At 31.5% G+C, this 69551-nt stretch overlaps 1 protein-coding gene and 2 pseudogenes across 4 annotated transcripts; 1 reads left to right on the forward strand and 2 right to left on the reverse strand.

Annotated features, from left to right (window-relative positions):
- Positions 1-52552: 52552 nt before the first annotated feature.
- LOC107637926 (trihelix transcription factor GT-3b) lies at positions 52553-60305 on the forward strand. 4 transcript variants are annotated; one of them, XR_015880663.1, is made up of 4 exons: positions 52562-53178; positions 53478-54197; positions 55433-55550; positions 60068-60305. XR_015880663.1 is itself a non-coding variant. In XM_016341167.3 (2 exons), the coding sequence occupies exons 1-2, from the start codon at positions 52837-52839 to the stop codon at positions 54060-54062; spliced, it is 927 nt and encodes a 308-aa protein (XP_016196653.2). In that variant the 5' UTR covers positions 52553-52836; the 3' UTR covers positions 54063-54266. The 4 variants fall into 4 exon arrangements, 1 of the variants encoding a protein (XP_016196653.2); XR_015880664.1 differs by having other exon boundaries at positions 52578-53178; positions 60090-60305; XR_001619622.3 differs by lacking the exons at positions 55433-55550; positions 60068-60305 and adding an exon at positions 54713-55416 and having other exon boundaries at positions 52578-53178.
- An 8230-nt stretch (positions 60306-68535) lies between these two features.
- LOC148568829 (putative LRR receptor-like serine/threonine-protein kinase At1g74360 pseudogene) lies at positions 68536-69068 on the reverse strand (annotated as a pseudogene).
- Positions 69067-69551, reverse strand: part of LOC148568830 (putative LRR receptor-like serine/threonine-protein kinase At1g74360) — a 1125-nt pseudogene continuing 640 nt past the window's right edge.

Below are 69551 nucleotides of genomic sequence, written 5' to 3' on the forward strand. Positions count from 1 at the left end.
TTTAATAGCATAAAGTGAATAGTGTAACAGTTATATACAATTGATATATAATTAATTTTTTATGGAATCCAATTTTAAGATTTGAACTTATCATTACTGTCATTTAATTGTATAAATGAAATCATTAAACAATAAAAATATAGCACCTAATGAAATAAAAATTCAATTGACATGGTTGTTATATGTCATTATTGTATAAAACATATATTGAGGTTTGAATATGACTAATAAATAAGTAAATATTAGTTACACAAAATATAAATGCAAAAATATGTGTGAATAAAATAAATAATGTTATTTGTGTGAGTAGAAAATTTTGAAAAAGTAAGCAAAATTGATAAATGAGTTTGTATTTAGATTGATTGAAAATCGAGTTTGTTCTCGGAGTGATTAAAAGTCGAGTTTGTTTTCGGATTGGTTCATTGATCGATTATGAGATGTGAAATATTATGATACGTAAAAATGAAGCAATTTGAATGTATAAAGTACATACTTTATAAAAAGTTACGATAGATTAAAATTTGATAAGAGGTATTAAATAAAATATTAAATAAGATTGTTGAGATTGGTTCAAAAATTTGAATATAAATCAAGTTTTATGAACCTAAGGGGAGTGGGAATTATTTTACTCGTCCCCACAGACGACGCCAATTGTTCTTGCTGAGATTGGCCGGTGTATAACTCGTCCACCGTCAAGATGAGTTATACGTCGGCAATGAGAGAACAAGGGGGTGGGTACCTGCAAAAGACACTCCAACGCTCAAGTCAGTAAGTGTTTAAGAGGTATAAGAATAATTCTACGAATATAGAATGTAAGACATGAAATAGAAGTTATCATGTGTTGTGTGTAATAATTCTATGAATATAGAACGTAAGACATGAAATAAAACTTATCATGTTGCCTGCTGAAATTAGATATAAAAGGTTCCTTTTATAGGCATAGAATTGATGAATAGAATTGATGTTATGACCGTTTGGTCATTAAGATAGAAATGGTCATTAAGTCGGTAATGAATGTGTCAGTTACAAGCAAAAGAATGAATGATAGTTAACGCCGAATTATAACTCATAATGCATAATAAAGACTGAGTTATAAGGTGACGGATCAGAATATATTTATGATTTTATGTGTTTAATTTTAATTTTATATATTATTATAATTGAACCACAATTAAATTAGTCCAATCTCTAAATTGGTGAACTATAGAAGCTAGAATGATCCGATAAACAATTCGATTTTTTGAATTGTATGAACCCAATTTTTTAGTTACATTCTCATAATATCTTTGGATTTAATTACAAAACATACCCTATTCATATTTTCTAAAATTCCAAAAGCATCTCGCTTTTTTTTTTAATTTCTTTTTTGAACCCACCCATTATCATCATTCTTCTCTCTGTATCCACCCACTCCCATCCTTCTCTTTCCTCACTTCCTCTATACTCATAAATCATAATCACCACAATCCCCAACTACAAGTACATTGCAGCTACCTCGTCCACTTCCTCAAATTCACTAAACTCTTAATAAATAATAATGATGCAGGCAATCAAGGCAAGGAGATTGTATTATTTGATATTCAATTTTTAGCAAATATTATATTGTGGGAAGCTAGTTAATGATGAAGGCCACTTATAAATCTTCATTAATGTGTGACTTAGAGATTATTCCCTTCATTGGAATTTCGAAAATGAAGTTTTTCTTAATTGATAAACTATGCGAGCTCAATCATATGTGCACATCTTTTTTTTTTATAATGAAAGGGGCACAGGCAACAACGACAAAATAGAAGGCTAAACAACAACTACTCTTAGGAATTTAACTCCCCTTATATCTGCGAGAAGATGTAACATTACCAGTGACAGGAGATGCTTAAAAACGGTGACTCCCTCTTCCATTGTGTTTCTAAGCTTCGCCATTGAATCAACACAAAAGTTTGATTCTCTATAGACATAGCTGATATTTACTTTTTTTCAACATGGTTTCAAGCTCCTTGATCGAACGAGCCAGAGACGAGTTCGCGTGAGCTTCAACTAAAGGCGCCCCAACAATGGTAATAGCGCAGTGAGAGTCCGATTCCACCTCCAAGTTGGGGATACCCATCTTAGCTGCAAGCTTGATCCCAAGATACATCCCCCAAAGTTCCGTCGTTGTTATGCTGCAACAGCCTATATTTATGTAAAATCCTGCAATGAACTCTCCGTTTAGGTCTCTAAGCACACTACCACACGCTCCTCTGCTTCCTAGTTGGTACACAGAACCGTCGACGTTCAGCTTGACCCACCCTTCCTTTGGAGGTGTCCACCCAACTTGAATCTCCTTCGTAAGTCTCATATTATTAATTGAACCCTCTGTATTGCCAAAGGCTGAGACATAATTCTCTGATCATCTAGTGATTAAATGACAAAGTTGATTACTTTGTATGTTCTGGTTGTCAAAGATAAGCTCATTCCTGCACCTCCATAGAGTATTGCAAGTTGTAACAAAGTGGATGGTCCAAGAAGTCCCATTTTGCATATGAGAGATTGAATTCAAGTTTGTTCTTAACCATTCCTTAAAGTTTTGGTTAAAGAAAATATTTTGATAATCTCTATTTACCATGCTCTTCCAAATACTACAAGCAAAAGGACAGTCTCGTAATATGTGGAGCAAGGTCTCCTCCTCTGTGACACTTCGAACATTTGTCATTCTCGGTAAGATCTCTTTTCTTTCTATTTGAATTTGTCAGAAGCACCTCATAACTGAGTAACCAGGTAAAGGCTTTTAACTTCTGAGGTAGTTTAATTTTCCACAACTGTTTGTATGAGAAATTCGTTTTCTCGTTGCCGTTGTAATAGAACTCGTAGGCTGATTTTATAGTGAAAACACCATTAGGGGTCTGTAGCCACCTTGCTGTATCACCCCCGATCCAATCAGTGGGTGCTTTAATTATTCGAATATGGTTTATGATTTCTTCTGGTAGCACACTTCGAATTGCCTCCCAGTTTCATTCCCGGCTAGTAGCATAGTCTGCAACTCTCTGTCGTAATTGTTCCTCACTAGGATTATTTAGAGCAACCTCTTCTAACCTGTGTATGCCTGGAATCCAGTGATCTTTCCAAAAAGATATCTTCTTACTATCTCCTATTCACCAAATTAAGTTCTGTTGAAAGTTCTCCCAGACTCTTGCAATTCCATTCCAAGCATTTGAGTTGCTGGTTTTGAGGCGAATTCTGGGAATAGTCTCCTCTCTACACCCATATTTCATCCTCATTACTTAAACCCATAGATCATCATTAGACCCCAAGCAAGCTTCATTAGAAAAAGATTATTTGTTTCCTATGCTTTTTGAATTTCTAACCCACCATTTTTCTTAGTTCTGCACATTTTATCCAAGTTTATAAGGTGAATTCTTTTTCCTTCTTCACTGCTGCTCCAGAGAAAGTCTCTTACAAATTTTGTCAATGCAGTTGCAAACTACCGTAGGAATAATTTGCATATAGTAACTTGAAATAGTTGACAACACCGATTGAATCAACGTGTCCCTTCCTGCTAGAGATAAAGACATTCTTTTCCAAGACGCGAGCTTAGCCTTTATGCGATTGTTAATAAATTGGAAGTGATATTGATTTCATCTTTCATGGATGAGTGGAACACCTAGGCATTTTTTCAAGTTAGCCGTAAGCGCGATTTCTAGCTCTTGACTCAGTTGATTTCTGATATTGTGGTTCACGTTCTTTGAGAAGAAGACGCAAGATTATTCAGACTAATCTTTTGTCCTGAGCTCTCACAAAACTTCCTAAGTGCATCCTTGATCACTTGTACTTGTTTGATATTTGCTTCAGCAAAGAGTACCAAGTCATCTGCAAAACAAAGGTGAGAGATTTTAGGTCCATTACGTGAAAGGGTAATAGGTTCCCATTTTTTGTCTACAACTAATTTATTAATTAAATAAGAGAGTCTTTCTATGCATAGAACAAAAAAATATGGGGATAAGGGGTCTCCCTATCTAATATCCCTCATTGGGGTAAAGGTCTCTAACAGCAAGCCATTCCACAGAAGATTCATGGTAGAAGATGTAATGCAATGCTTGACTATCGAAATTATGGTATTTGGAGCTCTAGCCTCCTCCAAAGTCTCTGTAATAAATCTCCAGCTCAATCTGTCGTAGGCCTTCTTTAAATCTATTTTTATAGCCATAAAGCCTTTTTCATGATTTTTATTTCTCATTGTGTGAATCACTTCTTGCACCACAATGATATTATCTGCACTCACTCGTCCAGGAATAAAACTCGCTTGAGTATTGGAGATGAGAGTGGGCATAAATCTCTTTAGTCTTGAAGCTACAATCTTCATATAATTTTGTAACAAACATTGCAAAAACTGATGGGTCTGAAGTGTCCAAAATTTTCAGGCGTTGGAATCTTTGGGATGATGGAGATGAGAGTTTTGTTGACTTCAGTAATGTTACTAGAATCCCTAAATATCATCTTAACCTAAGTTACCAGGGATTCAGCCACTATGTTCCAAGAGTGTTGGTAGAATTTGGCTGGAAGACTATCGCTTCCTGGGGCCCTCCAGCTACCCATGCTAAAAACCGCGTCTCTAACTTCATCAAAGGTCATCTCCTTTTCAATTTTCTCATAGTCTCTTCTTTCTAGTGTTGGAAAGCAGCCACTGACTGCGAAGGGAGTTCCATCTGATTCTACATAATACAACTCTTTGAAAAAATTTGCACCCCAATTCTTTAAGTAATCCACATTATCCACCCATTTCCCTTCTTCATTTTTCAAAGCAATCACTTTATTCCTATTCCTCCTTCCATTAGCTTTTTGATAAAAGTATTTAGAATTTTTATCCCCGAACTTGATATATGTGCATCTAGACATCTGCATCCAATAGGCTTCCTCCTGTATTGCTATGCTCTCATACTTTTTACATAGATCTTTTTGTAGTTTCTCTAGAGAGGAATTGCTAGAGAACGAGAGTTTATTGCTGATTCTCTCCAATTTAACTATAATCTGCTATTTTTTGTAAAAGATATGTCCAAAAACTTTCCTATTCCAGACCTTCATGTTATTCGTAACATCAAAAATATTCTGCAGTAAATTGTTCCTGTTATTCCAGCTCCTCTCCACCATATTCTTATAATCATTATGAAGTACCCAAGGTGCCAAAAATCTAAAAGGTTTGGGTCTTCGGTCATGCTCCGCCATCTGAAAATCAAGAAGAATAGGTAAGTGGTCAAATTTTAACTTAGGTAAATGTCTTACCCCACTTCTAAAAATCTAATAGAAAAATCAAGGTTACTTAAACACCAATCTAATCTTCTCTTGACATTGCCCCTTTGCCAGGTAAAGGGTGGGTCAGTGAAGTTTAGATCGTTAAGATCACACTTGTTAATACAGTTAAGAAAACTATTAGAGTCTTGAGATAAATTAAATGTACTCTCTGTGTCATTTAAAGTGAGGACAGAGTTAAAATCCCCCTAAACACCATGGTCCATCAATAGTTCCAGCAATGTCTTTCAATCCTTTCCAAAGCTCCATTCTTCTTCCCACCTGTTGGCTGCCGTAAACAGCTATAAACATCCATGGCTGATCCTTATCCATCGCACTTCAAGGTGTATGAACTGCTTAAGCACTATAATAGATTTTATCATCCACTTATCTTTCATTCAAAGGCACTAAATTTCACCAGAAAAAATCTTAGCATCACTAACACACCAATCGTCAAAACCTAGGTTCTTTATAATATTTTCTGCTTTCTTGCCTGAAACATGAGTCTCAAGAAGAACACAAAAGCAGCTTTGATATCTATATGTTAGATCCTTAATCATAGAATTGAGCCCATTAGCTGAGGCACCTCTGCAGTTCCAAATTAAAATATTCTTCATCATAAAAAGAAAAGAAGTAAAAAGGACAAATCAAAGAGTATAGAAGATCCTTGGCCAAAGAGATAAAAATTTTAAAATTTTAGTAGACCAAAATCAAAAGAAAAATTTATAGGGACTGAGATAAAAAAAATGAATTATAGGAACCAAAAACATATTTTAGCCTTAAATGTTTCATATTAATATTAATAATTACTACTATATTTAAAAAAAAATAAAGTGACAATTAATTCTTTAAAGATTTTGATTTTGTTCAGACTAACTAATTTCTGAAGAAAAAAAATACTTATTTGGTCCTCTACGATAATAAACCATAGACATGTGATGTCTTCAATTTATTATGTAAAACTTAAATGTAGTGTTTATATACGCTGTTACTTACTGTGACGTATTTATTTATGAAAGATCGTTATGTAGATAATAACTTTTGGAGCAAAACGACTTTACTTGTTTTGGTAGGATTTATGATAAATAGAGAACCGTTGATAAATATTATATAGAGACTCAAAAGATAATAAATGTTCTATTGTCTAAAACTACATCATTTTCATACTCATGTGACAGCAATGAAACATGCATCACTATAAATAACGAAATATATGAATAATTTTGTTTCGTTTCGCATTATTTATTGATGGAAAGACATACATATCCACCGTTTGTTATCGTAGAAGACTTAATTGATACTTTTTTTTCTTCAATAATTAATTAGTTTAAAGTCAAAATCGTCGAGAATCTAATTCCCACTTTATTTACTCTTAAAAAAATATCATAAAAAAAATAAACTACTCCTATAAAATATTTATTGTAATATAAAATGACTATATATTTATGTTTATAACCAAAATTTATAAATCGTAAGATTAAACATCATATAAATATCACGATCAAACTAAAGTTATATTTATAATCAAAATATGAACAAAATTATAAAAATATGGCGGTGATTAATTTTGTGTTTATTAGATTGATTATATTGTTCTAAAAAAATCAAATTATTATGCATGTCTTTTTTTAAAATAAATAAAAATTTATATTTATTTTTTTAAAATTTAAATTTTTAATTGTTTTAAGTATTATCTCATTATTACACTGTTAGGTACTATTTTACCGTTAAAAACTGCATAATAAGAAAAGAGCACTACATTACAGTCGTTGCTAGCGTAATACAAACCAAATGATTTCATATAATAGTCAGGTGCTGCCTGCGAAATTGTTGAAACCACTATATAACAACGCAGGCAGCTCTTGCAAGTTATTGTTTACTCATTATCATAGTTTTGGTTTTTGAAGAATAGAGAAAGAATAGAAAAAAAAAAAAGAAGGAAAGAAGGAGAAAAAGAAAGAAAAAAGATTATTGGCGTAATGATTTGGCATAACAACATCAACTGTTTGAATGAAGACATATATATTGCGGGATACACTAATGACCATATTAGACTTTCTTTTGTTTATTATATTATAATTATTAGTTGGTTAGGTAATAGTTATAAGTTTTGGATAACTTTAATATATTAGAGAATAGATATTTATAAATATATAGATTAGATAATAATTATAAGTTGAATTTAGAGTTAAGTCTCAAAGTAGTCCCTGAACTTACACTCGAGCTTCAAAGTAATCCCTGAAGTTAATAATTACTCAAATTCGTCCCTGAACTTGTATTCCGGGACACATAGTAGTCCCTGAAGTATTTTCCGTTCATCGGAACCTTGAAACGACGTCGTTTTGAAAAAAAACAAAAAAAAAAGAAGAAAAAAGAAGTGTAAAAAAATGTCGTCATTTTATATTAAAAAAAACAACAACCTTCAACAAATCACAAAAATAAAAACCAACAATACAAAATATCACAAAAAAAATCACCATTAATCAGAAAAGATCAATCAACTTAAATAGCAAGCATCAATCAACCTAAACAGTAACAAACACAAAAAATAGCAACAAAAAAAACAGAAAAAATTACAAAATAGAAAATAACTAAAACAGGATCAGCCGCAACAATCACCCAGAACATTACAGAACAATGATTGAATAACTAAAAAATTGAAAAAAAAATCACCATAGTTGAGAGAGAAAACCGTGCCAGAGGAGAGAAGAGGGAGACCGAGCGGAGATGGAGACTGGCGAGCAACGGCGACAGCGAAACGGAGGCCGACGAAAGACAGTGACAGCAAAAGTTGAGGAGAGTTCTTGTGAGTGTGAGAGTATGGTTGAGAAGTGGGAGGGAGAGGGCATCAGATTAGAAAGGAGAAGGGGAAGGTGAATTAATGATCTCAGGTTGAGGAAGTAGAAGGGGAAGGGGAAGGGTTGGAGGAGGGAAAGGAGACAGATTGGGGATGGAGAAGGGAAAGGGGAAGGTTGGGGCAAGAAAAGGGGTTGGGGATGGGGATGGGGAAGGGAATAGATTGAAAATTGGGTGGGGGTGGGGTTCTACGCTATGCTTCTTTCTTCTTTTTTTTTTCTTTTTTTTATCAAATTGGGGTTTTACGTTTTTTTTTTTTTTTTTTTTGGTTCAAAACGACGTTGTTTCAAGGTTCCGATGAACAAAAAATATTTCAAGGACTACTATGAGTCCCAAAGTACAAGTTCAGGAACGAATTTGAGTAATTATTAATTTCACGGATTACTTTGAGACTCGAGTATAAGTTTAGGGACTACTTTGAGACTTAACTCGTTAAATTTAGGCTATATGTTGTAGATTAGTATGATAATGAGATAAATGTTGTTCAAAATTGCACTTAAAAATTAGTTTGATCAATAATAAAAATATTAAGTATTTTTATTATAAGAGTTTTAAAGTAAAATCTCTAAAAAAATATCTAATTCACTTATTGAATAGAGAATGAGATTCTCATAATGCACAATACTAGTATTTAATGTACTCTATTATTTTAAGAAAGAAGAAACCAAATCTTATTAGATATGATTTGATTTAGTATGGGATTACTAATCTTCTATTAAACTTTAACTTAACGTTTTGAAAACATTGCTAAATTAACAAAGTTTTCACTAAATCAATTTTTATCCCATATGAGATATGAAAAAGGGCATAAATCGAATTTTAAAATATTAAAATTTGGAGATGTCGTATATGTGTTAAAAAATGGCACAACAATCAAATTGGTATTAAGTCCAATAAATAAGATTTATTAGGTGTCTCAAAAACTAATAAAATATTATTTCTATCTTCTTACAACAAAGTGTTTGTGGCAATAAGTTTAACAGTTTTTTAAAAAAGGGATTCCCTTCCAAAAGAAGATATGGGAACGAGTAGAACTTGAATTCAAGTCAATAAAAAAATTTGATCTATACAATGTGAAGAGGAGTTTTGTATATACAAAAGAATAGTGGGAATACAATAATTTCTCTTAGAATTGCATACTACTCAGCAAAGATTATATTATTTTTTGAAAGTATAGATAGTTTGATTGTCAAACTAATTTTTTTAAAAAATAGTCTATTTGTATAATGATACAATTCTATAGAAATAGATATAATAGTTACTTAGATTTTTTCATATCCATGTACATTGATACCTAGTAAAAGGTATATATATACTATGGAAGATTCTGATAGGCATTAGAATCATTTTCAAGAAACATTGTCTTTAAAATAAAAATCATGCACTATTGTATGTAGTGGGAGCTTTCATTATTTGAGAAAATGTAATATCTATTATGCATTATGTGTATTTTGTAAAAAATCAAACACATATGCTTAAAAGCTAAGGTATTTAAGTTTAAAAGAGTTTTGACAAACAAAAATGTGTATTGAAAAAGTTATACATATGATTGATTGGCTCTAGTGCAAGTGAGAGATTATTGAGATAATAGTATGCCTAAAATTCAATCTATCATGATAGTGATCATAATAATGAGAGATAAATCTTTTATAATAATCTAATTTGTTGTTGGTCATAAAATTATTAAAAAGGATATTAATAATTCAGATTGATCAATATATATAATAGTCTTCATTGGATGAAGATTAATAAATCTTATTTATTAAATTATATATATACACGGTACATATAGAGATATGATCATTAAACTGACCCACTTTGAGAATTCCTGATAGTTATAATTACCACAAATTTGTCAATAGGATATTCTCAAGATGAACATGGTAATATAGTTTTCTTTGACCTGCGACTGTTATAGTAATTAACAATGCATTTATTATATTTTGATTCTAGACACCTAATATCCTAGGGTGCTAGTTGAATGGATATTGGGTATAATTTAAATATTTGTAGAATTAATGATTAGTCAATAAAAAATTCGTCAACACTCAGTAAAGAATTTGAACTCTATAATTATAATGACTGAAATAAAAAAAAAAAACTTGACCAGGGAAATTGAGAAAATGAAGAAATGAAATTTTTAGATCATTCACAATTCATTATAATAATGGTAACAAGTTAGAGCTTGACAATTAAACAATATTCTAACGGTCAACCGAAAGATGGAAGGAATTATACTTTATTCTTCTTAGTTTTTTAGTAAAAATATATTACTTCATGCTATCGAGTCGTTAAAGAGTTTTGCTAGACCCCAATATTGATTAGTAAATTTAGTATGACTAATTTACTATCCGCTTAGTATTAAATCTATGGGGTATTTGCTGTAGAATTATTTAATTATTATTTTAATTTAATTAAATAAATAATTATATTAATTTAAATAAAATATTATTATATTCTTTATTCTTTATTAGTACCAAAAATATAATAATAATATGATCATTAAGAATATTAAATAAGAATTAAAAATAATTAATTATTGTGTTTTTAAATTTAAATTTTAAGTTTGGATGAAATTTTAGCTGATTCTGTTTTAAACTGAATTATGATATAATATAATTAATAAGATTTTAATTTAAAATAAAATATAATTTAAATTTAAATTAAAATTTAAATTTAAAATTAATAACAAATTTCATAATAAAGAGAGAGAGTATTGACCGTTTGCGTAAAGTTCTATTTGTAGAGAGAGTAAAATTCTATTTGTGATCGTTAAGACTTTTTTTTAAGATTGTTGTTTTTGAGATTTTAATTAAGAAACCGCGTTCTTTTATTTCATTTATTTGAATTCAAAAGAAAGGATAAATATCATATGACGGTAATATGCCAAAGTTTAATATTTTTTTTCATGTAATCATTTGGATTGTAAATACATGTATAACTATTTGTTTTATTGAATAACGTTATTATTTTTTTGTTACATCAGCATTTTCAATTTTTTTTATTACATAAAAAAAATTAATAATAATTTAAATTATATTATACGCATATATTTTATAAAGTTTAGTTTTAGAATAAATTAATTAAACATCAAGTTATTAAAATAATCTTTTTTATAAAAATTGATTTATTTTAAAAAATTAGGAATATAATTATATATAATTCATACGAATATTGATCAACTCAAAGAAAGGTCTATATTTAACTAAATTACATACACATATTGATAGTAATTATATATTTGAGTAACTACTTATACTTAAATTAATATTTATTATTTATACGTATAATTGATAGAAAATATATACAGTAATAAATAGGTATAATTCTTAAATTTTTATGGGAACAGAATTAGGATTATTATTTGATAGAATTTTGTTGAGAATATTTGGTAAGCCGTGTGTGCGTAGTTTATGCGAGTACAGATCGACTCAAAGGAAGTTCTGTACTTGACCAAATTACATGTGCATTTGTGGTAATAAATATGTGATATTTATTTGGCTTCATATAAACAGTAAGTTTGTCCAAAGATAGACTTATTGTTTGGTAGGAATTATTATCAATATTTGATTACTGTATTAAAATACCGCTTGCAAATTAATATTTCTGTCTAAAGACTAAATATTAATATTGTGTTGGATATTTGTGATGAACACACCATTATATAAATTTTATTCATATGATATATAACTTGTGTGAATATATTATTTTTCTTTAAAATGATATCTGTCAATATTAGTCTAACTTTTTAAATAAAATTTTCTTTTGTAATTAAAAAAAGAAAGACTTTTTGTCATTAGTAACTTATATTTTATCAAATTATTATCTTATATGACCTTTTAAGATAAATGAAGTTGATGGCTTATATCAGTTCAGTGAAAATAAATACATTTTTACTATTTTTGTATGTTAGCGGCATATAGAATTATAAATAAAGTTATATACTCTAAAGAAAACAAATATAGTCTCATTAGGTATCTCAAGAAAGTTATAAAATTCAAAAGTGTATAAAATTTCACTTGTTAAAAATTTTAAAAATTCTTTAACTCCAAGATAATCATGCATTAAAAGAGAAATATCTTAATACAGAAACTAACGTACTTCAATTCATTATAAGAATGATTGAAAGAGTTTGGTTCTTTGAATTTTCTTAACTAAAATTTTATGTATTCCAGTATTCTTAATAGGGTTGAATTGCAACTCTTTTAATAAAAAAAAAACTGCAAAAACAACTTTAATGTGTTAGGAATGAAAATATTAAAGACTGTTTATATTTGAGTGTAGTATTCATTAAACTCTAAAATCTAAATAAAATAAATATATTTAATTTTAATCTTATTTAATTCTAAATAAAAAATAATGACTTATTCAATTTAATATTTATGATAATAAATAAAATTATCGTGATACAAGTTATTTAGTATAAAATAATTTAATTTATGATTATAATTAATATATATATATATATTGGCCTAAATAAATTAAAAAATTAATAATTTCGTAACATATACATCATTTTTCTATCGATAGAATATTTTTTATGAATCCCAGGTCACTAGTAATTTAAAACAAATAAGTTCCATTCACGTTGGTTATTAAAAAGCCTATGAAATATTCAAGTTTGATTCACGAGGGCATCCTGCCAAATGAGAAGCACGAGAGCACAGAATATTGCAGTCAATTAGGGCCGTCTCCAATTTGGATTAAGATGGAGTAATAAGCAAATTTTATTAATTAATTTATTAATTAAAAGTGCATGATAATTGTAACCAGCCAGCAACAAACGTATGATCGATCAATTGTTAAACAATTGTATATATGAACAAGATTTTTCATTCCCCACAATAAAAAAACCAATAATATAAGATGATTTGACTTTGCGCCCAACCAAATTATAGTTAGTAATGATGAATATTGATTAATTTATCTCAAAAAATGCAAACCGAAAAGTACTATTTGAGACTAACTCTAATTCTTCCCACCAAAACATGCCTATATTTTGCTCTAAAAGTTAAATATGATATATATATTCAGTTTTTTTTTGTTCGAATTTTTTAAATTGGTTCATTAATATAATTTGGCTTCTTCTTTTTCTTGTGTGTACATAAGAAATATATAATTGAAACTTGAAAGGAAAAAGATAGGTGTAGAAGTGAAGATCGTCAGCAAAATACCATAATAGAATTGATGAGCTAATTTCTCCAAGTTATTAATAAATCATAAATTGTCAACATCTGTCTTCTTGTATTTGAACCTATATATATCTCTTTCAGATTGTCATATACTCTTATTAAATTATATATATTAATCAATACGTTCACATGATAATATTAATAATAATAATTCTCACTCGGAAAAACATATAGCAAATGATGATCTTTAATTAAATATCGAAAATTTAAATTTTATTTTAGATAACGAGATGTTCTAAAATTTCGAATTAAATAATTTGTTTGAGGAGGATACTCCAAAAAATATTTCTAGTCTAGAATATTGCATATATCCTGTCTCAGCATTTCAACATCAAACAAAAGTAGCTGAACCCTGTTTCAATCCGTGGGTAATAAGTTTCTCATTGATGACTGTTTCCAGTCCATTAACTATATATTAAAAACATGTGTTCATTTGATTCATTCTATACAAGAATCCATAACAAATTGCTTGTGGTATTTTCTAAACCTCTACTCGTTTCTATTGTGATAAATGGAATAATCAATGGTCAAAACGTAAACAAAAAGAATGCCATGCATGAAGATGCATGGAAACAAATGTAAGGTTTTTAATTAAGAGAGAGAGAGATTGAATCATAAATAATAGGATGGGTCAATCACGTTGTTACCTGGTCCTCCTTCTAGTGCCCATAGGATACACGAAACAAATTATAGTAAATGGCACAACTTACATTTTTACGTTCAAACCAACCCAAAATTGTTCGTGTTTTATTACTTCATTCCGGTAAACGTGTATATATATATATATATATATATATATATATATAGAGGAATGCTAGGCCAGTAACTTTTGTGATTTGTAACTATCAAATAGTCATCAATGATAATTTTAATGGTGTGAGATTGGTGTGAGATTTCATTTAATGGCTCACTTTTCTTTACTGGTTACATGCTGGCCAGAATTTAACAAAATTGCTGGTCCCTAGACCTCCTTAAAAATAAGTTGTTAAATTATTAGATTAAAAAAATTTAATTATTAATTATGAATAATAATTAAAAATAATAAATTCTGATAATTTTTAAATATATATATATTTTTTTTTAATTTTTGCTTTTGATTGGTTAACAATAGGTACCCACAAAATTTACATTGAGTTAGACAAATTTTGAATAAATTAGGTAGTCACTTCAACCATATTTCAATGTTAACCCCTTCAACCAAAGGTAAAACGCTACTCTTTTCTGACTTGGTAAAATGGGTTTTCCTCTTATTTAAAGTAAAATAATTATATTTATCTAATGTGTTTTGTTTGAGAGAATTTAATATTGGAGACACTTCGATAAAGATATTAAAAATGTCTTTTTTTTTTAAAGACGTTTACATGTGTCATGATATTATTGGATATTTTTATTAAATCGGTTAATAATTTATTTTTTAATAAACCAGAATAAAATCGGTTTATTATAGTAACAATAATAAACTCAATTATCCACACTATAATTATTAGACCCAATTTGATCTGGCCGATTTACATAATCTAAACCGAATTATATTTAAATTTTTTGATAAAAAGATAAATATATTCCTGATTTTTATTTAAAAAACAAAAAACAAAAAAACCATAATCCAATGGATTATGTTGGTTGGTTCGACCGGATCTGATAACAATTGAAATTATTGTTATTGTTATAAAAAAATGGTTTTATTCTAGTTTGTTAAAGAAATTTAAAAATAACCGGTTCAGTAATATGTCCAATAATAATATGATACATAAGTGTCTTTACAAAAAAACGTTTTACGCGTTTTTATGAGAGCATCCTCCTTTAATATTTGTGTCATTTTATTTATAAGTAATTGTGACAGTTAAATGGCTAATGATTTATAACTCAAATGACATACTCTCTCTATACTTTCTCTATCTATGGTGAAAAAAAAAATTGTAACAGTTAAATGAGATTTTTGAGATGAGAACAAATCGTATCTCACGACAGCAAAATTGGTATATGGCGGCGAAAGTTTAGCAACAGTTTTGAAGCCGCCAATAAATAATAGAAAGATGAAGCATTGTTCTGAAAACCGAACCGGACCGGCCGGTTCAATCGGATTAACCGGGAACCGGTCTTCTAGTCGGTTCGGTTGAGGTGCAAAACCGTTTGGTAAAAAACCGGTATAAAAACCGGTCGAACCGGCGGTTAACCGATGAACCGGTAAAACCGAACGGTTTTTTAACGGTTTTATAGCTCAGCATATAAAAAGGTTGAGAGCAGCATCCTTAGTTCCCTTCCCTCACACAAAAACGGAACCCTAACCCACTATTCCTCTATCTCTCAGCAACCAGCAGCAGCAGCCACTGCCTCCGTCGCCGCCGAACCCTTCTCGTCAGCCAAAGGGTGCCGTCGCGCCGGCAGGGACGGACAGAGGGTCAGATCGAAGTCCTTGGCCGTCGATCCTCTTCTCCTCCACGCCGTCGCCTCTGTACTTGCATGTCGAAGCTCGTTGCCTTCTTCTACCCTTGTCTACATTGTCGTCGTGGTTGTGGACTTGCAGATCGAGGAGCTGTCAGTTTGAATCCTATCCTCGTCTCTGTCTCGCCGTTCTACCCTCCCCGGAAAATGAGTTTCGTTCCTCCCTCGTCTTGGTCTCCGTCTCTGTCTCGCCATTCCTCCCTCGTCTCTGTCTCTGTCTCACCGTTCCTCCTTCGCTAGCAGTTGAGTTTTGTTCCAACCTCGTCTGTCTCTGTCTCTATCTCTGGGTTTTATTATTCTGAGTTCCTGTTTTGTATGACTCTGGAACCGAATAATCTTTATGATTATGAGTATGCACGGCTGAAATCTATGTTTGCTTCCATTTATGTTTGTTCATTTTGTTTTATTGATTCTGAGTTACTGTGATTATTGAGTTGCTGTTCTCTGATGATTGAGTTGCTGTTCGTTTGTGTTTTTTTTTTTCTAAGTTAGGGTTATTGGGGGGTGTGATTTGCTGAACTTGAATTGTGAGTGTCCTTGGATTGTGAGTGTATCTGAATTTCAATTTCTGAAGGTTGAGTTGCTGCATTTTCTGATGCTTTTGGATTTTTTGGCTTGTATAGTTGTATGTATTTGGATTGGGAGTGATTATTCTGGTTCTAGGTATTTATACTCTGAGAGTTAATTAGAAATAAAAATTTTTTAATATTTAATTATTTATGCTAATTATTATTTATGTTAATTATTTTAATTATATATTAAATTTTTAATAATTTTATTGTATATTTAATTAAACCGGTCTAACCACGGTTCGACCCCGGTTGAACCATTAAACCATTAAACCAGTTACTTGACCGGTTCAATGACCGGTTCGGTTTTCGCAACCTTGAGATGAAGGTTTACTATATTTTTAAATAAATTGTTGCGATTTATGTTGTCTTGCGCATTCCACCGTAAAGAGAATAAACGAAACAAAATTACAAAAGAGATTGCCATATATTCAATAACATAATTATGAACATGAGAGGGGAAAACAAAGTAAAAAGATAATAATAAAAAAAATAAAAATAAAAAAGAACATATAACAAAAAAGAAAAGGGAAAACAGTCCTAATTCTTTCATTCACTCTCAGTGATTATTCCTATCCAGAACTTTCGGCAAATCAATCTATTAGTCTCAAATATGGCTGTACAACAATTGAGTTCCGATTTGAGAAAGACTTGATGTCCCTCCACACTTGTAAATCTTGGATATATATGGTAATAAAAAATGGAACCACTTTTACTAAAAATGTAGTTGTCAACATTAAAATCATCCCTTTTAACACGGATGGTGTACAAGAGTACACATAACCTATCAAATTTTTCTAGTTGTACGATAGATTCTTGCTACCATAGTCCGATCCTCTGATCTCCCATAATGCACTGAAAATTTTCACTTATAAATTTGAGCAAAAAGCATTACGTACTGTAACAATACCAAGAGACCCGTAAATAAGGCATGTTCGAGCGAAGCGGAAATTGGTATGAATCTATAAACAACTCGCAGATATGAGTTTGAAACAATAAATAAATAGGGTCAAATAATATTTTTGTCCCGAACGTTTAGACTAAATTTTAATTTAGTCTTTAATATTTTAAATATTTTATTTTTGTTTTAAAATTTTAAATAGGATTAATATTATCCTATCATTAAATGATATGAATAGTTAATAGAATAAGTGATATAGACGTTACAACATTATTAGTCAAGTTGTATTTTTTTATGTGAATTAGTGAAACATAATTAAAATTTTTTTGTAACACTACTTTTTAATTTGCTGCTTGTATAAAACTCCAAATTTTAGCAATCAATCATAAATGTTTCAAAATCAAAAGAAAAATTTTTATATTGATGATCATTGATGGGTTGATTTTACTTACAAATAAAAATCGAACATAGTTTTTTAATATGTGAATTATTCATGTCAAATTTAATGGTAGACAATATTAAACCTATTTTAAAATTTTTTAGATTGAAGTATGACGTTTGAAATTTTCTAAAAGTGAAATAAGATATTTAAAACGTTAAGAATAAAATTAAAACTTGACCTAAACACTAAGACAAAAATAATACTTTATCCAAATAAATATCTGCAAATAATGAAGCCGATAGCGAATATTCAAAACAAATATAAATATTAAAATATCTCATTTGCCTTGTTTGATTGTCATCCTTATATACCGTGTTTAAAAATAATAATAATAAAACACAATAATTTTTAGAAAGACACAAAAATGCCTCCTTGATTGGCAAAAGAAAAAGTCTAGGTAACTAACATTCTTTTTTACCAATAATTTAATAAATTAGTCAACTTATAATAAAATCTTGATTTTATATTAATAAAATGCTAATTTTGCACGTCCCATTTGTTTTTCACTTTGCGTTTCTGCATTGACCATCAATTCTATAATGTTATGTGCCTTTTTATTGCTGTCAAATTTACAGTATTTTTTGTATTTTTATTATCACCATTAATTCTACAGCATTACAAAAAAAACATTCAAAACCTAAAAAAATAGAACATTCAAAACTTAATAAAAAAATATCAAAACTTAATCAAAAAAACATCTTAAATCTAACAAAAAAAAAGAGTACTCAAACCCATTTTAAATTGAACATCCAAAATTTAACAAAAAAATCCTAAAATCTAAGCAAAAGAAATATCTAAACCTAATCCGGTAGAGTTGCTAACCTAACCTGTTGCGGATAGAGTTAAGCGCGGAGCAGGTTGATCTGCGAGTCGAATATAGTGTGGGTTGAAAAAATAGAACATTCAAAACTTAACAAAAAGAAACCTCCAAAACCTAACGAAAAGAAACATTTAAAACTTAAACAAAAGAAACATCTTAAATCTAATAAAAAAGAATACCAAAACCCATTTTAAAATAGAATATCCAAAACTTAACAAAAAAATCCTAAAACCCTAAGCGAAAGAAACATCTAGACCCGGTCGGGTAAAGTTGCCAACCCAACATGTTACATGTAGAGTTGAGGTCAAATAAAGTTGAGCGTAGAGTGGGTTAATCTACGGGTCGGATAAGGTGCACCGACCTGCACCCTATACATGTAGAGTGGGTTGAACAAAGAACCTTTCATTCGTATAAAAAGCCTTTAATCACTAAATCAAGATCTTCAATTGAAAATTTAACACTTTTGTTTATATAAAAGGCAAATCTATTTAGTGATATACAAATACCAAATTACAACTCCAAGATTTTGTTAGATTATTGAACATTGCATTTTTTTATGACTTGCGAGTATGGTCGAATACCCACAGGTTGAGGGTGGCTAAGGTTAGACATTACAAGAAAAACGTTGAGTATCGTCGAAAAAATGAGCAAAATCCGACGATAACTTAATTACCGTTGGATTTACTGTCGAAATGATTCAGACGGTATAAACCTCGCTGGTAACATATATAATACCGGCGGATTTCTTGCGTTCGATGGTAATTTCCATCGAATTTAGTGACAGAATATAATTAATTAGTACGAAAACAGAATCTGATGAACGTTACCGATGGAATTTTTTCGATGGTAACGTTGGTGCCATGTCATACGTCTTCCCGCCAACTTACCATCGGATTAATCCAATGGTAATTCCGATGAAAATATTTTTTAATTTTTTTTAAAATAAATTGGTTGGTCTTTCAACGGTAGTCTTTTTATTTTTTTAAGATAATCTTTTTCCGTCCATCTATAATGTATCCCTGATAATTAATGATTGAAATAATGCTTTAAACTTGATGTGAAATATGAAAAATATAAATTAAAAATACGGAATGACTTGGAATTGAAATATCTGAAACAATGCTAACTATATTACATTCTTCGCAAAGCTTCTTAAAGAAATACATATCACAGAACTATGTTTACATTAATTCTATACGGATTCATCATCTTCTTCCTCTGGTTCACCATCCTCCTCTTCCAAGTTAGTTTCCTGATTATCATCGAACACGTCTTCCTCTTCTTCATCACTATCGACTCCATCTTCTTCTTGAAGATCGTCGTCCTTTGGTGGAAGTACGTTGGCATCTATTCTAAGGTCAATTGTGTCATCATCCATAATAGCAAATCTAAAGGTGATCGGCTCACAGGTATCAACCACCATCTTCGAAGGAGTTAGGTCATCAATCTGGTAAGGTTTCTGACTCTCTGTCCTATCATCAGGCTCAATACGGCCTCTTAGCTTAGTCTTAACCACAACCACCTAACTAGACTTGCATGAACTTGGATAAGGCAAATAGTATACATCTCGCGCATTTTGAGGTAGAATAAAATGATCGTATTGCCTATATTTTTTGGTTATATTAAATTTAGTGATATCATAGTCCTTGTGCTTTCGTGTTCCTTGTAGGGAACTTGGATCATACCATTCACATTTAAACACACACACTTTGTACGTAGTGTGATAGAAATACTCTAATTCAATTATGTTGTGCAACACACCAAACCAATTAAAGTGAACCCCACCTGAATCCCCACGAACCTAAACTCTGGTGTTATCTATTATCTTTTCAATCGACCACTGTAAGGTATGGAATCTGTAAGACCCGGTTAATTAACGGCTAATTAACCCATAAATGAGGATTTATTCTAGAAAGCCAAAAATGTTGTTTTTATGCCTAAATGTGATAGAAGAGAGTGAGACGAGAATTTCGGTACCAATTTTATAGAAATCGGACCAAGATTGGATCGAACGGACCAAACCGGGCCAACCGGACCCAAAGTGGGCCCTTGGCCCAACTAAACTAAACTAAAATCCTAGTTTTCAGCACTCTCTCTCCTTACAACACACAAACACATGCTGAAATGGTGGAGAGGAAGGGAAGAACACTCTCTCAAGTTCTCTCCCTTGGTTGATCTTCAAACCACCATAACTTTTGATCTAGAGCTCCGATTGCCGCACCGTTTACGGCCACGCGTTCACCACGGAGAGCCCTACAAAACCCATACAATCAATCTTGAGGTAAGCTACGTTTTGCCCTTCGAAATTCCAGCCCTTATTTTCAAGTTTCATGGATGAAATGTTGAGATTTTGGGCTCTTTGATGTTATAGGACCCAACCCTCTTGAAGGAGAAGGTTAATCTTGTCTCCTTGGGCCTTGGGTGTGGTAAGACTCTCAACCCTAGTGTAATTTGTTGTTCTATGATGTTTGGGTATTGAGATATTGTGTATGGGTATGATGATTGTGGCTTAGGTTGTGTATATGTGAATATTGGAGCTTGATTGGTGATTTTGGAAAGCTTAGGAGAGGGTTTTGTGTGATAAAAATCTGTTCTTGGAGGTGTTGAGACCTTGAGAGCTTGTGGACAAGTGGTTTGGAAGTGCTCCGGTTGAGCTTGAGAAATCGGCTAAGGTATGGTTTCGGTTTCTCGTATCTAATATGTAATGTGGTAGGAAATACTTAGGCTAGAGGCCCTAAGATAGGCATTGAATTGATGATGTTGTTGATTGGTTGAGATATATGATGTGATCATATATGTGATTATGAATATTGATGCCTTGGTTGTGTGATGTATGAGAAAATGCATGTTGTGATATATGCTTGATGAATGATTAAGGTTGAATTGGTGGGTGGTACCATGTTGATGGTGAGTATGATGATGATTATGTATAATGATGGTTGATTGGAAATGGTATTATTGGGAATTGGAATGAGGAAGGATGTATGATATGATATTGTGTTTGTCCTTTAGCCATTTGATTGAGAAGTGTTAAAATGGTTGGATGTGGTTTTGGGAATTTTGGTAAATTGTCAATGTGTGAGTTGAGGATGGCTAGATGTTGATTTTGATACATTTTGATTGATTTCAAAGAAAAGGGATGAAATTGGCATGTTTTGATTGATTTTGAAAAGAGTTGAAAGTGGCTTGTTTTGAAAATGGCACTTTGTAGTTTTGTATGAAAACATGGTTTTTGGACATACTTTGACGGGACATAACTTGGACTACGGATCTCTGTTTTGTGCCAAATTTGTTTAAAAATAAAATTGGATCCGGGATGTCCATGCCGTTCGAAGAACGGGTGAAAAACGATTTAAAATGAGAAAATTATGTCCGTCAGAAGATTGAGAGTTGAATCTGTAAATTCTGCAGCTTTTAACTTAGAAAATTTTTTAGCAAAATGACCCTCCGCGCGTAGGCGCACTTGGCACGTACGCGCCGTTCTTCAAGAAAGCACCATCCACGCGTGCGCGTGGTGTGCACGGGCGCGTCGATGCGCTGCACCAAATGCCCAGCTATTTTCCCGAGAGTTGTGCCAGAGTTGTGCCAGTTTTATGCCTGGGGCGCAAGAGCACCCACGCGTACACGTGGTTGACACTCGCGCGTCGTTTGGCTATTTTTCAACCCGCGCGTCCGCACGTATGACGCTTGCGCGTCGATAAGATTTTGTGGCCATCCGCGCGTGCGCGTGGAGTGCATGTACGCGTGGCCCTGTTTTCATCCCAAAGTTGATTTTTGAGTTTTAAAAGCCAAATTTCATACTTCTAAGCCTCCGATCTCACCACTTATGTCTTAAATCATTATAATATGCCTAGCAATGAGGCAAGGGGCTAGTAAATGTGGTAACTTGCGAGTGAAGCAAGGGAAAAATGAATGATCAATGAGGATCAAAGATGATTTTGTGAGATGCGGAGGATGGCGGTGGAAGTGCTTGTTGTGCCATGGGCCGAAGGGCCGTAATTGTTAATGAATTGGCTGGTTATGGTTTTAACCATGAGCCGGATGGCTAGAGTATTGCCGTGTTACGGCGGAGCCATGATTATGGCTAAGTATTATTGCATATATGCTGTTGAAAGAATTGTGAATGTTTACACTTCCACCATCGGAGATGAGGGTTTCCCTGGGAGGAAGCAGTGGCTAGCCACCACGTGCTCCAGGTTGAGACTCGAAGCTCTTTTGACCCTTTGTCGTAAGTGTGGCCGGGCACTGTGAAAGGCCCGGATGAGCTCGCCCCCGTAAATATTCACCAGTGAGGGTGATGGATATGGATCATGATTATGATCAAGTTTATGATGAGTATATGGTGCGGTAATTTACAACCACACTTACTAACCGGCAAGTGCACCGGGTCGTACCAAGTAATACCTTACGTGAGTAAGGGTCGATCCCACGAGGATTGATGGATTAAGCAACAATAGTGTTTGATAGGATTAGTTAGACAAACAGAAAAGAGTATTTGAATATTCAATCGTGCAGAAATTAAAATAGTAAAGTAAATAATTTGGAAAGAAAATATGGAGAAAATAGTTAAGGCTTCAGAGTTATCTATTTTTCCGGATTAATTTTTCTTACTAACTATTTTAATCATGTAGGATTTAATTTATGGCAAACTATATGTGACTAGACCCTAATTCCTTAGACCTTCCTAGTCTCCTCTAAAATTTATCAACAGCCAATTCCTTGGTCAATTAATTTTAATTAGAGGGTGATAATCAAATTCCAGTTTATATGCCACAAAAACTCTAATTACCCAAAAATAAGAGGATTATATGTCACGTATCCCGTTAAGTCCAAATAATTAAAATTTAGGAGAATATGTTTTCAAGCTGTTGTTCAAATAAAGAGCTTTTCCAAGTTTTACAGGAACTCAAATAGAAAGAGGGTCATACTTTCGTTCCACCCAAATTCATAAAATAAAGAGCGAAAACAATTCTTAAATTATAAATCCATATATAAATTAAAATAGAAAAAGCAATAAAATCAATCCATAGAAATAGACAGAGCTCCTAACCTTAACAGTGGAGGTTTAGTTGCTCATGGAATGTAGAATGTAAATTTGTATAGAATTCCCTAATGGAATCCCCCTAATGGTATCTTCTACTAGGAGAGAAGTCTCCCCTTTTTATAACTAATCCTAATTAATTTGAAATCTAATATCTAAAACTAAAAATTAAAATAATATCTTTTCTTAGAATTAAAATTTGAATTTAAATTTGAATTAATTTAAATAATCAAATCTTCAATGGATGGATGGGGACCACTTGAATTGTCCATGCTGCAGCTTCTAATCTGTGTTTTCTGGGCTGGAAACTGGGTCAAAATAGCCCAGAAATCGCCCCCAGCATTTTTTTCTGCATTTTCTGCACGTGACGCATGTGACGCGTCCGCGTCGTCTACGCGTTCGCGTCATTTGTGCAGATTCCAGTCCACACAATCGCGTCAAGCACGTGATCGCGTCATTGCGATTTTCTCCATTCTGCGCGGTCGCGTGAGCCATGCGTCCGCGTCGGTATTCGCTGGTCATCTCCTTGGCTTCTTCTCTTTCTGTGCAAAAACTCCATCAAATTCCGCCAAATGCTACCTAAAATAAACAGTATTGTACAAAACTCAAAATAGCATCCATAGTGGCTAAAATATAATTAATTTTTAATTAAATTCAACAATTTAGATGCAAATTCACTAGGAAAAGATAGACAAGATGCTCACGCATCAGTATAACTCGAGTTGGGAATGCGCGACAGAGGGACAGTCCAATGGTTAGCTACCAGGACTTGTCGGGTTGGCTCTATAACCGATAGATGATATCATCGGCCACTAGGAACAGGCATTCATCATATGCATACTATATGAATTGTTTGAGATTGCCTATTTGACTGCATATTACTTGCTAATTGTCTAAATACCTTATCTGTTCCTATTTGTAAATCTCTTGTCTGATATAACTGTGTTTGCTATATTATACTCCTGCTGGTGGTTGGGAGGTCTGAAGGAATTGGAAAGGGAAGTATTAGTTAGACTGAAGGATCTTTAGTTAGTTGCCACTTACGGTTTAGTTTGTTTATAAGCTTTGATATTATCTGGAGGAAGTTCTAGGATTGCCTTCGGCTTTCCTCTATTATTATGTATTATATATGTGGAAGTTGTTACCATGCTGGGGACCTCTGGTTCTCACCCATGCGGATTTTGTAGTTTTCAGATGCAGGACGTGAGGTTTCTCGCTGAGGCATGCTGGAGACTTTTGGATTAGCGAAGATTCTTTGTTCTCGGGACTCTGTTTTGATTTTATGATTTCTCTTAGATGCTTTTATCTCCATTAAATAATACAACTGTGATGACTCCTCTTATAGGAGATTTTGGAGAATAGATTTCTGTATTTGTGTCCCTTTGGGTTTCCTTTGGGGTTTCCTTATTTTATTATATGTATATATATATATATATATATATATATATATATATATATATATATATATATATATATATATATATATATTGCTATGCTCGGACCGGTTATCTTCGCATCCGGATTTGAGTTTTGATATTCTCGTTTTTGACACTCTTTTGTATATATATAATCTCACGTTAGCTTATCATTTGCTCGTTGCGTTATCGATCGAAGTGTTGCGCTTTCGAGTTGCGATTTTTGTTTACCCCTTTTTCTACAAAGGCTCCTAGTTATAATCCTTATTCACACTACTATACGTACTAGATTTTTGTTTTAGAGGTCGTAATACCTTGCCATCTCTGGATTATGACTTAAGCATAAGACTTTGTATGGTAGGGTGTTACATTATGGTATCAGAGTAGTTCGTTCCTGTAGAGCCTGAGGGACGGACTAACTATGCTTCTGTGCATTCTCTGTATGTGTGTTATGTGCTATTAGTATATCTGCTTGATATAATTGGCATAAACGTTCATGAGAATGTATTTGGGACTTTGAAGCACTAGACTTCCGATATTGAGACTGATCAACTTAATATCGATTGTTTGGTGTGTATAGAGACCCGATGGCGCCTCGTAGACGCAGTAGAGGTCGTAGGAGAGGTCATACAAATGCTCGTGCGCCGAGATTAACCCTAATGACCCGGTAAACTTTATGACTGCATTGGAGAATATGGCTGCTGCTATGCAAGCCACTGCTGAGGCTCTTGGTCAACAGATGAACAATCATGGTAATGACAGAGGTGGAGTTCAGGGCCCGATGACACTGGCAAACTTTTTGAAGGTTAATCCACCTAAGTTCAAGGGAACCACTAGCCCGACTGAGGCCGATACATGGTTTCAGGCCATGGAACGAGCACTGCAAGCGCAGGTGGTACCTGAAGGGCAGCGTGTGGAGTTCGCTACCTATTTGCTCACTGGGGAAGCGTCGCATTTGTGGCAAGGAATCCGACGCCTCCTGCAGCAGGGTGGTGATTATATCACCTGGGATGTCTTCCAAGAGGAGTTCTATAAGAAGTACTTTCCGACTTCTGCCAGGACGGCCAAGGAGCTTGAATTGTTGCAGCTGAAGCAGGGTAATATGTCTGTATCTGAGTATACTGACAAGTTTGAGGAGCTGTTCAGATTCTCTCGTATGTGTCAAGGGACTCCGGTGGAATATGAGGAATGGAAGTGTGCTAAGTACGAAGGAGGACTCCGGAGCGATATTTTCAGTTCGGTGGGGCCAATGGAGATTAGGACTTTCTCCGAGTTGGTGAACAAGTGTAGGGTTGCTGAAGAGTGTGTGAAGAGTGCAGCCACTGAGAAAGGAAGTCACAAAGGATCATTTCCACAGAACCGAGGGAAGAGTTTTGCACCTAGGGGTCTGCCTTTCAAGAGGGGAGGTTCCTTTAGGAGGCCCAACAACAACTACTCCCAAGGGAAAAGGTTTGGGAAGCAGCCTCAGAATGATCAAGCTTGTACTAGGTGTGGGAGTCACCATCCGGGAGTACCATGCAAGGCCAGATGGGGTTTGTGCTACAATTGTGGAAAGGCGGGGCATAGAGCCGCAAGTTGTCCGGAGCAGCAGAAGCAAGGTGCTGGGAAAGCACAACAGACCGGTCGGGTGTTCACCACCTCAGCTAGGGGTGCAGAAGGATCCGAGAAACTCATTCGAGGTAACTGTGAAATGGCTGGTCAAACTTTAAATGCTTTATTTGATTCGGAAGCATCGCATTCATTCATTGCATTTGAGAAAGCCCATGAGTTAGGATTGAAGATTGTAACCTTAGGTTATGACCTAAAAGTATATAATGCTACCCATGAAGCCATGGTAACTAGGCTAGGATGCCCGAAAGTTTCGTTTAGGTTCAAGCAATGTGATTTTGTCCATAATTTAATCTGCTTACCGATGACGGTCTTGATCTTATCTTGGGATTGGACTGGTTATCTGAGAACCATGTCCTGCTTGAGTGTTCTACAAAGTTGGTATACTTTATGCCGGAAGATACAGAAGGGCCGGTTGTGGTGAATAATTATTACTTGAATTCGATGATAGTGAACTGTTCCAGAATCGAATGTCAGGGTATCCTGTTGTTAACCGCGGGTGTTTCGGGTGATAACCAAAGGTTGGATCAGATTCCGGTAGTGTGTGAGTTTTCGGAAGTATTTCCCGATGATATTGAGGAATTTCCACCTAATCGAGAGGTCGAGTTTGCTATTGAATTGGTGCCTGGGGTGGGACCAATCTCAAGTTCTCCTTATAGAATGTCACCGTTAGAGATGGCCGAGCTAAAGTCTCAGTTAGAGGAATTGTTGGGTAAGAACTTTATCCGACCAAGTGTTTCCCCGTGGGGTGCTCCAGTGTTACTGGTAAAGAAGAAAGATGGAAGTATGCGACTCTGTGGGGATTACAGGCAGCTGAACAAGGTCACCATAAAGAATAAGTACCCATTGCCGAGGATTGATGATCTCATGGATCAGTTACAAGGAGCTGGGGTTTTCTCCAAGATCGATTTGCGATCCGGTTATCACCAGATAAGGGTGAGGGGTGAGGATATCCCTAAGACCGCTTTCAGGACTCGTTATAGTCATTACGAGTACACTGTAATGTCCTTTGGGTTGACGAACGCTCCTGCGGTATTCATGGATTACATGAATAGAGTGTTTCATCCCTTTCTGGATAAATTCGTTGTTGTCTTCATTGACGACATACTAATTTACTCCAAGACTAAAGAAGAGCATGCGGAACACTTGAGGACCGTGTTGCAAATTCTAAAGGAGAAGAAACTCTATGCGAAACTGTCTAAGTGTGAGTTTTGGAAGGATGAGGTAAAGTTTTTGGGTCACGTGGTAAGTAAGAAGGGAATAGCCATAGATCCAACTAAGGTGGAAGCTGTGATGGATTGGAGGCAACCAACCACAGTAACTGAGATAAGGAGTTTTCTGGGCTTAGCTGGCTATTACCGAAGGTTCATCAAAGGCTTTTCTCAATTAGCCTTGCCGTTGACAAAATTAACCCGCAAAGACACTCCATTTGTTTGGACTCCTGAGTGTGAGGAAAGCTTTCAGGCATTGAAGAAAAAGTTGACCACTGCACTTGTGTTGGTGTTACCTGAGCCGAACGAACCATTTGAGGTGTACTGTGATGCCTCACTAAAGGGTCTAGGGTGCGTGCTGATGCAGCATCATAATGTGGTGGCGTATGCCTCACGACAGTTGAGACCTCATGAAGTTAGTTACCCTACGCACGATTTGGAACTCGCTGCGGTCGTGTTTGCCTTGAAGGTGTGGAGGCATTATCTCTATGGGGTTAAGTTCCAAGTCTTCTCCGATCACAAGAGCTTGAAATATCTCTTTGATCAGAAAGAGCTTAATATGAGGCAAAGGAGGTGGATGGAATTATTGAAGGACTACGACTTTGAGTTGAATTACCATCCGGGAAAGGCAAATGTAGTGGTGGATGCGTTAAGTCGGAAGTCGTTATATGCGGCTTGGATGATGCTTCAAGAGGAGAAGTTGCTCAAGGGATTCGAGAGTCTAAAAATTGGTGCTCGAGAAGTATCTGGAACCTTGTGTTTGAGCCGATTAGAAATCTCGAGTGATTTTAAGTCGGAGCTCCTAAAGGCTCATGAAAATGATGAAGCGTTATGGAAGGTGTTACCGGCTATCGAGCAAGGAAAACAGTGGAAAGTGTCGGAAGAAAAAGATGGGTTATGGAGATTCAAGGGTAGGATCATTGTGCCGGATGTTGGCACTTTGAGGCAAGATATCTTAAAGGAGGCAAACAAAAGCGGATTCTCCATTCACTCGGGAAGTACTAAGATGTACCATGATTTAAAGGCGATGTTTTGGTGGCCAGGTATGAAGAATGATGTGGCGGAATATGTTTCAAAGTGCTTAACTTGTCAAAAGGTAAAGATTGAACATCAAAGACCTTCCGGGATGTTGCAACCTTTAAAGATTCCGCAATGGAAGTGGGAAAGTATTGCAATGGACTTTGTGTCGGGATTGCCAAGGACTAGGACTGGTTTTGATGCTATCTGGGTGATTGTGGACCGACTGACGAAGTCAGCTCACTTTTTGCCCATTCGGATGACTTACACCCTTGAGGAGCTAGCACGGTTATACATAAAGGAGATTGTGAGACTTCATGGTGTACCTGCTACTATAATCTCTGATATAGATCCTCGTTTCACTTCGAGGTTCTGGGGTGCATTTCAGAAAGCTTTTGGAACCCGATTAAGCTTGAGTACAGCGTACCATCCTCAAACAGATGATCAATCCGAGAGGACGATCCAAACACTAGAGGATATGTTGAGAGCTTGTGTTTTGGATCAACCGGCGAGTTGGGATCGGTATATGCCGTTAGTGGAGTTTGCATACAATAATAGTTACCATGCGAGCATCGGAATGGCTCTGTATGAGGCATTGTATGGGAGGAAATGTCAATCTTCACTATGTTGGTATGAAGCTGGAGAGAAAGGCTTGTTGAGGCCGGAGATGATAGCTGAGACCACTGAACAAGTCAAGAAAATTCGAGATAGGATGCTTACGGCGCAGAGTCACCAGAAGAGTTACGCCGATTAGAGGCGGAAGCCCTTGGAATTTGAAGAAGGAGATCATGTTTTCCTGAAGGTTACTCCAACCACAGGAGTAGGTAGGGCGATTAAAGCGAAGAAGTTGAATCCTCGATACATTGGTCCATTTCAGATCCTGGAGAGGATTGGACCGGTAGCGTATCGGATGGCTCTACCACCTCATCTTTTGAATCTGCACGATGTGTTTCACGTGTCACAGCTTCGAAAGTACACTCCTGATGCTAGCCATGTATTAGAACCTGATTTGGTTCAGTTAAGAGAAGATTTGACGCTTCCAGCGGCTCCAATTAGAATTGACGATACTAGTATCAAACGGTTGCGTGGAAAAGAGGTTTTATTAGTCAAAATGGCTTGGAGTCGAGGCAGTGTTGAGGAACACACTTGGGAACTTGAGTCGGAGATGCGAACGGATTATCCGCACTTATTCTCAGGTAATTGAATTCGAATTTTATGGGCAAAATTCCCAATTAGGTGGGTAGGATGTAAGACCCGGTTAGTTAACGGCTAATTAACCCATAAATGAAGATTTATTCTAGAAAGCTAAAAATGTTATTTTTATGCCTAAATATGATAGAGGAGAGTGAGACGAGAATTTTGGTACCAATTTTATAGAAATCGGACCAAGATTGGACTGAACGGACCAAACCGGGCCAACCGGACCCAAAGTGGGCCCTTGGCCCAACTAAACTAAACCAAAACCCTAGTTTTCAGCACTCTCTCTCCTCACAACACACAAACACATGCTGAAATGGTGGAGAGGAAGGGAAGAACACTCTCTCAAGTTCTCTCCCTAGGTTGATCTTCAAACCACCATAACTTTTGATCTAAAGCTCCGATCACCGCACCGTTTGTGGCCATACATTCACCGCGGAGAGCCCTACAAAACCCATACAATCAATCTTGAGGTAAGCCACGTTTTGCCCTTCGAAATTTCAGCCCTTGTTTTCGAGTTTCATGGATGAAATGTTGAGATTTTGGGCTCTTTGATGTTATAGGACCCAACCCTCTTGAAGGAGAAGGTTAATCTTGTCTTCTTGGGCCTTGGGTGTGGTAAGACTCTCAACCCTAGTATAATTTGTTGTTCTATGATGTTTGGGTATTGAGATATTGTGTATGGGTATGATGATTGTGGCTTAGGTTGTGTATATGTGAATATTGGAGCTTGATTGGTGATTTTGAAAAGCTTAGGAGAGGGTTTTGTGTGATAAAAATCTGTTCTTGGAGGTGTTGAGACCTTGAGAGCTTGTGGACAAGTGGTTTGGAAGTGCTCCGGTTGAGCTTGGGAAATCGGCTAAGGTATGGTTTCGGTTTCTCGTATCTAATATGTAATGTGGTAGGAAATACTTAGGCTAGAGGCCCTAAGATAGGCATTGAATTGATGATGTTGTTGATTGGTTGAGATATATGATGTGATCATATATGTGATTATGAATATTGATGTCTTGGTTGTGTGATGTATGAGAAAATGCATGTTGTGATATATGCTTGATGAATGATTAAGGTTGAATTGGTGGGTGGTACCATGTTGATGGTGAGTATGATGATGATTATGTATAATGATGGTTGATTGGAAATGGTATTATTGGGAATTGGGATGAGGAAAGATGTATGATATGATATTGTATTTGTCCTTTACCCATTTGATTGAGAAGTGTTAAAATGGTTGGATGTGGTTTTGGGAATATTGGTAAAGTGTCAATGTGTGAGTTGAGGATGGCTTGATGTCGATTTTGGTACATTTTGATTGATTTCAAAGAAAAGGGATGAAATTGGCATGTTTTGATTGATTTTGAAAAGAGTTGAAAGTGGCTTGTTTTGAAAATGGCACTTTGTGGTTTTGTATGAAAACATGGTTTTTGGGCATACTTTGATGGGACATAACTTGGACTACGGATCTCTGTTTTGTGCCAAATTTATTTAAAAATGAAATTAGATCCGGGATGTCCATGCCGTTCGAAGAACGGGTGAAAAACGATTTAAAATGAGAAAATTATGTCCGTCAGAAGATTGGGGGTTGAATCTGTAAATTCTGCAGCTTTTAACTTAGAAAAATTTTTAGCAGAATGACCCTCCGCGCGTAGGCGCACTTGGCGCGTACGCGCCGTTCTTCAAGAAAGCACCATCCACGCGTGCGCGTGGTGTGCACGGGCGCGTCGATGCACTGCACCAATTGCCCAGCTATTTTTCCGAGAGTTGTGCCAGAGTTGTGCCAGTTTTGTGCCTGGGGCGCAAGAGCACCCACGCGTACGCGTGGTTGACACTCGCGCGTCGTTTGGCTATTTTTCAACCCGCGCGTCCGTGTGTATGACGCTTGCGCGTCGATAAGATTTTGTGGCCATCCGCGCGTGCTCTGTTTTGATTTTATGATTTCTCTTAGATGCTTTTATCTCCATTAAATAATACAACTGTGATGACTCCTCTTATAGGAGATTTCGGAGAATAGATTTCTGTATTTGTGTCCCTTTGGGTTTCCTTTGGGGTTTCCTTATTTTATTATATGTATATGTATATATATATATATATATTGCTATGCTCGGACCGGTTATCTTCGCATCCGGATTTGAGTTTTGATATTCCCGTTTTTGACACTCTTTTGTATATATATAATCTCACGTTAGCTTATCCTTTGCTCGTTGCGTTACCGATCGGAGTGTTGCGCTTTCGAGTTGTGATTTTTGTTTACCCCTTTTTCTACAAAGGCTCCTAGTTATAATCCTTATTCACACTACTATACGTACTAGATTTTTGTTTTAGAGGTCGTAATACCTTGCCATCTCTGGATTATGACTTAAGCATAAGACTCTATATGGTAGGGTGTTACAGAATTGATATCCACCTATTGCATCACACACCATCTCGTGATATCTCTCTTGTTTAGCCTCCCATATCATTTCATCTATGTTTAGAGCTCTCACTATCTGAATCCTCATTGATTGACAATCGGACCTATTCAAATTAGAGACAGACCGCTTAATTCCATGCTCGTCCACTTCTCCATGTTCCGTTCAAATTAAATCCAATACCCATCATTGAACCCCTTACGATAGAGGTGAATTGCTATGTTCGCAGGTCCTAACCACTTAGTCAGTCGACACTTTTGACATAGACACCTAGATGTCCTTCAGACCCAAACGGTTCCATGTTGAAGACATGCGAGACAAACGCGTCAACCCCCTTAAAGAATTTAGGTTTTAAAACCCCCAGCTACCATTATCCCTCTCATACATTCATAGACGATGACTTCGAATCATATTGAAACACACACCTTAGAATTCAACGAATAACTCAAATTATTCAATTTTTTAGAAAATTTGGCAGAGTGTACCCTATAATTAGACTCTCCCACCAAATAAAATTAACATTTTTTGACAAACTAAACATGTTTTAAACACTTTAAATGATAATTTGGCTGAACTTCTCCTTAATTCAAAGACATCCATCAAATAAATATAATAGTTTTAACATAGGAAATAACTGTAGGTATAAATTATAATATACACACATTCAACATAACATCAATTCCTAACCGTTGTAGTGCGCAACCCCTTATAACTCAACAATTTTTCAGCAAATAAAGATTTCGAGAAGGCGCTACTACGCGACCTTCTCCCACTTTCGTCCTAAAATTCTATCCTAGGAAAAGTAAGTCCGACTTAAAAAATTTAAACAAATCACTATGTTCAGAGATAGAAAACTAACCAGGAATATTACTGCACAATAACAAAAAAAGCAAACTCCAACTGATCTTAGAGAGAATAGCATCGTCCTAATAAAATGGATAACGTATTAAATTCACAAGGTGAAACTAAATCAGAAACTAATTTGAAAGAATAAGTAAAACTCATTATTCTAAACCCTAATAAAATACTAAAGTCATAAATTACACTACAAAAAAGCATTGAGTCGGCGAATTTTTTCGTCCACCACTAATTACCGGCGAATTTAGCGACACAATATTAATTTTTAATTGACAAAATTCTAGAGTTTGTTATCATCGGATTTATTCCTCGATAAATCCGATGGTAATCTTAAATTTTATTGTTTTAATTTGTTTAAAAATTTAATATATAATTTTAAATGGTTAAATTCAATAATTTTTAAACTAATAAAATTTAAAATTTTATTATTTTCTATAATAATTTATCTATAATTTTTTGTTAAAAGTTTACAAATAAGTTTATACATCAAAGTTTAAGAATAAAAGAAAAAAAAAATAATTACTCGTATATGAAAAAAAGTAGTACTATAAACATATACTCTAAATCCAGAAAAGATGAACTTACATAAAGTTCTATATGAAAAACAAGATATCTCATGGTGGCTAAATAAGTTGCATAGTTGAAACTCTTTAGACAATAAAATATTAAAAAAATTAATTACACAAATGGTATATCTATTTAAGATTCTCAGTAATCCACTAACTTGTATATGTATGACTCTCAAATGGTATATCTATTAACTTGTATATCTACAGGAGTATTTTCTAAAATAGTAGGCTGTACACATTCAATTATAAACTATAAACATAATCAACACACAAATTATAATTAAACAAACAAATCAAAGTTTATATATTCAAATGAGTAAATTGCAACAAACTTAGTAAATTAACAACAATCAACTTAGCAAAATTAAATCAAAAAATAATTAACTCAGACAACAATAAACTCAAAAAACTAACAACAATTAACAATAAGTCAATAATTAACTTAAAAAATTAATAAGCTAAAATTAATTCAGAGAATTAACAACAATCAACACTAATTAACTCAAAAAATAATTAACTCATACAATAATAAATTCAGAAAATTAACAACAATCAACAATAAGTCAATAATTAACTTAAAAAATTAACAAACTAAACTTAAGTCACAGAATTAACAACAATCAACACTAATTGACTCAAAAAATAATTAACTCAGATAATAATAAACTCAGAAAATTAACAATTATCCAAAATACCATCAACTCAAAACAAATCCTAAATTACACCCTACCTAACCTAATATTATTTAATTTACAATTACACTAAATTAATATAAAAAAATCTAATCACACACTTCATTAAAAAATTTTAATCAATAATTTAATAAAATACCTAACAAAATTCTAAAAATAAATCTAAAAAATACAAAAACTATAAGAAAATTACCTCTAATAGCGGCTGCAGAATGGTAAAAACGTGGTAGTGACAGGAGACAGCAGTAAAACTTACGGTGATAGGTGGAGTTATGGTTTAGTAACATAACAAACAACCAAAAAGAAAAATAGAGAACAACCTTACCTTGGCGCAGTGAACCTTAGCCACGGTGATGGTGACGACCTCCGATCAATGTCAAGGGACACCAACAGCGACGGCACGACGGAGGCTTTTCACGGAGACTCTAGCAGCAGTGACGACGACGATCTGCAATGACAATGTTGCTTACCAGTGGCTATGGCAACTCCAGGTGGTGGCGGCGCACCATTTTCATTGGACCAGAGGGAGAGAGATGAGAAAGACGATAGAGAAGAGAGTTTACAGAAGTAAGGGAGAAGAGTTTTGCGTTTGAATTTCATCCCAAATTCACCGTCGTATTTACTGTCAGAAAAATCCGGCGGTAAAGTGTTCGTCATTGCCTAAACAATGAGTTTCACTCAAATCTGTTACCGTTGAAATTTTTCGATGGAAAATCCCATGATAAATTTGGCGCTAATAGAATTAATTTTCGCGCCTTTATTTACCGTCTGATTTAGCGGCGAGACTTTAAATCCGATGGTAACTTATTCGAGGGACGAATTTTCATTCATATTCGTCGGAAAATCCGCCACTAAATCTGACAGTGACGTCCGACGGTAAATCTGACAGTACTCAGCATTTTTCTTGTAGTGTTAATATGTAGAAATAAAATAACGATTCCAACAATAAATCCAATGATAGTGGTTGTAGGGTCTCTTTAGCATGATGGTGATAGAGGCGGCAATGACGACGATGTGAACAGCAACCACAGCCGACGATGCGGCGGAGATAGCTACAGCAGCAGAATCGACGACGACATAGAGCGGCAACTTCAATGGGTACTCCAGGTGGCGAAGACGACGACGACGACGACGAGATGAGCTCCCGGTGGTGGCGATGGTGACTTCTTGACGAAAGTGAGCACGCTAGAAGAGAGAGAAAGAAGAGAAAGAGTGCGTTCGGACAAGTGAGAGGGAGGGGTTTTACGTTTGAATTTTAAGCCACATTTACCCTCAGATTTTTCCGACGGTAAATCACCAAAATGATGCGTTTCATTAAACTGTTGTACTAGCAGATTATACCGATGAAAAATTCGACGGTAGCATTGACGCCATTGAGTAATATCTTTGCGCCAACACTTACCATCGGTTTTTGCGACGGAAAATGTATTCCGACGGTAATCTTTTATGGCGACGAATTTTTCTTCCTTTCCGTCAGAAAATCCGACAATAAATTCATTGATATAATTCGACACTAAATTTAATGGTACTCAATATTTTTTTATAGTGAGAGTTAACATTGTATATCTATAAATAGGATAGAATTAAATTTTAGAAAAAAAAAATTAACTGACGAATAGAATTAAAATTGTGTCTAAATTTTATCTTATTCTATTTATTGCTATTCTTGCGTAATTTGTGGATTTCGTAAGCATAATTTAACTCATTTAGCAACTCGGTTTTTAAAAAAAATTAAAAATTATTTATTGATAAAAATTTTTTGTACGTGAATGCTATGTTATTTATTTTGCAAATTTAAGATTACTTTCTATTTTACTAATTAAAAAACTATTAATACGTGCACTTGTTTATTATTGTGGCGTGCTTCCAAATGAAAAGAGGGAATAATTTTATGAATTATGATGATTATCTTATATAAATTTTGAGACTTCTACTTCATCCCATCCCATGTGTTGATCCGAAACTAAGGGAGGTATAGAATTCGTAGGTGGCGATGACATTGTTCCGTACCTACAATTTTTAAGAAGGTGGCAATCTGGCAATCCGTTAACCAACCTGCATACCAATCCACTGTAACACGCGTCACATTCCCACTGGCACCACAAAACACGTAACGGATATGCTCCCTCGCAACAAAATCATTTTTTTTTTTAATCACAGATTTAGAATATTTGGAGGATCAACTCTACATCAGACAGCCAAATAATGGCTAAGGGTATACTCATTTTTGGATGATTTTATTTTATTTTTAAGGGTGATTGTGAAAGCTAAGGCTGGATGAGAAAAAATATGATAGTGATGGAAGACGATAAAAGTTTGGAATTTGAAAATATATATAATAGCTATGAAGTACAAATAGCTATGAAGTATAAATATTTTGATGAATTGTCGTACGTGCGTATTGAATATATTTTGAATACAATAATTATCGATACGTGTATTTGTTGTGTCTAATTGTGTCTTAATAAAAAATAAATAATTTTATATTAAATATATTTAGATACACTTAAATATCATTACTTTTCAATATATTCAGTCTTATTCTTAATATATATTTTTGAAATAAATTTAAAAATAATATATATTATTATTTATTTAAATAAAAAATATTTTAAATATTTTATATAATTAAAATAAAATATTAAAAATAATTAAAAAATTAATATATATTTTAATAACAATAAAATAATAAAATATTATTACGATTTATTTAAAAAATATTTTATATTTTATATATACGCATGTCTTTATATCTTATAAAATTTTAAAATTAATATGTTGATGTGTTTCGTATTATATCGTGTCCCGTATCTCTCTGTATTATATATAGGAGGTTAGTGTCCGAAATTAAAGATGTAAGATAAAGACAATTTTAGAATTTTAGTTAATTTTTTTAAAAATCAACAAAAGTTTAAATTTTGAATATTTTTGTCATATAAAAATCATATAATGTTAGTTTTGTTCTTTTATGAATAATTTTATTATTGTTTTAAATATCCATAAATAGAAATGATTATTTTTTTTTCTTTTATTTAAATAAAAAGATTTTTTATTTACCCAAATAATTACAAAAATTTACAAATTTAGATATTTAGTTGCATTTCTACATGCTGTAACTGCGATAATGAATTTTACTTGATATTTTCATTTCTATATATAGCTGTGAAAAGAAAAGAAAAAGCCGTCAAATAATTTAAACGTTGATAAAAGATTTAAAGAAAAGCCTTTAAAATGTATTCAATATCTGTCAAAATAGTTTAAAATTTGGGTAAACCTAAAATATTTTATGATAATAGTTTCTTTATATTTATACCATTTAAAGTAAACAAAGTTTCCATATGTGTTGGAGACTTTTATTGTTATTTGCGTAAGAATTTTGTAGAATTAGGTTTAATTTTGGTATTTATCTGTTGATTTATATAGAGGTCGTTGAAGGTCAAAAAACAAGAAAAGAAAATGAGAACGAAGAAGGAAGGCGTGGTGATGAGGGATGTGGACCCCACAATCTTCAAATACCGCGTATTATGTCTATCTAGTATTCTAGTATCTGTTGTGATAAGAATGGCTTATCACATCTTATGTGAATGCCCATTTTTCATAAGATAGAGTTTTCTAAGGATGAATGAATTTAATGTAGTTTGAAAAAGGAAAGCCTTGTACATATATAAATAGGAATATAGGCTGAGGCCTTTGAACACACACAAAAGCAATAAATAATTCTCTCTCTCTTTTATGTTGCAATACTTCTTTCCCTTTCTTTATATTTTATATTTGTTACCTCTTCCTTATTTATTTATTTAGTTATTTTATAACACGTTATCAGCACGAAGCTCTAACGAAATTTTAGGAAGACTCTAGGTAACAAATTTTTATTATGTCGAATCTCTTTCATCTTGAATATAATGCTTTTGATATATCTGGAAACAATTATTTATCATGGGTACTAGATGTTAAAATCCATCTTGATTCAATGGATCTTGAAGATACCATTAAGGTTGAAAATAATACATCCCAGAAGGATAAAGCCAAAGCTATGATTTTTCTTCGTCATCATCTTGAAGTATGATTGAAAAATGAATATCTCACATTAAAAGATCCTGTAGATCTGTGGAAAGACCTTGAAGAAAGGTATAATCATAAAAAAAATGGTGATACTTCCTCACGCCCGATATATTAGAGAAAATTTTCTCGACCTTCCATGTCTCGAATGTGCTCCTGCAGCAGCAGTATCGAGAAAAAGAAATTAAAAAGTATTTTGAATTAATTTTTTTACTTTCTTGTTGCTGAATGCAACAATGAGTTACTTTTGAGAAATCATGAAGCGCGTCCAGTTGGCGCCGCCCCATTTCCTGAAGTAAATGCGGCAAATTATAATCCCAGAAGAGGTAAATGACAAGATTTTGATAACAAGAAAAAATTATGGAAGGAAAAGAAATTATGTTCATAAGAACGGATCTCACCAGAAGTGGGATAAAGAAAGAAACAATGGGCAAAGTAAATCAATTAAGGATAAATGCTTCTGTTGTGGTGGAAAGGGTTATTGGTCACGTACCTGTCGTACCCCAAGGCACATTGTTGATCTTTATTAAGCATCCTTGAAAAAGGATGACAAAGAAAAAGAAACAAATTTTATTTCAAATAATGAAAATTCCACCACTCATTATGATGTATCTAATTTTTTTAAGGATTCTGAAAGAGATATTGGCTATTTGATCAATGATGGAATAATTTGGTATATGTATGTGTTTGTTAAGTATTCATGTGAATAATTTTACTGTGCATGTACTTTTACTCATTTTATTATTATTATTATTTGTTTTTGAAGAAAAATGGCAAGGACATATTCTGAAGATATTTGCCTTGCGGATAGTGCAAGTTCGCACACTATTCTTAAAAGTGATATATATTTTACCCATCTTGTGCCAAAAGAAGAGTATGTTAATACTATTATTGGCTCAGGCAATGTGATTGAAGGCTCCGGAAGAGCTATAATTTTGTTTCCTGGAGGAACAAAATTTATAATCAATAATGCACTATTATCTACCAAGTCTCTGAGGAACTTGTTGAGTTTCAAAGATATTCGCCGAAATGGATATCATGTTGAGACAATGAATGAGCATGAGTATTTATGTATCACAACTCATGATTCAAATAAGAAAGTTATATTAGAAAAGTTACCCTTACTTTCATCTGGATTGTATTATACCAAAATTAGTGCAATTGAATCACATGCCATTGTAAACCAGAAGTTTACTAGCCCAAATGAATTCATAACTTGACACGACCGATTGGGTCATCCGGGAACAACCATGATGAGGAGAATTATTGAAAACTCTCATGGACATTCACTAAAGAACCAGAAGATTCTTAAATCTAGTGAATTTTGTTGTGCTACATGTTCTCAAGGGAAGTTAATTTTAAGGCCATCACCAGTAAAGATTGGATTTGAGTCCCCTGAATTCCTAGAAAAGATTCAAGGTGATATATGTGGACCTATTCATCCACCATGTGGATCTTTTAGATATTTTATGGTCCTAATAGACGCATCTTCGAGATGGTCACATGTGTGCTTATTATCTTCTCGCAACCTGCCGTTTGCGAGATTACTGGCCCAAATTATTCGATTAAAAGCACAATTTCCAGAAAATCCAATCAAAGCAATTCGTCTTGATAATGCTGGTGAATTTACTTCCCAAGCATTTGCTAATGGAATAAGTGTTGAACATCCAGTAGCTTATGTTGACACACAAAATGGGTTAGCAGAATCACTTATTAAACGCCTCCAATTGATTGCTAGACCCTTACTTATGAGAACAAATCTCCCAACTTCGGTTTGGGGGCATGCTATTTTACATGCCGCAGCACTTATTCATTTGAGGCCAACGAGTTACCATCGGTTCTCTCCTATGCAATTAGCTTTTGGCCAGTAGCCAAATGTCTTCCATTTAAGAATATTTGGGTGTGCGATATATGTTCCCATTGCACCACCTAATCGTACCAAAATGGGACTCCAAAGAAAATTGGGGATATATGTTGGATATGATTCTCCCTCTATAGTGAGGTATCTTGAGATACAAACGGGAGATGTATTTAAAGCCCGGTTTACGGATTGTCATTTTGATGAATCAAAATTTCCAACATTAGGGGGAGAGAATAAGCTTCCTAAAAAGGAACTTAATTGGAATGCATCATCGTTGATGCATTTAGATCCTCGATCAGGGCAATGTGAACTAGAAGTTCAAAAGATTATACATTTGCAAAGAATAGCAAATGAATTGCCTGATGCATTTTCCGATACAAAGAGGATAACCAAATCTTATATACCAGCGGAAAATGCCCCAATTCGAATTGATGTCTCAGTAGGACAAGTAGCCACTGAAGCAAATTCACGCCAGAAGCGTGGCAGGGTGAAAAATGCCCCAATTCGAATTGATGTCCCAGTAGGACAAATAGCCACTGAAGCAAATACACGCCAGAAGCGTGGCAGGCCTGTCAGTTCCAAAGATAAAAATCCTCGAAAGAGAAAAGAGGTAAATATTCCTGTTGAAAAAGACATAGTAAAGACACCTGTAGTTGTCCAAAATTCTGATATAACGCCAGAAGACGTTCAGGTACCTGAAAATTGTGAAAATGACGAGATCTCGATAAATTATGTCTTTACAGGAGAGAAATGGGACCGAAATAAGACAATTGTCAATGAAATATTTGCATATAATATGGCATTGAATATCATGCATGAAAGTAAGGATCTTGAGCCAAGATCAGTCGAAGAATGTCGACAAAGGAATGATTGGCCAAAATGGAAAGAAGCCATGAAGGCTTAGTTAGACTCACTTGCAAAACGTGAAGTCTTTGGACCTGTAGTCCGTACACCAGAAGATGTAAAACCTGTTGGATACCGGTGGGTATTTGTGAGAAAACGAAATGAGAAAAATGAAGTTGTGCGCTATAAAGCCCGACTTGTGGCACAAGGTTTTTCACAAAGGTCCGGTATAGATTATGAAGAAACGTATTCCCCTGTAGTGGATGCGATAACATTGCGTTATTTGGTCAGTTTATGTGCATATCATAAACTGCATATGCATTTAATGGATGTGGTAACAGCCTATTTATACGGCTCATTAGATCGGGATATCTATATGAAAGTCCATGAAGGACTAAAGATATCTAAACCATCCAATGAATATTCGCAAGGGTTATACTCAGTTAAATTGCAAAGATCTTTATATGGTCTAAAGCAATCTGGACGAATGTGGTATAATTGTCTTACTGAGTATCTGGCCAAAAATGGATTCAAAAATGATGATATTTGTCCATGTGTTTTCATAAAGAAATCCGCATCTGGATTCATTATAATTGTTGTGTATGTTGATGATTTAAATATCATTGGGACTCCTGAAGAGATTCCAACAATTATAAAAACTCTGAAAGAAGAGTTTGAGATGAAAGATCTTGGAAGGACTAAATTTTGTCTCGACCTGCAGATCGAGCATACAAAAATGGGATCTTTATTCATCAAGCGACATACACAGAGAAGATCTTGAAAAGATTTTATATGGATAAGTCACATCCTTTGAGTACCCCAATGATCGTAAGATCTTTGGATATGGAAAAGGATCAATTCCGTCCTAAAGAAGAGAATGAAGATATCCTTGATCCTGAAGTACCATATCTTAGTGCCATTGGAGCGCTAATGTATCTTGCCAATAATACGCGACCTGACATATCATTCGCGGTGAATTTACTAGCAAGATATAGTTTCTCTCCAACCAGAAGACATTGGAGTGGAATCAAACAGATCTTTCGATATCTTCATGGAACGGTTGATATGGGATTGTTCTATCCTTATGGATCCAAGTCACAACTAGTTGGCTATGCAGATGCTGGATACATGTCTGATCCACATAAAGGGAGATCTCAAATAGGATACCTGTTTACATATGGTGGAACAGCTATATCATGGAGGTCCACGAAACAGACGATAGCAGCAACCTCCTCTAATCATGCTGAAATACTAGCGATACATGAAGCTAGTCGCGAGTGTTTTTGGCTGAGGAGTGTGATCCAATATATTCTGTCTTCATGTGGACTGATTGATCAGAAGATAGCTCCAACTGTCCTGTTTGAAGATAATACAGCATGTATTGCTCAACTTAAAGGCGGATATATCAAAGGTGATAGAACAAAGCATATTTCTCCCAAATTCTTCTTCACTCATGATCTTCAAAATCAAGGGACAATTGATGTCCAACAGATCCACTCAAGTGATAATCTGGCAGATTTATTCACAAAGTCACTCCCAAAATCTTCTTTTGAAAGATTGGTACATCAGATTGGGATGCGCCGATTTCGAGATATAAAATAATGTCGGCAAGAGGGGGAGACTGTACTCTTTTTTTCTTGGTCAGGTTTTTTCCCATTGGGTTTTTCTTGACAAGGTTTTTAATGAGGCAGTCCCCATCACAAAGGATATTGTACTCTTTTTCCTTCACTAAAGTTTTTTTTCCATTGGGTTTTCTTTAGTAAGGTTTTAACGAGGCAATAATCCTAAATGGTCATCCAAGGGGGAGTGTTGTGATAAGAATGGCTTATCACATCTTATGTGGATGCCCATTTTCTATAAGATAGAGTTTCCCAAGGATGAATGAATTTAATGTAGTTTGAAAAATGGAAGCCTTGCACATGTATAAATAGAAGCATAGGCTGAGACCTTTAAACACACACAAAAACAATAAACAATTCTCTCTCTCTTTTATATTGCAATACTTCTTTCCCTCTCTTTATATTTTATATTTATTACCTCTTCCTTATTTATTTATTTAGTTATTTTATAACAGTATCTATATATGTATGTTAATGTTATCACAAACAAAAGCTATCGTACGTGTCCCACACCCCAATCCCTTCCCTTTTATAATTATACTTTCTCATAATTAATAATATTATTGTATTGTTTGAATGGGAACTGTCAACTGTGGCATGTGGGAAGAGTAAATAGGAGGAAGGAGAAGACAGGGAAAAAAGAAAGAGATTACCGGATTAGTAATTTAATTGGTTGATTGGTCATTGGCTAATTGTTTAATATAGTAATAATTAAATAAATATATAATATTATAATAAAAATTAAAATTGAAATAATATAAAACGCAAATAATAACATATTAAATTTTAAAATTGTCCACTATTCAAAATTTAAACATATGAAGTAGACTTTATTTTAACATTTATAAATTATATTGTACAAAATTATGAATTTAATTATGATATATTATTAATATAAAATAATTTTACATGTTTATTTAATTACGTTATTTTATGTTAACAAAAATAATTAAACTATTTTTTATATATTAATTATGTAAATAATCATACAAAATAATATATATAATTAAATAATTATGTAAAATATTTTTGTATTGTCAGTACATTAAATTTAAGAGTTTAATTTTAATACATTGATAGTGTAAAACGTTTTAATAATCGTACAATTACATATATTCTTTTAAATAATTATTCACGTAGTTAATACAAAAAGTAATTATTTTTACTGATATAACATAACATACATATATATATAATTATTTTATACTAACAATATATCAAAATTAAATTTTAAATTTAAATTCTAAAATTTTATACGACAAAATAATATATACATATATTTTATTTTGCACTATATTTTCCTAGCAAGTTCTAACATTTTGTTGGTATAAAAGATATGATGTGTCCACTAAAATTCAATTTTTCAATTAATTACCGTATATTTATATATAAATATATTATATATATTATTTAATTTATTTTAATATATATTTTATATTAATAATTAATTATACGACTGTTTTTAGTATATAAGTACCATAGTACACCGCGATGTATTACTCAATTTGGATCGGGACTAGTTTAACATAAACCGCGACGATTTTTAATAGATTTTGTATGGATTTAATTATTAATTCAATTTGATATTTAAATAATTAAATCAGACTAATCACGAGACCAGTTCACCAATTTTCTGATGAAATCAAATGATTCGGTTCGATTCTAATAACAATGCATTATGTTACCAATTTTTGTTAAAAAGTTGTCGATTCTTGTAAGGGTGTTAATGCTTGGCTTAATTGTGCCTATGTCGGTTCCATTTTCTTCCCATGGTAGCAGCGAAGAAAAATTGTTGTGGGTTCAGTGTCGTATCAATGTTTCTCTTCTCTCAGTTTTCCACCTTCAGGCATAGGAAAATTCCATAATTATCTTTTTTTTTTTCTTTTCTATTTTCCCGTTTTATTTTTTCTTGAACCATACAAAGGCTATACGGAAAATGATCACGTGTCTTTTTTAACTGTTTTAAACTTTTAATCTATGATGCATAAATACTGACATCGATACGGGATACGACACGACACAGGACACGTTAATACGCAAATTTAAAATCTTATAAGACACGGAGACACACATACATATAAAATATAAAGTATTTTTTAAATAAATCATAATGATATTTTGATATTTTATTGATATTAAAATATAAATTAATTTTTTAATTATTTTTAATATTTTATTTTAATTATATCAAGTATTTAAAATATTTTTTATTTTAATAAATAATAATATATACTATATCTAAATTTATTTTAAAAATATATGTTAAGAATAAGATTGGATACGCTGATACGTGATGGTATTTAGGTGTGTTCAAATGTGTCCGGTAAAGAATTTTTTATTTTTTATTAAGACACGGTTTGAACACAGCAGATACGCGTGTCGGATGAATATCGGTAAATGTTGTGTCCAAAATGTGTCCGACACGCAGACACGATAACTCAGCAGAGTGTCCGTATTTGATAGGTTTTAATGTCGAGTGAAAAAATATGTCATCAAAATTTGATAAAAAGAGTGTTAAAATTTGATTTTTATTGCCTTACTGTTTATGCTTCAATTTTTTCTTGAACCTGAAAAACTAAAATAAGTAACGTACTATTTTTTTTTTAATAGGGAAACGTACTAAATTATAGACATAAATTTATTAAATAACTAATATTATAATAACATTATAAAAATATAAATATTTTAAAATTATATCAATTTTGTCGTAATATTATAAATTATAATAAAATTTTTTTATAAAATTAAATTATTTTTACAAAAAAATTTTAAGGGACAAAAATTTTCATCGGTTAAAAAAACCGAAGTCTCCATAGATAAAAAATTAAATAACAAAATTTTTAGTTATTATTCTATTGTGAAAAAGTTTAATTTTTTATTAATAATTAATTTTAATATTTATTATTTAAAATTAAAAAATTTAATGTGTATACTTTTATGTTTGATTAGGTCTTAAGTCTATTGTACTAATAGAAATAATTAATTTTTATGTTTATTGTTTAAAAATAATATTTTTTCTCTTTTTGTATATAAAAATATAATTAGATATTAGTATAAAAAATTTATATTGACAATTATAAAATTAATTCAACATTAATTTTTTTTAAACAATTGAATCTTGATTCTAACTTTTAATCACAATATTAATATTCTTTTCAAATGATATGTAATAAATATTTGAAGAAAGAAAAGTAAAAATATAGATTAAAAAAGATAAGCAGTAAATATTTAAAATTAAATAAAAAATATGTATATAATAATAATATTTTTAATTTGAATTATATTATCTTATTAATTTTATTTTTTGTAGAATAGAAACGTAGAAAAAATAGAGAAAAAGAAAAAGGGGAGAGAAAGAATAGAGTAGAAAGGATAGAGAGAAATAGTTGCGGGTTCGAGTCTCCTATCTTTTTAAATAAGCCAATGAGTAATATCTCAAATGGCATAGACTCCCCATACTCAATTAAGAGGTTGCGGGTTTAAGTATTCTATCTTTCCAAATTTTAAGCCAATGAGTAATAGCTCAAATGGCATAGACTCCACATACTCAATTAAGAGGTTGCGGGTTCGAGTTTCCTATCTTTCCAAATTTTTTGCCAATGAGTAATAGCTCAAATGGCATAAACTCCCCATACTCCTATCTTTTTTTTTTCTTTTCTATTTTCTCGTTTTATTTTTTCTTGAACCAAACAAAGGCTATACGGAAAATGATCACGTGTCTTTTTTAACTGTTTTAAACTTTTAATCTATGATGCACAAATACTGACATTGATACAGGACACGACACGACACGAGATACGTCGACACGCAAATTTTAAAATCTTATAAGACACGGGGACACACATACATATAAAATATAAAGTATTTTTTAGATAAATCATAATGATATTTTGATATTTTATTGATACTAAAATATAAATTAATTTTTTAATTATTTTTAATATCTTATTTTAATTATATCAAGTATTTAAAATATTTTTGTTTTAATAAATAATAATATATACTATATCTAAATTTATTTTAAAAATATATGTTAAGAATAAGATTGGACATACTGATACGTGATGGTATTTAGGTGTGTCCAAATATGTCCGATAAAGAATTTTTTATTTTTTATTAAGACACGGTTTGGACACAGCAGATACGCGTGTCGGATGAATATCGGTGGGTGTCATGTCCAAAATGTGTCCGACACGTGGACACGATAACTCAGCGAAATTTCTGTATTTGATAGGTTTTAATGTTTAGTGGAAAAATATGTCATCAAAATTTGATAAAAAGAGTGTTAAAATTTGATTTTTATTGCTGTTTATGCTTCAATTTTTTCTTGAACCTGAAAAACTAAAATAAGAAACGTACTAATTTTTTTTTAATAGGGAAACGTACTAAATTATAGACATAAATTTATTAAATAACTAATATTATAATAACATTACAAAAATATAAATATTTTAAAATTATATCAATTTTGTCATAATATTATAAATTATGATAAAATTTTTTTATAAAATTAAATTATTTTTACAAAAAAATTTTAAGGGACAAAAATTTTTATCGGTTAAAAAAATCGAAGTCTCCATAGATAAAAAATTAAATAATAAAATTTTTAGTTATTATTCTATTGTGAAAGAGTTTAATTTTTTATTAATATTTAATTTTAATATTCATTATTTAAAATTAAAAAATTTAATGTGTATACTTTTATGTTTGATTAGGTCTTAAGTTTATTGTACAAATAAAAATAATTAATTTTTATGTTTATTGTTTAAAAATAATATTTTTTCTCTCTTTGTATATAAAAATATAATTAGATATTAGTATAAAAAATTTATATTGACAGTTATAAAATTAACTCAACATTAATTTTTTTTTTAAACAATTGAATCTTGATTCTAACTTTTAATCACAATATTAGTGTTCTTTTCAAATGATATGTAATAAATATTTGAAGAAAGAATAGTAAAAATATAGATTAAAAAAGATAAGCAGTAAATATTTAAAATTAAATAAAAAATATGTATATAATAATAATATTTTTAATTTGAATTATATTATTTTATTAATTTTATTTTTTGTAGAATAGAAAAGTAGAAAAAATAGAGAAAAAGAAAAAAGAGAGAGAAAGAATAAAGTAGAAAGGATAGAGAGAAATAGAATATAGAAGAGAGATAGATAAAAAAATATAAGAATGAAATTTAGTAATTTTAGAGAGAAATATTTTCTCTTAATTTTAATAAGTGTTATGTGATATATTTTACTTATTAAATTAGTTAATAATATATAATATATAATCTCATATATATATATATATATTAATTTTAATTTTAATTTAATATAATTTAAATATAATTATAGAATGACATATTATATATTTTGATAGTTAAATTGTAATTAATTATTAATAATTATATATAAAAAATAGAATAGATGAAGGAATGTCTTAGAAAAAAAAATTTTTAATTTTAGAATAAAAAATTTAATTTTAATTATAATAAAAAAATAATATATAATATATTTTAGTTATAAAATTAATAATATATAATAAATATAATAATTTTTTAGTAAAAATAATTTCGTAACCGTAGCTATGTCACTTCTCGATTCAATTCATTAGAATAAGGTTTAATTATTTTATTGATTTCTATAATTTCGTAAAATTTTAATTAGGTCTCTCTATATTTTTTTTTAATTGGTCCTTGTACCAATTTTTTTTTTCAATTCAGTCCCTCTTAAAAGGTAAATGATTTAATTATATAGGGATCTAATTAAGAAAAAAATTGGTACAAAGATCCAAATAAAAGGAAAAAATTATAGGGACCTGATAAAAATAAAATTTGGTGTAAGAACTCAATTAAAAAGAAAAAAATATAGAAACCTAATTAAAAATTTCGCAAAACTATTGAGATCAATAGAGTAATTAAACCTTAAAATAATGCATATGTCTACCTATTAAATAGATGCAAAACAAATAATAGGCGGCGTGTAAGATTATTCTAGAAGACATAAGTAGTATAAATAGAGAAGTAATAGGAGGTGAATTTGTAATTTGTAATTATTAATTAATTATTGTTAGTATATTTTTAATAGTATAAGATTATATTTAATAATATGAGATTATTTATTTATTTTTTGTTGGTTAAATATTAATTAGATTTTAATAAAAATGTTGATCACTTAAATTTTTTTGTATAAATATTATATAGAAATATGTATAGAGAAAAAGAGAATATAAAAGATAATTTATGTTTAAATTATCAACTAATTTAAATTAGGTGAATAATTAATTAATTAATTTATTTTATTAAGTATTTTGAATTTTATTTTATACATATAATAACTCATAGTTATTAACAAATTTGTAAACAAAATTTAAATTCACAATAAATTAATTTTTAATCTATCAAATGTTTATTTTAAAATAATAAAAAAAATTGAGTTACCACAATAAATCAAATTGCCATATTTACCAAAAGAGTATGAATGATATTATTGTTATTGTTTAAAATTAAAAGGAAAAACAAATTATTGAAAAAATATATGAATGAATGAATTTAGATCTTTTAAATTTTAGATTTTTATTTTAGAAGATAAAATAAAATATCTCACTATTAAATACTTTTTTTCTCATATTTTTTTTTATTCTACCTATAAAATAAATAATAATAAATCATATTTTATTCTCTAAAATGAATTTTAAAATTTGGAGAATTCTTATTAACTTAACTAACTATGATGATTGATGAGAGGGTACTGTGGGAAGGCAATTAAGTAGGTTAGGCGTTTTCCCGGCGCAGCTATCGACCGAATAAATGTGTACACAACATATTAGATACTGAAAATGAGTGAATTAAATCAATTAATGATTTGATTATGGATTGAGACCATAGCCTATATAGTATAATCTAGTACTATACTAGATACTTCAATTCTTTTATATGGGAAAATATATATCGTTTTCACTGCTTAAATAATGGCACCAAAACAGAATTGTAATTTCGATTTTGCCAAATAATTAAGTGAATTACCGTGATAAATAATTAAGTTAGCTTTCTTTAATTAGTCCTTTCATTTTAACATAGCTTGTTTGGTTTCTTTTTCTCTTTTCTCTCTTATTACTCATTAGATTAATAAATTATATTATATATATACTATCTCTAAGTGCTCCATCATAGACACATAGATATGAATAATAATCATACGTGAAATGATCTTCAAAATCAAATCAATGAAAAGAGAAATTATAATGTTGACTCTAACTTTAATTAACTTCAACTTTAGCATTTTCGAAAGCCATGCAAAGCAAAAGTGAGATAAAATCTAAGGGTTAAGGCGAAGAAGCCTCTTCTTTTTCTTTTTTCTTTTTCTTTGTCACCATCCCACGGGTGGCGCGGATAAAGAACGCGCAGAAAGTTACATAACTTAAATTAAAGCGTTAGAATTAGATTAAAAAGACGACACTAACAAAAAAAAAAGAAGTTTAGAAAAAACTGTATTTCGTTCCCTTTAATCAGTTATGTGTGTACGTGCTTACCCCCCAAAAAAACCCTACCACAATTTTCTGTTTTTTTTTTTTAAGTCATCTTGTTGATTAGGCAGTGCAGTACATTAGTCGTGCCCGATTTAATGAATATCACTTTCCATAATTGCACACTTTTTTGATTATATACATTATCTCGTTTTAATATAATATTTATCAATTAACCAGTTATTCTTTTTTTCCTTTGCATAATTTTAATTAAGCACAATAAATAAAATTATATTTTTTTGACATTTTAATAATATTAATTTTTTAAATAATATTTTTTAAAAAATATTATTTAACAATAAAAAATAATATTTTAATTTTAGTAATACTTTTTAAAATACTATAGTTGCTAAAACATCCTAGAATGACCCTTCTAATTATACTCTACTAAATTATTTGTAGTTTTTGATATTAGATTTCCTTGCAAACACCCCAAATTACCATTCAAATGGGCACAGAAAAGCACTTTAGGAGTTTAGAGTAAACACTTCGGGTTCGGAATATACGTAAAAAAAAGTTATATGTGTAAAATAATATTATAAAAAATAAGAGTAACAATCATCACCCTAATTATTAAATGAAGATATATTATTATAATTAATTTTTAATTTGTGTATAAGTGACTAAAATAACAATATTACGAACGAAAAGAGTAGTTAATTAGTCAAAGAATAGTTAATTTTAAGAGAGTATTTATTATCGTTACTTCAAAATAGTTGTGCCTTGGGGCAAAATTAAATATTTTACACTAGACGACTACGAGTCAGAAAAACGTAAGAATGAGTAAAACAAAATAATTACCAAGGAAAATAGCAATGAATGAAGAAAGAAATGCTTGGCAAGCAAGTTGTGAAGTGGTGTTTGTTGGTCATATTCATATAGAGGAAGATAAAAATAAAACGTACCCCACCGCCGGTATGAGACTTTTTCTCGTCAGCGTGACGATTGCGTTGACGTAATGGGAACACGATATAATAATATATTTATGAGAGACAAACAACTATGGACATTGAAGAGATATGTTGAGAAAGAAAGAGAGACAAAGTTTCCGCGTAGATAGATGAGAAGAAATCTTGAAATAAATAAATAAATAACAAAATCCAAAAAAGAAAAATCATAATTGGAAGAGGAGGAAGAAAAAATTATACTAACAAATTAAGAAATTCCCCAATAACTTCCCTCGAAAGCCACAAAAATTCAAAAGTTAGCATTTACAATTTACATAAAATTGTTTAGTTTTGATTCAAGGCTCTGTTAGTTTGTCTATTAATTATTTGATTTTTTTTGCTATTTATCTAGTATGTATGACTTTGCCCCAATTAATTTGAATTTGACTTCACCGAGTCGCATATCTATCTAAGGTAGACAAATTTCTTTTGTAAGTCTTTCAATTGTTATTTTTTAATTATGTTAAGTATATATTAAAAATTAGCTGTTAGATTAATTATTAATATAAAATATATATTAAAAATAAATAAATTATTTATATATAAATATATAATAATTAATAAAAATATAAAAATTAATAAAATTTATTATTTTTGATAAATATATCTAATAATTAATTTAATAATATATTTTAATTTATATTTTTAAATATATTAATTAATTATTGATTAAAAATAATAAATTTTATTAATTTTTTAATGTTCTTCTTAATTAATTTAATAACAAATTATATATATATATAAATATATATTTTATTTTTTTAGTCTTCGTGAGTGAATAATAGAAACGCTTTTGTCTTTGACACGAGCAAAAGAAAAGAAAAGAAAATATTTATTTCTCCGGATCTGCTACGTTACCAACAGCATATCTGCCAACTTCTGCCAACTCTTATTTATAATTGTGTTTCATGAAAATGTGTTCGTGGATGTGTCTAATAAAAATGTTTTTTTTATAGCTGTGTTTAATAGAAGTGTCTTTATAGATATATTTTCTGGATGTGTCTCTTTATATATATATTTAAAATATATTAATTATTAGATACATCCACGAACACACTTCCATAAAACACAATTATAAATAAGAGTTGGCAGAAGTTGGCAAATAATATGTTGGTACCCTATACTTTTCCTTATTTCTCTTATTTTTTTTCCCTCTTCCTCTCTTATCAAATACGCAATTCATTCACACCTGCCTCTCGTTCACACCACACCACATCCCTCGCAATTCACAAACCTACATATATATTCTTCTTTTCTTTTTCTCTCTCATCTCTCTCTCTCTCTCTCTCTTCAAATTCCATAACCCCCTCAAACAACATACCTCAAAACCTTTTCCTCATATACCATATTAATATTCATCACTGCTCCATATCCTTCTTCTTTTCCTTTTCTGGATGATTTGATCTGATTTAATTTGAATTGGATCTCACTTTCACTTCAAATCTTTTCTTTTTCTATTTTCTTTTTTCTTTTCGATAAATTATGGAAAGTCATCATCTCCATCATCATCATCATCATCATCATCAACAACAATACCCACCGCCACAACATCATAGTATTAGTGCAGCAACAACAACGAGTGCAGGAACTAATAACAACGTTGTGGTTGTTGATGTGACAGGAGATAGTAGGTTCCCTCAATGGAGCATCCAAGAAACAAAGGAGTTCCTAATGATCCGTGCGGAGCTGGATCAGACTTTCATGGAGACAAAGAGGAACAAGCAGCTCTGGGAAGTCATCTCCAACACCATGAAAGAAAAGGGTTTCCATCGAAGCGCTGAGCAGTGCAAGTGCAAGTGGAAAAACCTTGTTACCCGTTATAAGGTACCTTACCTTATTAATAACACCTTTTCTTTCCTTTCAATTATTTAATTATTAATACATCACTTAACCTCCTAAAACAAACAACACAAAACCGTCTCCTCTTCTTTTTAATATACACCCTCTTCCCTCTTCCCTCTTCTTTTCAATTGCCTTCCTTTACCGCATAGAAAAGCATATAATTTTATTTTAATTAATTCTCTATTTTTTCTTTTTGTAAAAAAAATTGTTCCTCTCTCTCTCTATATATAGTTATATAGTGTCGTTGTTAAGAGTTGTGTTTTGGTATTGAGATTTAAAAGGGATGTGAAACGATGGAGGCAGAAGCAATGAGGCAGCAATTCCCATTCTACAACGAGCTTCAAGCTATCTTCACCGATAGAATGCAGAGGATGCTTTGGGCCGAAGCAGAAGGCGGAGGCGGAGGCGGAGGAGGAGGAGGAGGTTCTTCTACTAACAAGAAGAAAGCTGCGACGGCGCAGCTGTCTTCGGACGAAGAAGAAGAGGAAGAGAGCGAATTAGGAGATCCTCAACAAAAGAATGTAAAAAGAAAGAAAAGATTAAAGAAGGTTAAGAGGGTGGAAGATAGTGGTGGTGCGAGTAATTTGAAGCATCTGAAGGGGATTCTGGAGGAGTTTATGAGGCAACAGATGGAGATGGAGGCGCAATGGATGTCGGCATTCGAGGCGAGGGAGAATGATCGGAGGTTGAAGGAGTTGGAATGGAGGCAGACAATGGAGGCTTTGGAGAATCAGAGGATAATGATGGAGCAGAGATGGAGGGAGAGTGAAGAACAATGGAGGATTAGGGAAGAAGATAGGGCTCATAAGAGAGATGCTCTTATCACTGCACTTCTCAACAAGCTTTCAAGACAACAAGATCAATAACCAACTTAGTTAGTTAGTTAGAGTTAGTTATCTTTGTTGGTTAGAACTAACTTCCTTTTCATATTGTGTTTATGCTACTGAATTCTCATGATGATGATGATGATGAAGCAAAGCTTAATTTGACACATTATGGAGGTTTGTCTTTATAACTACACTTTTTCATTTATCATATATATCAAACACTATTATTTTTCAACTTTGCTATATATTATTCCAATGCTTTTATGGTTCATTTAGTTGCATTTTTGGTTGGATAATATTAACGTATTTGTCTTTACTAAAACGTTTTGTAGGGTTATTACTAAAAATTGAACTTAAATTTTTAGATAATAACAGTTATAATATTATATCACTAAATTATTTCTATAAAAAATTTAAACTAAACAAGTGAGATACGGAAATAATTATATTTCTAATCGTTATTATACTTTTAAGAATTTCTTCTTTTTCTTTTTGAATTAGACAACTATCAGATAATAATTATGTATGTGCTTTTTGTCATGCAAGTCTCTCTGCCATAATTGAGAGATGACTAATTGATGTTTTTCATAAGTATATCCAAAAGGTTATCAATGGTGTTTTCATAGAGATTCCTCCGATAGTTGGTGTAGATGAATAGATTATATTATAAAATTGAACACAATTTGCAGGGCCTAACTAACAACCGAAAACGGGCAAAAAGAATTATGGACAAGGCATTGACCACAAGATAATGGTTCATCATGTTGTCTATTCCATAATATATATGAAGAGCACAGTTTTTAGGTTAATGGACCATTTTTGCTACAATGGATACTCATCACTACTATTACACATACACACACAATTACATTTGTTGCTTTCACTTTATTTTGATTAAAATGAATAATTTAACTTCTTTTATGTATCATGCTAAATTTCTATACTCTACTTCCATGCATTTCGGTAATTGTATTAAATGATGAAGTAGGGTTTTTAGAGTTGTATATGTATATGTACACATAATGCAATTGTTCCTTACTCTCATATTGTTTGATATCAAAAGGTATTCATCATAATAAAGGTTGTCGGTAAATGCATTGACATTAGAAAAGACATGTTGGGAGATTGAAGGTAAACCATAATAACTAATTAAGGAATTAAAGATAGATAGATAGATAATAATGATATGTTTATGAATATTTATGAAATATTTGTGAATTCAAATGATGTATGGAGGTTTAATTAACAATACTATATATATATATATGTATATACTTCACAAAAGAATATCATTATTTGATTACCTTTGAGTTGAATCATGATCTCATCCCAAAGTTTTGGATGAGATATGTGAGAGGTTAATTAGTTTGTATGGACGAGGTTTATTATTATTATTATTATTGAAACAGCTAGCTGATTCGGTTGTTGCATGAAAAGAGATATTCCAAATGGTTTGACATTGACATGTGCATGTGATGAGATATCAGAGCTCACACAATCATAGGAGTTGAAAATCCTTTGCCTCAGGTATGAAATTGTGACTTTATAACTATAGTTTCACAAGTATATATATATTGGATCACTTATATTTTTTTATATAAAATTTTAATATACTGCTAGAATATTCAAAGCATATTTAAAAACATATATGGCCACTCATTTTTTTCCTTTTACGTTTATACTACTTTTAAGTGCATATTGATATAAAAAAAAAAAAGAAAAAGAAAAAGTAGTGTCGGTTGGATATTATTTGAGTAAATAAATTTTGAACATATTCAGAAGACATACAAGTAGTTCTAATTAATATTAATCATGGTCCCATATCATCATCACTCTCTTACTTCCTTCGGTATGTCATGAATTTGCAATTTAGTGTATGCATCTAAAAGTTTAGTTGAATTTATCATCGCATTACTTTTTTTTTAAAACTTAAGTTCAGAAAAAAATAATATTAATAGTTTATTTTTAATATTTTTAAATAAGAATCTTGATTTTTTATTTATCTTTTAATTTTTTTAGGTTCATCAAGAATCGAATTTTAAATTTTTTAGATATAAAATTCTGAAATCATATCATGATACTACTTTTTTTAATTTAAACTGATATTTTGGATAAAGTACTAAATTGATAAATAAATTATTAATGCATCTACGGTTGATTTTGTGTCTCTGGAACTTGTACTTATTCTCTAGATTATTAACTTTGTTCTTGTACTACTGTCATGTAGAATATTTTGTTAATTATTTAATTTGACCTCATGGTGGACTACATTGAAGTTAAATAAAACTTTTTTGGATTCAAATAGAACACTTTAAACTTTAAGAACCAAAATAGGATTACACCTAAATGTAGGGGACCAATTTAATATTTTATCTTAAAAAAATAACATGAATATTTATATCCCTAACAAAATTAATACATTTGTGATTTGGTAAAATTTTGACTTTTAAAAATAATTTAATATAAAATCTTTGAAAGATATTTTTTATATTATAATAAATCATATTAAAAATAATTTTCAATAAATAAATTATAAAAATATGCTTGATAAAACTACTTTTAATATTTAAAATAACATATATATATATATATATATATATATAAAATAAAAGATATAGATATTTATTACTATTTAATATTATATAAGATTTTTAACTTTAAAAATACAAATTAGTTTTAAAAAAATATACTCATAGATACTTTTAAAAGCACATCCAACTTTTTAAAACTAAAAGCACAAATATATAAGAAGTTTTACCAACTAGGTCTAATTATATTATAAACATTACAATTGTGTTGTAGTGCAAAGATGTTAACTAAGAGATATATAAATCATCGAAAGATTGCTATTAATTAGAGCAATAAATCAATATTGAAAGTTTGAAACCGTGGGGTCTTGCATGCTGAAGTGATTCTGTTTCTCTTTTAATTTTAGGATTAGGAAAATAACGTACGTAGCCATAAAAACAAAAGAGGATCATTAGATCATAGGTATCAATCATAGAGAATAACTGTTTAACTCAAAAAAGCTGTAACAATTGGTGGAAATATTCTTAGATTCAATGTGAATAAGAATTTGTTTTTACTCTCAACTATTTGAGTAACTAGGAGAAAATTATTAGTACCAAAGAGACAAGACGTTAAACATTAAATAATAAATCAAAGCAAAAAAGTTTCTTGGCTTCTTATTATGATAGATATATACCACCTAAAATGTGAATAATTATTTTGCATTTAGATTTTCATATTATATATATATATCTTAAAATTTTGCAGGAGATCAAGTTATAAAAAATTGCCATATTATTATTGTGGTTTATTTTGGTGATTTCTTTTCAACTGTCTGTGCATTTATTTTCAAAAGCGATCTTAGAAATAAGTTGCGGATAAGTATAATTTTGTTTATACATAATTAAGTAATTAACAATAGAGTTCAATTAGAGAATTAATTAACATTTTTCAACTATATCAGTTAACTTTTTTTAATTTAAAATTCTAAATTTTAAATCTTAAATTCTAAATCTTAAATTATATACTCTAAATTCTAACTCTACCCTAAATTCTACAAAAATAAAAGTTAAATAAATAAATAAATAACTATTAACTACTTAAAAATTAATTTTCTATATCTTTTCTTAAAAATAATGTAGTTCGAATTTATGATTTCATGCATGCATATTACTATATAAGATTTTTACAGCAAGATCACTCTTAGTCAGGGACAGATCCAGAAATAATATTATGGGGGGCCAATAACACATATAATATTAAAAATTATGTAAAAAAAAATTATATAATATAAGATGTATTATAAGAATATACGGATAGAGAATATATTTTAAAGTAAAAAAATATGTGTATACTTTTTACTAACGAAGTGGTCGATTCTTCGTATCATAAAATTCACCGATAATAGAATTAGTGTCAAAAATTTCAACAATTTTCTTTTCAATATATAATTAAAAGACAATTAGTAAGAAATTCATCTTTTATTTTGTTTTTAAGTTATTTTTCACAATATTCATAGTTGAAAAAGATTTCTTAATTGTAGCAGTTGAAACAGAAAGAATTAATACCAAACGAATAAAAAATAGGCCACAAGAAGAAAAAGAATCACTTTATGAGATTTAAAATTTTTTATTTAATTAAAAAATATTAGTAATAATATTTTTTTCAGATTTTTTTAATATTGTTACTTATTTTTTAGATATTAAAAATTATTAATATTTAAATTTGACTGAACTTTTATTTATATTAAACTAAATACTAAATATCTTTTTTAAAAAAATTAAATTATACATAATAATTTATTACTATTAAAAAAATTGGAGGCGAGGCCGCCACTCGCCCCTTATATCCGTCCCTGCAGTCTTAGTGGCTTTGAATATTATGATAATTGAGTTATACTGAACTTGCAAAATTTTCTTGCATTATTTGTTTATTTATTTTATATTAATAACAAAGAAACAAAGCCGGTGCATGTACAAATTTCTTGCTTTAATTTCTACTTAATTAAAGCTGACATATATATAATAGTTGATGGTAAGATGTCCTATTTAAAGTTAGGACGATAGAGATTCATAACTTTCCTATATTTGAGTACCTAATTATCATGTAATTTTGAAAAGCAATTAAATCAATAAAAATGGTTTAGCAGTGTGAAAAAAAAATATTTAGATAGTAGACATAAGATTATACATCTATTGAATATAGTTAAGTAGTTAACTTGGTTACTAATATGCACTGGATCAGACAAATTAAATAATAATAATCTTGAGGTCTATTATTATTGAATATTAAAAAAAAATCTTAAAAACCAATATTGTATAACCAATATTGCAGCAAACATTCAATATATAAAAAAATATTTAAAACTCTTAAAAATAATAATATCTGAAACTCATTTAAAAAAATCTGAAATTTAAACTTAATAAAAAATCAATTTTAATAGATTTCATGTTGAATTTATTTACTAACTTGCTATAATATCAATTGAAATAAATTGCTATAATATTAGTTACCTAACGTTATTCTTAAAAAATACAGCTTTTATATTGTTATATGTGTTTGATGAAAAATAATAAATTTTTATATATAGTTAAAAAAGGGTGTATATACTATTATTTGGTTTTAGTTCTTATAATAAAATTAGGAATAAAAAGGGTGGTTTAACTTCCCAATCAGATGAAAAAGAAGTGAAATAAAGAAAAGTGGGCAACCTAGATATCAAGGTTACATGTCGGCAAACTTTATTTGGGGATTTGAGTGACAATTCGTATTTCACTAGAAACATCTGCGGCTGGTGATGAGGGCTAGCTGCACTTTCATAGGCTCAAAATAAATTTGAAGACTCATCATACATTTTTTTAAAAAAAATAAAATAAAATTGATAAAAATATTATTGCATATGATTTATCATAAACATGAGAGGAACATATATAAAGGGCTAAGGAATATAAAGTTGATATTTATCTTTGTTGGTGCGGATCGGATCGCCAAAGCTGAACTTTATTTGTTTAGATTTTGTAGAATTTTATAATTTTGCCTTTTAGGTCACAAAAGAAACCGGGTATTATTAGTAATCATGCAGTTTATTTTCGTTACGAATCCACTTCGAAAAAATAATTATATCGAATATGTTTTTTTTATAAGATTTTTTTTGGATTTATGTGAACTTTTATATTTTTTTATTTTTTTAAGAAATAACAAAAATATGTTAGCATTAATATTTGGTTTATAGTCTATTTAATTAAAAAATTATTCTATAAATAAGAGTATGATATAATAATATAAATATGTATGATATAATTAGAAACTTTAATTTCTTTTTTAGTTCTAATCCTAAAAATTTCTATCTAATTCTCTCAAATTATCTTTGATTATTTGTATCTCTTGATATAAAATGTTATCAAATAGTGTTTTCATTAAACACCATACCAACAACGCTTTACTGTGTTTTTTGTGGTGGTCGAAATTTAAACCACATTCCTTAGTATGTATGACAATTTTCGAATGTTCATAATGGTACTAACAACTATTGGTAGATTCTTTGTGTATGTATGGAAGCTATGGAATGCCAAGGAAACATTGGAAGCTCAACACATTTGGGAGGTTGAGAGAGATTGATCGGCCGCGATTTGATGTGGTTCTGGTAGCAAATTGGCCAATCTTTGAAATTGTATTCTTACATCGTTACTAACCAGATTTTCAACGAGTGTTATCAGATTTTGTTCAAAACAACATTTTAAATTGAAAAATTAATTTAAAGAGGGTTGCTACAAATACAAGTCTTTTTGGCTTACAAGTCTTACAAGTTGGCACAAGTCCAACAAAACACACGCATTACACTCCCACATTCAAGAGTAAATAAACGCACGTTATTCAACCACTTCCTGTTTCTAAAGCGCACTACTCACGATGCATTATGAACGACTCTTCTTCTTCTTCCTCCATGAAAACGAGTTTCTTGCCAAATTTTAAGATAATGGAACTTCAGAAATACACCCAAACGATTACAGAAATACACCCAAACGGTTACAGAAATTCACCCAAACGATTATAGAAATACACCAAAAGGATTACAGAAATACATCCAAAGGATTTAAGAAATACACCCAAAATTCGTTGAAGTACACTTTATGCATAATTCAGAACTCTTTTTCTTACTCCTCCTCATCTTCTGCTGCTTCTTCTTCTTCAAAAATGATTTCAGAGCTTGATGTCAAAAAACAATGGAAATCAAGAATAACGAAGAAAGAAAATAGAAAGAAAAGCACATAAATGAAGAAGGAGAAAGAGAAGGTAAGAAACGAAAGAAAAGAAGAAGAAGAAGAAGAGGAAGAGGAAGAAGAACGTGCCGCAAGAAGAAGAAGAAGATGCAGTGAAAACGTACAGTACGGTTCAAAGCGCGTTAATATAAATGACTTGTAAAGACTTGTATAAAAAAACGCTTGTTCTTGGAGAATTATTCTAATTTAAAAAAGCAATGACCATATTTAACGGTTATAGTGGAGTAGTTCCAAAAATTACAAACAGAAATGATGGAGACATTAAAAACAAACCTTGTGGTAGCAATACGACACGAAACGAAGGAGATCGGCCATGGTCTGAATCCTTAACAAAGAATAGATTGATAAAGAAATAAAAGATAAACAAAAAGATAAATATCAAACTGAATAAAAAAATAAATTAAAATTGAAATAGAAATAAAAAGGATAGATTGAAATTGAGTACAAACAAAATCACTCTACTTCTATCAAATTTCTTGACGCAACAAGAAAGAGACTCTTCAACTTAACTTGTCAACGTTATAGTTTGAGAATTGATTCAAAATGACTCTTCAATCTTCTATCCAATTTCCCGATGCAACAAGAGAGTAACTCCTCAACCTCAATTGTCCACACCATGATTTTATTACGAAATTTAAAAAGAGTTTTCAAACCTCTAAATCATTCTATACTATGGCTACAATAGCTAAGGAGGTATTTATGACCTCTTATTAGATTAAAACAAAGAAAACTTCAAGTATGGCAAGTTCTACCACCGGAATTGTCAAACCTGTGGACAACTGTCATGAATGAAAAAGAGGGCTAGCATAGTAGAGGTGCCAATGGCACCTCCGGCAAGTTGGGGAAGGATGACAATAATGACCCAGATTTGAGGTGACTCTGCGACGACAACGAAGCCAGAAACAGCGCTGAGGTCGGCGTTGATGAACAGTGGAGATCCATTCCGTCGCGTCCCTCCTATTGTAGCCAAGCCACCACCACTTACGCCAACTTTGAATCAACTCATTGTGTTTGATTTTTGTTTGTGGCTTCAATTTTTTCAATAAGATCCCAAAAGAATTTTAAATTTTAAAAGTAGAATAGAAATGAAATAGCAAATATTTTTTGAGGATTTATTGTTGTTAATTATAATTAGGTTATATATTTTATCACAATTTTAAGGATAAAATTATTTTAAAAAAGAGAATAATATTAGAATTAGTATTGGACTTATAAATAGAAATATAATGTAATGGTGTGGATATGTATGATGTAATTAGAAATTTTAATTTCTCTCCTTGATTCTAATTCTTGAAATTTCTATTTAATTCTCTTTGATTATCTCTCTTTTTTTGTATTTTTTGATAAAAAAAATTTTAATACAATATTATAATTTTTTTTTTAAATTTAGAGTAATAAAGAAGACGCAGCAATATTTATATTTTTAATAATTTTTATTTTATATGAATTTTAATTTCTTTTAAATTTTAAAAAGAATATATATAGTAAGAATTTCTTTTTTTTTTTTTGCCATATAAAGTGGTTTCTGTTTCCTCAATAAAACAGTAAGCGGTTTGAAATTCTTTTCCTAAGAACACGGTTTTACAATAAAGGATGTGTGTCATATTCTGTACAATAATATGTCTTCAGAAAATAGCATACCCTAGCTAGTTTGTTTGTATTTAAGTACTATTTGTCTGTTATAAATAATTTTCCTTCAATCACATTTTACTTTGTCTCTCTATATAAATAGTGGTAGTAGAATTTCTTCTTTTTCTTTTTCTTTTTTTTTTGAAAGTAAATGACTTCAAATAAATAAAATCACTATAATTTTTTTTGGTGACTTAATAAAATCACTATATTAGTACAAAGCAACTACTACCCGAAAAAAAAAAAAAGACACTATTAGTCGTGAAAAACTTAGAAGGGAAACTAGATTTCGTTGCATTATGATATTGCTTGATAAATATTGGACCAAATAAAAAAAAGTTATAGTGGCTAGAATAAAAAAAGTGATTTATGTATAATAATTCAGATAGAGAAGAAAGCAAAAGTGTGTACAGTAATATTGGTACCACTTACCACCATAATAATAATAACAATCATGATTGCTTTCGTTTATTATCAATTGCAATATTATTGAATTAATTAAGATTGTGTGGACCTATATGGTTTCCATTTGAGATTTTTCATTTATTTATTCTTTTTTATAAACCGAATGAATCCGTCTAATTCTTTCTTTAACCGTACGCGAATTATTCACTCAAGGACAAATAATTGTATGCGGAATATTTTTTATTTATAACTTATACAAAACAAGAGTAGCATGGAGAAATGATGATACATTATTAGACATATGTGCTACATGTGCACCGACAGAAAATTAAACAGTGTGCTCTCAACACGCAACAATGGAAGTTATTAATTGCATTTACTACCACACTACTCATCGTCATCATAATTGATAATAACTATTGTGTCTGCAACATTTATTGTGCGCCTATGAAGCTGTTCCCATAAATTTTGTTCTCTTTGGTTTTTTCCTTGGAGTAATTTACGTGTATAAATCGTTTGAGTTGAGATATTACGCAATTATCTTGATTGAAAATTATATATATTTTTGTATTTTTATTTTGTTTTAAATCTGTGTAATTTGTCGCACTCTAAATCATTGAGGTTTTCATGTAAATTATTTAGGTTACAACCATTTAAAAAGAAACTGCGTAACAAAATAGATCGTTGTGGACTAAAACGATTTAGTTACAAAGAAATAGACCTAGAGTGATTCGTTAGAGCCTTTGACGATTTAGATCGGTGGAGAATTTCTTAGATAATTCGTAACAATAGACAACGAATTAGTGAGGCCAATGCCAAAGGAATAGAGTATACTAATCCGATTATTGTTGCGCAGTTTCTTCTTAAATCGTTGTAACATAAAACAAGTCACGTGAAAACTTAAAATACGGTTTAGGATCTAAAGAATTAGACAAATTTAAAACAAGACAAACATGTATATAATTTTCAATCAAAGACAATTAAGTCATAAATTACCCTGTTTCCTCTTTCTTTGTTCCTTTCAGAAATGCTCGAGTTCAAATAACGCGTTTCTGACAGCAAATATTTAACAAAGATAATTGTATTATAATGTTTAATTAACGTGAATATTATTTTAGTACGTAGGTAATAGTATGTAAAAATACTTTTTATAGTTATAAGCAAATTAAAGGTTGCTTGTCCTATTTTAATTTGTTTTATTAAAAATAAAAAATTGGCATTTTCTTGCTTATGCATTGTATTCTTTAAAATAGTCAACCGTGTTCAGAACTAAGTACTGCGGTGGAGGAAAAATTCCTTGATTATTTTAAACAAAAGCAAAAAGCTAAAAAGAGTGGAGATTGACTGATCAACAAGGTGGATCAAAATCTGACCCACATTTTGAATTTTGTAACTTTCTTGTTAATGTTTTTCTTTACCTCCTTTTGATTATTAGTATTAAACTATAGTTTGCCTTTTCCACTAAAGGATTTGATTCATTATTTTTTAAAATTTTGTGGAACTGTTTTGGGCGTGGAGGATCGGAATTTGGGACACTGTTGATCCGTTCAATTCGTCCAACACAATGTTTCGTTGGTTAATTATTAGTTTTGAGCATTTGAGCAGTGACTTGGGAGGCTCCAAGTTCCAACAATATTATACCACGTCTGTTTACTTCTTCGTCGCTGTTCCTTTCAGTAGACTAAAACAATGTTGAAGACTCACGTACAGTTATTTTTATGTGAAATTAATAGTTAAAAATCGTTAAATAATAATTTAATTAAATTTATTAAATCAGCTTATGCTTCTCAAATATCAAATTCACGTTATCACGAAGACGACTTTTTAAGTTTTCACCTAAAAAAAATGAAAAAAAAAGGAAAGGTAGAAAAGCAAAGTCAATTAAGTTGAACTTGAATATTAGTATGTGTCTATGTGAGACAAGAGCTAACTTTCAGTTGGTGAGTATTGAAAGATTAACAGACAGATCAATTAGTGTTGGACATTAAAAGTAGCTTTATGTGTATATATATCTGAATAGAAATGTGATTAGGCGTACATTTATTGAAGAATAATTACATAAATAAATTTAATATTTCTGGTTACTAAGAGCACCTACAATAATGGTTAGTATTTATTTTATGGTATTTACTTTGGTACGATGATAAATTTATACACATCGATATTATAAAATCATGGAAAAATTCAAACACGATACGTGTATGATATTTTTTACGTTAATAATTAATTTTTTCTTTTTTTTAAATACATATCATATCAATACTTTTACTAAATTACCCTTATACTTTAATAAAAATAAAAAGTAATTTTTATTTAATTTTACAAAAAGACTTAAATATCTTTTTCTTTTATATTAGACAAAAACTATCATAATCCTTTTAATTTAGAAAAAATATCATAATCCTTTTAATTTAGTCAAAATTAAATTAACTTTGGCTTTATATTTTTAATTTTGAAACAATTTAAAAATCAAAAGTTCAAAACAAAAACGTATATGAAAAAAAAAAAGTATTTGATCTTCTTTAGATTTCAGTGTTCTTTCTCTTTGGACAAAGAAAAAGAAGAAGAAGACAAAGTTCTGCTCGAATCGTATCTCCTCTATGCCTATTTGTCTCTGAAAAAGAAGAAGAACCCAGTTCCTCCACGACCTCCTTGTCGATTTTTTGTTCCTCCACGGCCTCCTTGTCGATTTTTTATTCCTCCATGACCTCCCCGTGTACGTGCTCAGCAACCCGTCAGAGGAGCTCTTGCTGGTTACTAGAGCCTCCACTGGCAAGAACCTTGGCCTCTTCCGCTTCAACAAAGACGACGTCCAAGCCCTGCTCCGTTAGGTTTCCACGGTCGACCTTCGTCTGCGTGACAGCTCTAAAGTTGTTCCCATTGCGCTCAACAAGGTTTCCTACGCTGCTCCTCTCTCTCTCTCTCTGTGTGTGTGTGTGTGTGTGTAATTTGATTCACCTTATGATGTTTTACTGATCCACTTTATTGAATTGCTTGGTAATGACTTTTATTGATGACAAATGGTGAGAATGGATCCTCCAACAGGCGCTTAAGATCTCCATTACTTATGCAGTCATCTAGTAGAATTCATTCAAGAGCCGCAACTGCGTTTTCCTCCAATGCATGTAAGCGATTGGATTCGTTTGCCACAGGAAAAAAAGTGCATTCTGTTGAGAGTAATTTTTAGAAACAAGAAAGTTTGATCACTCAGTCTTGCTCATATATTGGTATCTAATTTTGCATCATGTGCTGATATGAAATATTTTGTTTTGGTTGCAAGTGATAAAAAAATTACTACTGAAAGTGATTTCAAAGCATTCTTCATATTTATCTAATTCCAATCTTTCTAGTTACTCTATTGGATGCAGAGGAAAATGTAGAATCACTTATAAAGCTACTGGTTGATTGCATCTTGGAAGCAAAAGAAAATATTGATGGAAACTTTGTTGCTTCTCTTCGTAATGAAAACATGGTAAATATTAATGATTAATTTCTGGGTCAGTTTTCTTATGACCTGCAGATTAACTTCATCCCTTAATTTTGTGATGAAGGATTTCGTTGGACATCATAAAGACTAGAAAGTTGTATATTATCACCGTTCACTAATAATTGTCAGTTTAGCAAAATTGGAACATTCTACATTCACAAATCAGCATACTATCTTTGTTTATGATTGTACTACTTATTTATGCACTGTTTATGGATTTCAACTTTGGTGACAATTTTCTTTTCATAACTATGATTGGTGACAATGTTCTCTTCATTCAACGTGAATCATAAATAGTTGCTAAAAGTTTAAAAAAGGAAAATGTTATTAAAAAGAAGAGTGAAGTAGATGTTAGTACAGAAGAAAGAAAAATAAAATCCTATGTCATGAAGACAATGAATAGAAAATGCTCAGTATTCATTGAAAGTATTAAAACTAAATCATAGTTATAAGCAATGACAAATCTCAGAGTTACAAAACAAAATTGAGCAACCTCTTCAACTTGAATGATGAAGTTTCTTTCTTTACACAAAAATCAACTGTGCATGACATGTTTGATGTTTTGTTTTTCTTTTTATGTATATTGTATGGTAACTTAAACTATGCACATTGTTTTCCTATGCCAAAATCAATAAACTTGCTAATCACAGAGTTTTTTACTGTATTAGGTGATGAATGAGTTTTTGATGGTATAGAATTTTACAAATAAATCCTTGTTGCTAGCATAGTTTCTAAACCAACAAATACTCCTCTCATGCAAAAATTTGGTTGTCACAAGTAACAAACCCCTAAAAATAATAACCGAAGTATTCAAACCTCAGGTCGTCTCTCAAAGGAATTGCAGTGAAGTGTTCTTGCTATTGGTTATGGATTGTATATCTTTGGAGTTTTGGATAAGAAACATGAAAGATAAATTGTAAAAAAAGTAAACTAATAGCTAAGAAAGCTCTTGGCAAGGTATGAGATCTAGAAGTCCTATCCTCATTATCGTCATCTATTGTGACATCAATTGTCCATTGCTCCCACTTAGTCAACCTCTAACTATGAAGGAAAGTCAAGAAGATAAATCAATTTAATTCCTCAAGTCCTAGTCAACTCCTAAGGAAAGACTAGAGTTAGTGGAATTCAAATCAATTAGCAACTTTCAATTATCAATCAACAAAGGAGTTTGATAACTCAAGAGTCTCCAATTACTCAACCAAGGCCAAGAGGAGAAAAATCTACTCTATAATCCAACCAAGCATTTTGTCAAACACTTGGAAGGCATAAAAGGAAAGTAAAATCAAATTGCAAGAAAAGTAAATCTACAACTACTAATTGCAAGGAATTAACAACAATAAAGCAAATCAACAATAAAGGAAATCAAACATGGAATTGCATTAAAGAGAAATAGAAGAAACAAAAGTGCATCAACGTAAAGGTAAAGAATTACAAGAATGAAATACAAAACTAGAGAGAGGAAAGGTAGATGAATAAGAAATTGTAAAGGAAAGTAAATCAAAGCATGAAATTAACCTAGATCTAAGAAATCCTAATCTAACTTAATCCTAATTCTAGAGAGAAGAGAGAGCTTCTCTCTCTAGAAACTAACTAAAGCCTTCCCTCCAAAAATTCAATTATGACTCCTTCTAACTAAAAGCTCCCCCTTATCTCCTCTTGATTTCTGCATATAATAGGCTCATAATTGAGTTGGATTTGGGCATGGGAAGCCCAGAATTCGCCCCCAGCGTTTTGCCTTTAATGAAGCCATGTACGAGTGTCGACGTGGACGCGTGGGTCACGCGTACGCGTCGCTTGGCAATTTGCGTTCCACGCGTACGCGTCATGTACGCGTATGCGTCACCTGGCGAGTTTCATCTTCCACACGTGCGCGTCTGCTACGTGTGCGCATGGGGTGAATTTCTCCCAATCCTTGATTTTTCATGATTTCTCCACTTTGCATGCTTTTCTCTCCATTCCTTTGATCAATTCCTAGCCTTTTCAACCTGAAATCACTCAACAAACACATCAAGGCATCTAGTAGAATCAAAGGTGAATTAAAATTAATCAATTAAGGGCCTAAAAAGTATGTTTTCACTCTTAAGCACAAATAGGGAGAATATATAAACTATGCTATTTTAGTGGATAGATGTGGAAAAAAGGGTGATAAAATCCCCTAAATTCAGCATAGAATGCACCACCAAATAGTGGTGCATCATTAGGATTAAACAAGGTGGCCATAACCTAAGTCTCCACTACGGTTATTGTTGTATATCTTGACCAACATGGCTAGGACCTCCCTCATGTTAGGCGTAGCTTGTGGTGACTCATTTGTGCCTTTAACCCCAACTTGTAATAGCTCAAGCATCTCATCTTCACCGTCCATGACCAAAACTGGCTCAGAATGGCTCAACCCCAGAACTCTCCTAGCCCATTCAACCAAGCACTCTTCATCACCATCCACTACTCTTCTCCTAGTTGCAATCTCCATAGTCAAAACCCCATAACTATACACATTACCCTTTGTTGTTGCTTGCATTGTTTGTCTATATTCCGGTGCAACATATCCTACCCTACTGTTCTAACCACCATTGTGCTAATATGAGAATCCTCAACATCAACAAATCTTGCAAGTCCAAATTCTGTGACTTTGGCATTACCATCGTTGTCTAGTAACACATTGCTAGCCTTAACATTTCTATGAACAATTAAAGGGTAGCATTCATGGTGCAAATAGACCAATGCTATTGCCACATCAATTGAAGGGGTTGTATGAGATGTTGAATGTGCTAAGCTCAACCAAGATCAACAATCTTGAAGGAATTGACCCTGAGAAATTGTTCTAAGATAAATCAAGATCCTGAAGAGACTTCATATTGCTGATTTCGCCTGGATTTTTGCTTGAGAAATTGTTTCTGGAGATGTTTAAGACTATAAGTGCCATGTTTAAAATCACTGATGGGAACTTTCCAGAGAACTTGTTATCCCCAAATTACAACATGCTGAAGTTCACCATATTATCAATTTCTGTAGGTACTTCACCACTGAGTTAGTTTCCACTTAATTGAATATAACCACCTATCTATGATGATTTAGAGGAAGAATCATATGCAATGTAGAGAAAACACCTTAGCCTTTAAGAAGTTTGTACCAAAGGCTTCTACAATTCTTCCTTGTGAGGACAGTATACACAAACTTGTATAGAGGGTAATCAGCCGGTAACCATCTCCTCATTGCTGA

This window comes from Arachis ipaensis, chromosome B4 (assembly GCF_059453495.1).
Source record: "Arachis ipaensis isolate K30076 ecotype BB chromosome B4, ASM5945349v1, whole genome shotgun sequence".
Taxonomy (NCBI): Eukaryota; Viridiplantae; Streptophyta; class Magnoliopsida; order Fabales; family Fabaceae; genus Arachis; species Arachis ipaensis.

Excerpts from the sequence above, each read along its gene's own strand:
- LOC107637926 (XM_016341167.3), top strand. The coding sequence starts at position 52,837 with ATGGAAAGTCATCATCTCCATCATCATCATCATCATCATCATCAACAA. Across the intron at positions 53,179-53,477 it reads ACCTTGTTACCCGTTATAAG|GGATGTGAAACGATGGAGGC; the intron begins GTACCTTACCTT and ends GAGATTTAAAAG.